Source organism: Apium graveolens, chromosome 4 (genome assembly GCF_009905375.1).
Source record: "Apium graveolens cultivar Ventura chromosome 4, ASM990537v1, whole genome shotgun sequence".
NCBI lineage: Eukaryota > Viridiplantae > Streptophyta > Magnoliopsida > Apiales > Apiaceae > Apium > Apium graveolens.
In genome coordinates this window covers 3,705,480-3,770,189 of record NC_133650.1, presented here as the reverse complement: position 1 = coordinate 3,770,189, position 64,710 = coordinate 3,705,480, and the positions used below count along the sequence as shown (strand labels likewise).

The 64,710-nt window shown below is 34.5% G+C and overlaps 6 protein-coding genes and 1 pseudogene across 14 annotated transcripts; 3 read left to right on the top strand and 4 right to left on the bottom strand.

The window, feature by feature from the left end:
- Positions 1-6,389: 6,389 nt before the first annotated feature.
- On the bottom strand, positions 6,390-7,827 carry LOC141716608 (pseudo histidine-containing phosphotransfer protein 6). The gene is made up of 5 exons (XM_074518794.1): positions 7,628-7,827; positions 7,412-7,542; positions 6,996-7,139; positions 6,826-6,898; positions 6,390-6,653 (listed from the first exon to the last, which is right to left on the bottom strand). Exons 1-5 carry the CDS (start codon positions 7,694-7,696, stop codon positions 6,570-6,572), a joined length of 501 nt encoding a protein of 166 aa, XP_074374895.1. The 5' UTR covers positions 7,697-7,827; the 3' UTR covers positions 6,390-6,569.
- A 5,123-nt stretch (positions 7,828-12,950) lies between these two features.
- LOC141717497 (palmitoyl-monogalactosyldiacylglycerol delta-7 desaturase, chloroplastic-like) lies at positions 12,951-15,707 on the bottom strand. Its single transcript, XM_074519606.1, has 5 exons — positions 15,023-15,707; positions 14,490-14,630; positions 14,267-14,407; positions 13,305-13,411; positions 12,951-13,217 (listed from the first exon to the last, which is right to left on the bottom strand). Exons 1-5 carry the CDS (start codon positions 15,563-15,565, stop codon positions 13,010-13,012), a joined length of 1,140 nt encoding a protein of 379 aa, XP_074375707.1. The 5' UTR covers positions 15,566-15,707; the 3' UTR covers positions 12,951-13,009.
- Positions 15,708-20,059: 4,352 nt separating this feature from the next.
- On the bottom strand, positions 20,060-29,991 carry LOC141717496 (topless-related protein 4-like). Of its 4 annotated transcripts, XM_074519603.1 has the most exons (27): positions 29,885-29,991; positions 28,816-28,924; positions 28,519-28,698; positions 28,315-28,428; positions 27,427-27,585; positions 27,219-27,345; positions 26,972-27,056; positions 25,820-25,890; positions 25,351-25,549; positions 25,150-25,259; positions 24,984-25,053; positions 24,726-24,799; positions 24,530-24,625; positions 24,353-24,448; positions 23,811-23,938; positions 23,475-23,709; positions 23,227-23,391; positions 22,980-23,144; positions 22,807-22,896; positions 22,434-22,577; positions 21,997-22,107; positions 21,747-21,926; positions 21,509-21,637; positions 21,326-21,421; positions 21,009-21,197; positions 20,609-20,772; positions 20,060-20,510 (listed from the first exon to the last, which is right to left on the bottom strand). In XM_074519603.1, exons 2-27 carry the CDS (start codon positions 28,896-28,898, stop codon positions 20,351-20,353), a joined length of 3,420 nt encoding a protein of 1,139 aa, XP_074375704.1. In that variant the 5' UTR covers positions 28,899-28,924; positions 29,885-29,991; the 3' UTR covers positions 20,060-20,350. The 4 variants fall into 4 exon arrangements, with proteins under 4 accessions (XP_074375704.1, XP_074375703.1, XP_074375705.1 ...); XM_074519602.1 differs by lacking the exon at positions 29,885-29,991 and having other exon boundaries at positions 28,816-29,045; XM_074519604.1 differs by lacking the exon at positions 29,885-29,991 and having other exon boundaries at positions 25,820-25,869; positions 28,816-29,045.
- Positions 29,992-35,748: 5,757 nt separating this feature from the next.
- LOC141717495 (uncharacterized) lies at positions 35,749-40,034 on the top strand. The gene is made up of 8 exons (XM_074519601.1): positions 35,749-36,022; positions 36,810-36,888; positions 38,031-38,074; positions 38,166-38,245; positions 38,386-38,494; positions 38,688-38,701; positions 39,317-39,418; positions 39,703-40,034. Exons 1-8 carry the CDS (start codon positions 35,911-35,913, stop codon positions 39,823-39,825), a joined length of 663 nt encoding a protein of 220 aa, XP_074375702.1. The 5' UTR covers positions 35,749-35,910; the 3' UTR covers positions 39,826-40,034.
- A 7,031-nt stretch (positions 40,035-47,065) lies between these two features.
- LOC141717494 (protein TOO MANY MOUTHS) lies at positions 47,066-48,641 on the top strand. Its single transcript, XM_074519600.1, has one exon. The coding sequence runs from the start codon at positions 47,066-47,068 to the stop codon at positions 48,536-48,538; it is 1,473 nt and encodes a 490-aa protein (XP_074375701.1). The 3' UTR covers positions 48,539-48,641.
- LOC141717493 (uncharacterized) lies at positions 48,337-54,144 on the bottom strand. 6 transcript variants are annotated; one of them, XM_074519595.1, is made up of 9 exons: positions 53,969-54,144; positions 52,890-53,576; positions 52,683-52,811; positions 52,343-52,415; positions 51,969-52,076; positions 51,661-51,738; positions 50,583-50,651; positions 49,165-49,864; positions 48,337-48,392 (listed from the first exon to the last, which is right to left on the bottom strand). In XM_074519595.1, the coding sequence occupies exons 1-8, from the start codon at positions 54,023-54,025 to the stop codon at positions 49,167-49,169; spliced, it is 1,899 nt and encodes a 632-aa protein (XP_074375696.1). In that variant the 5' UTR covers positions 54,026-54,144; the 3' UTR covers positions 48,337-48,392; positions 49,165-49,166. The 6 variants fall into 6 exon arrangements, with proteins under 6 accessions (XP_074375696.1, XP_074375695.1, XP_074375698.1 ...); XM_074519594.1 differs by lacking the exon at positions 48,337-48,392 and having other exon boundaries at positions 48,971-49,864; XM_074519597.1 differs by lacking the exon at positions 48,337-48,392 and having other exon boundaries at positions 48,971-49,864; positions 51,661-51,735.
- A 4,211-nt stretch (positions 54,145-58,355) lies between these two features.
- The window catches only part of LOC141718196 (protein TOO MANY MOUTHS-like), a 12,250-nt pseudogene continuing 5,895 nt past the window's right edge, over positions 58,356-64,710 (top strand).

Here is a 64,710-nt window from a genome sequence, read left to right as displayed (position 1 = left end):
TCAATGATCGCCAAGTCAATGTTTACATCACTAAACATAAAGCTAGCTGCAGGAGTATTTTATTTCTAGAAGGTTATATAAATTTTAAAATTTCGTACATAACGGAGTATCAATGATCAATTTGCTTTGAGAATTATATCGTTCTTTTTCAAAAAAAAAAGTTTTTTTATATAAAAAACAGTATTTAAAAAAAAGAGATTACTGTTATTTTTAAACTTATTTTCAAAAATACAAATTTTTTAAGTTCTTTTCTCAAAAATACGTTTGCAACATCCGCAACATTTTATACAACTTTTACTTTATTTTTTTCAAAGTCGATTCAAGCTTGATTTGGTTGTAAAACTAAAACGCAACTAATACAATCTAACAATCAACTTTTTCAAAATTTGAAATTAAGTTGTATAACAAGTTGTGAGATTGCAAACCGTATTTTTGATACAAGTAATTAACTTGCATTTGCAGAGGTTGCATTGCAAGTCACATTTATAAAAATAAAACTTGAAAAATTATATTTTTGAAAATAACTATGAAGATCGTCATCTTTTCTTCAAAAAAAACGAGGATGGTAGAAAATAAACAGAATTGCATAGTCTACTCGCAACATGATTTACCCGATTAACGAGAATGGTTAAACATTTAACCGGAGCCCCTTAATTGGTGCACTAACGGATAAATTAGACAAGTAGTAGGAGTATAAGAGACTTCAAAAAATCAAACAACAGCAAATTTTAATTTTCCGATCCAAAATGTAGACTAATGACAGCCTGCAAACAAGTGTAGCGGACTTGGTTCTGAGGTTGTTATTCATCAAGTCAACTAATCAACACGGACAAATTAATCTCTTGGCTTTGTTTCTCTACCGACGATCTGACTTTGTTTTGGCGTGTAATAAAACGAGGTTTCATTACTGTTACTGGCTGGAAAGTTTGGATTATGAACTTGATTACGAACCACATGGTTTGAAGAAGAAAACCAGCTAAATATGAGTAGAAATGCTCGAAACCCCAAATTTTTATCCCAAAAATTTGCTCAAATTTGATGTGTCTCATGAATTGTTGGTAACCTTCCTAATAATAAAATGGGACCCCGCGTATATTAATATGCGTTCCCAAATTAAAATAAGTCATATGTCAGCCATGTTATTTGATAAAAAAATTGTGAAAGATATTTGGGGAAATTAGCACTATTATGAGCATGAGGTAATGGTCTCACAGAATCGCGTTTATCGTGATCATATTTTACCATTACCCTTTCTATTTGTAGGAGGCATCGGTTCCTGACAATCGTTTGTCAAGACGGTCATGATCCATCCAACGGCCCTAACTTAAATAACAAAAATTATGTACTGTGATATAATAATGCATAACGTGTAAATTATATTTTATCCCCATAAACGGTATAATAACGCAATATCTACATTTTTATTAAACCCCAAAACCAAGTTTAATATCCAAGTTGCGTAATTATGATTTGTTGGTGTTGGTCATAATAAGATTTAATACTATGATAAAATATAATTCGAATTTAATCGATCATGGAATTTTTATTTATGGAAGGGAATTGAATTACTTTGACCCATTTAGTTGAGCTCCCTCAAAAATAGAATTATAATATAATGTTAAGTTATCGATTATTCTAAAACTCGAGATATTAAAAAATTGTGCACTTTATAGTTTTAGAAAAGTTGTAGATAGTAAAAAACTCTGCACTTTGTAGTTTTAGAAAAGTTTACAACCTTACATTAAGTCATTAAAATTATAATTTCGAGCATCATCATACTTTTGTAAATATTAATTTAACTCTAGAATATGTAATTATTGTAAAAATCTTAATTTTATGCATGACCATGATTTATCATGTTACGGTATATTATAACAATCGTATATCACAAAAATCGGATTCATAGTTAAATATAATCAAATTCTTTTTATAAAAAAAGGATCAAATTCAAATAACTAGACTTGAACGTGGTCGTAGAAATCGGAAATCGAACTTATTCAGTTTAGGCACCGATTAAGTTAATATATGAATTTTGAGGCCCACTGACAAAGCTTGGTCGGTTTCTAATTATCCGTTGTCCATATCTCAACCACCGTATCTTCCCTAGTCCCTACCCCTTATATTATGTTTCCAATTTAACATGTTTGGCAATTGAAGAAACCTAATTATTAGGAAAGATATTTTCGATTTAACAAATGTGCATCACTTATTAAGTTACGATAATTGTTTTTCTTTACAAACATTAGTAAATATTAATTACTAATTAATAGGAAGATATTTTCGATTGAGATAATAAAGTTTCCGAGATTAACTGAGAAACCTTTTCAGAAATATGTTTGTAGATCAAGTCGAAATGTTATTCAGGTAAGAAAAGTGGGTAAATTAGTGAGATCAATCAATATTTAATGTATAAAGTTAGTAGTGGAATAAAGTAGTGGATGTAAATGAGTGTAGTTAATTTTATATTATAAAATTTTTACTATTTTTGGCAAATTTTGAAATATATATAATTGAATGTGACATCTCAGAAAGGAAAGTATATAAAAATAAATGAAAAATAGGGAGTAATTTCTAGTTATTTTTTATTTCATTAACACATATACAATTGACACTACACATGTCATGTGTAGGGCTGCACAGAATTTCGGTCCGGACCTGTAATCTGGATCGGATCGGGTCTACCGGTACAAGACCCGGACCGAACCGAACATACCCGATCCGGTCTCCGGTCCTCATAATTGAAAAAATCCGGTTTTCGGTCCAAGACCTGAAAAAATCCAGTTCAGACCTGAATTAACCTGAATTCATATATATAATTATTTATTTTTATTTTATTTCTTATAAGATCATATATAAATCTTAAACATTCACCCATATCATATTTTATTGATCCAAATTAACAGATAATACTCTTTAAATTAACAATTTCATACTTCATGTGATAAAACATTGATATTGATCCAATTTAAAATTAATATTTAATTTAAAAATAATAAGATATGCACTTACTTATAAACTTTTTAATCTCTATAAATTAAAAAATAAAAATAAAATAAAATTATATAAATAATTTTTTTATATAAAAATTAAATAAACCGATCCAAACAGGTCCGGTTCCGGTCCAAATCGGGTTTTTTCCAGTCCGGTCCAGTCCCAGTCTGGATAGAGCCGATCCGGTTCTCAGTCCTTAATTTTGAAAAATTCCGATCTTCGGTCCGGTTTTTTTGACCTTTGTGCAGCCCTAGTCATATGTCATCCTTGTATTGAATTTTTAAATATTATCTCAGAAAAAAATTTAGAAATAATCTCAAGATCTTTAGTTTCTTCTATTAAACTCATTATTATGGCAGTAGTATATGTCACAATATTAATTAGCTCGGAATTGTTTTTCTTTACAAACATGTGTCACACGCCTTTAATAATTATGACCATTCCTTTTTAAGCTATTACACAATCCTTTTACCTACCAAAAAAAAAACAAAGAGGGATGAGCATGTGGGTCGATCGGGGCACATTTATATTCATGATATTTATTTCAAAAGTATAGGATGTGTTTAATGGGAAATGGTAGTTTCAGAGCATATTTTTTTATTTTCAGAATTATAAAGGACGAAAAGAAAAAGCTGTTCTTACATATTATATATTGTATAATAAAGAGTAAATTTCTATGGAGTCCACCTTTAATTGGAGTACTCGGAGTCCATATATGTTCTGCAAGTAAAATATAGCTTAAAATATTGCAAAACATATTATTTTTCGACAAACATCACTATTCTATCAAAAATCTTGTAGATTGCATACATCTTACAAGCAGAACATTGCAAAAATATATATTCTACAAAACATGTTTAGTTTGCAGAACATAAATGTTCATGTTGCAGAATATATTACAGAACATACATATTGTACCGTAAATATATGAGATTTGCATGATTTTGTTGAAGTTATGTTATTTGTGTAACATGTTTTGCAAAATAACACGTTTTACAATATATTTTATTTGCAGAACGTAGATGGACTCCGAGGACTCCGATAAAAAGGTGGACTCCATAGAACTCACCCCGTATAATAAATTAATAATAGAAAAAATAATTTATGTAAGGGTAATTTTATTTTTTCAATCATACTTTTTCAACTCTGAAAATAAAAAGTTAATATGTAGATAACATTTTCATGTTTACTTTTGAGTAGTGATAAGTTCCCCAAAATTCTTCTCGAAAATTTTTACCAAATGATGTGGCAAACATGACATGTTTTAATTTGTCTGCGCATATTAATACACGCGGCATACCATATTATATTCAGGAAAGTTGCTATTTATTGTACGCCATATCAGCATTTGGGGAAGTTTTTGGGGAAAAAAATTGGGAACTTGTCATTTTTCTTTACTCTTTGTTTGCTAATTGATTAGACGCAGAAAGTAGAAATTCGAACTCCTAAACTCCCGCAAGAAGTACGAGAACTCAACCATTTTCCTATTTACTTTATAAGTCACTATGTTCAAAATATTAACTTATCCCATGATCAGAAACATAATTCATTCGTAAACCAAAATTCCGATCAAACTCCGTTAATTTGAATTAATTTAAGATCAACTATATGCTGAATTATGGTAGTTTGATCAAAATTCTGATCAAACTCCGTTAATTGTAATTTTAAAGTAATCATATTTTATCATTAATTTAATTTAAATTGACTTGTGAGATATGTAGCAAGACAACTTCAAATTCAAAAATAAGATCTAAGGGCCGGTTGGCAGTTGTCCAATTCCTTCTGGGCCCAAATTACAGTCCAGGAAGACAATAGTTTGTGGATTATCGAAATGAATCCAGGAAAAAGAAATTATGAGTCTACTGTATGACAATTGACAACCTTAAACATAAATGATAGGTTGCATGGCAACCGTCTCTAATATTTTGAGTGTTGTGATGTTAGGGCCGGCGGTTTCGGAGCCCGACTTAGGAAATATTTTTTTATGCAAGTATAAATATTTTAATATGAAAAATGCTAAAGTCTCTGAATATTGTTACAATTATTTTTTCCTAAATTTTTTATAAATGGTAACTTTTCTCGTAATAGTATTGGACAACGCGTGCATTAATATGCGTCTACAAATTAAATTTCTGACACGTGTAATGCCACGTCATTTTATAACTATTTTGGTACAAGTTTTGAGTTATCTACCGTTACTCTTCTAATATATTCCCTTCATCCCATTTTAGTTGTCACATTTGACTTTGAGTAAGTCAAATTGGCTGAATTTTAACCGAAGTTTATTAATATTTTATAATTGAACAAAATAAAAAATTACATTACCGGAAAATAGATTTAATCTATTTTAGTATATAATTTTTAATTTTTTGACATAATAAAAAAGTATTGTTTAATCTTTGGTAAAAAATTGGTCAATATGACTTCTATAAAAGGAAATATGACAACTAAAATGGGACGGAAGGAGTAATATATTGGAAATATCCTTCTTTTAACACAAATTCAATTTTCTTCTTGTCATTTTTGCTAGTTTTTTTTATATTTAAGTGCTAAAAATTTATATTTTAATAATTTAATCTTCAATTTATGATAACTTAACTATAAATAAAATAAAATAAAAATCAAATTATGAAAGATTTACAACTATTACAGGGGTATTTAACATTTTGCCGTGGTGACACTTTATAAAATTACAAATTTATACATTAAAATTTTAATACAAAATCGCTATTTTTTTATTTCAGTGGTGCACATATCCCGTGGCCCCTACATAAATCCGGCATTCGCTATTTTATAGTATATTTTATGAGGTTCCTCAGACCAATCAGGAGTTGGTGTATGGATCGAAGCTGGAAGTCACTGTGTTTGCATGGCAAAATACATGAAGCTGTATGGTTTATTTTCATGACATCTAATTTGAAAGAACTACTAGTCAGCTAATTAGTGAAAAGAACTAGAGAAATGTTGTCTTAAAGATGGAGAGGGCGCACCTCAAAGTTCCGGATTTGGAAAAGGTTTGTATTTTTTATTCGAGCAAAAAATTATCGAAATGTTGTTGCCGTGATTAAACTCTTGTACCCTTTACTTATCTTCTTTAAAACAAAAGATAACTCCATGTATTTAACCAGTGACTGATTGATTGGACAGTTGATGATCTGCTTCATTTTGCTAGATAAGATTCACCTCTGTAGATACTTTAAATCAGCTAGGGAAACAATAAATGTAACAGTTCCCCTCAAAGAGACAGTAAGTTCATATAGCTAGCTAGCTGGCTACTATGTTATAAATGAAACAGGATTTTCAAGATTCGGTGTCAGATATAGAAACAAACAGACCCTATCCATTTTCATTCAAACCTGAGAGCTTACATTAATAAAAACCAAACAGGAAACACAAAAGATAGCAGAATCTATTAGTACACTACTAGTCTGATTAGTTCAAGTGAGTAGCAGACAGTTGGAGAAATTAACGGCGGGTGCATTTCTCTTGATGATCTTATACTGTTGATGATGGTTGATTTGCATTGTGCAGTCTTGCATGGATAAGTCCGTTTATTCGAAAATAAGTCCGTTTGAGCGTTACGGATGGTTCTGATGGTGCTGCTGCTGCTGCACGGGGTTCGGATATCTGATTCCAGCTGCTAATACTCGCTGCTGCTCGATCTGCATCAGTAATGTTATTAACAGTCGTATCGAATTAGGGATGAACATAATGTATTTTGTTTCGATTTTTAACCTAAAACCGTAACCAAAATACTGCGGTTTTTAAACTGAACAGGAAAAATCGTGATTTCGGTCTGAATGCATGCATTAATAGAAAATTGAGTTAATTTACATGGAAGAATTCATGGAGTTTGTTCTTGAGATAGCAGTATTCATGTTCCAGAACATCCAATGCCCTTAAACACCTGAAACAAATTTCAAAAAAATGATCATAAAGTCTTAAAAACTTCATTTTACATGTACCTGCCTTGAACAAAGATGTTAGGATTTATGAAAATATACCCAAGTCTGTTATTTTGTTCAGAAGCACCTCGAAGAGCAACGCAAACATTTCGGATTCTGTTAGCACCAATGCTGGAGCTGCTACCAATCATCTGATTCAGATGGACTCCAACTTTCTTGTACTCCCATTGCTCTCTATCCATCCTGTATTATACCTCAGTTAGCATCTAAATATGCATTGTACATATGTTACGACTATGTTACCCGGACTCGGGTATGAGTGTCGAACACGGGTTCGTATCCAAATGTCGTATTCGGCAATATTATGAAAAAATTACATATTTTTGGCATAAAATAAGTGTTTCCCATGTCCGAGTGTCGAGTGTCCGACACGGGTACTCAAAGCAAAATGAAGAGTCTGGGAAACTAAGTGTTACGACAAATTTTAACGAGGACGACAAAAGATAAGTCCTTACAACAGTGCTCTGAGATTGCGCAAGAGCTTCTCGGACTCATTAAAATAGATGTTCACCACTTCAGACACAAAGTTTGGTGAGCTTTCATCTTGTAACTGCTGTAACTGCAAGAACTGCTCATCCAACACTCCCTGTGCCATGTACATATTAGAAATTAATTTCGACTCAAACTAAGAACATCTCCAACGAAAACGATAACAAGAAGTTACAATGTACCTGGTGAAAGAGTAGAGCTAGTAAACGATTCATATCGGTGACTAACCGATAAGTCTCCAGCCCAAGCATCCACAATGGTAAACCCGTCTTGACTTGCTCCCACAATCCTCACTAATCACTCTATTTATCTACCCTTGTTTCAGAACAAACCAGAGTAATTTTAAGTGTTTGATATGTTTAAGAGACTTGTAGTATAGAGAAGATATATGAGGCAAGTGTATAAAGCCCCAGTTTCTGATGCTATTTATAGGCCAATAACTATTTCTCCTCTTCCTCGGTTCCTCACCTGGAAATTCAAATATTATTACTCTCTCCGTCTCAAAATACCGATTTTTTTTACCTATGTGCATGTACCTTAATGTAGATAAAAGTTATAGCTCGAAATGTTAATTTTTAAATTATATTTGAATTGTGTAAATTTTTTTATAAATAAAACTAATATCTAAATTTTTTTAAATCCGATGTCTGTTCAAATTAATTTTCGCTTTGCCGATTAATTCCTGATCGGTGACTCCACCGATTAGTTCTGACTTCTGACGCCCGATTTAAGTTTTGGTTCCGATTTTTGAATTTTACGACCAGTTTTATGGTGGGTAATATTTACTAGTTACTCCCTCCGTCCTACCCAATTCTTTATAGTTTTTTCTCATTGATACGTATTTTAAGGCAATTATAAATTAAAATTTCATAACTTATTTTTTAATTTTTTGATTTTTATAAAAATTTGAACATTATATCTTTATTTAGAAGGAAAAGATAAAAAAAAATATTTAGGCAACTACATTTTACAATAGTCTTAAAGCATGTGTTGAATTTCCGTTGATCAACGTAAAGAATTGGATAGGAGGGTCCAAATATTTAAATAAATGGAGTGCAGTAAAATCGAGGTGAATGTGGGGTATCTGGCAGACAAGACTTGAACCAGCTGGCAGAGGGAGAAAGAGACAATTTGACAGGCACTGGCAAATAGAATGGAGGCGCTTATTTTACATTTACAGACCTTCTTCTGCTGCTTCCTGCTAGCAGTATAATTTACTGACCCTGTTTATTACTTTTGCCCGTACTGTAATATTACTCTGGTACTAATAATATATTTATTCACACACTCAAAAACACACACAAGAGTCATCTTGGCGTGCAATGCTACTGCTGTGGTGCGGCGTAAACTGAACAATTTGTTCATATTTTTATTCCAGTGTTCAGGGTTTATTTTACTTTATAGTGACACTTTTCATCTGCAGTGTTGCAAATGAAAGTTTTGTTTTGTTATGCACCCTGGATCACAACTCAGAAAGCAACTACAGCTGCTTCAAACTTGGCATTGAAGTCTGTGCTTTGAGCGCCCGGTAAATAAGGCAATGGCACCATTGAGTACCTTCTGGCTTTTGACATGTGGCCATATGGTTTTTATTATATGCTGAAAAGTCTGGGCCCGAAAATCTGGTCCGGCCCGATCCGGTCTTTGCCGGTCCTGGCCCGGGCTTAGGGCCTCGACAGACCCTATATTTTTAGGCAAAGTCCGGCCCGGTTAAAAGTCCGGGTTTCGGCCCGGTCCGATTAGAAGCCCGAAAAAATCCGGTTAAAATCTGATTATTCTAATATATTTTCTTATATATTTATGAATTTACATCTACTATAAATATAAATAACACTTTAAACACATATATATTTACATACTTTATTGCAGGATTAATGGAAGAAGATATAATAAGTACAATATATATATTTGAATAATATTGATAAAATATATTATTCTACAAATATGTTTATTTTTTGCCAAACTTAAATATTTTCAACGAAATAAAGTTTACATAAAATATTATATGCAAACTAATACATTTTTACGATTATCTAGTTGCTAACACATGTAGTTTTCGGGATCTCTGAAAAAAATTGATCTGATTTAAATTAAGAAAAAACCCGGCCCGGCCCGGTCAAAAATCAAAGTCCAAAAAGTCAGGTTCAGTCAAAACCTGGGCTTTTTAATGTTCGATTAAGGCCCGGCCCGGTAGGCATTTTGTACATTTATATAAAAAGGTCAATAAAAACATTTGAGGTGAGGTGTATAACCGATTCAAGTTAAACGACATCTGAGTTGAAACATAAAAACATGACAAAACTTGGGAATAATGGTTTCTTAACATGATCACGTGTTCAAGTTAAACGACATCTGAGTTGAATTACTACCGCACCCAATATTATGGTAATTTGTTTTGGATGCTAAGATAAAAAATAGGGAAATGTTGTTTCGAGAGCAAATTTTTAGTTTCCAGAGCGGATGAAGTGTGAAATGACGAAATTGCCCTCACATTACTCTTTTCCTTTTGCTGTTATTATGAATGCACGAGAACAGTTTTGTCATTTCATGATTTATTTGCTCTGAAAATAAAAAACCGGCTCTGAATATAATATTTCCCAAAAAATATTGCCTCAAATTAACATCATGTAGGATTAACTGCACTAAGTTTAATCCTCACACAATATTTCAGCACCATATTTGTTGCAAAAAATGCAATAGAAATAAAGACTATTGTTTGCAAAACAAAATGAGAGCAGATAGGCCCCCTCAATATTTGTCTTTTGTAGCATTCAGCATGCAGTTATTCTATTCGAGATGCAGCTTTTTTTCTGAATTTCTTTCAATTGAATTATGGTATTTGCTAAGAGGTAGAGCATACTTCAAGCTACCACTATAATATATTATTTCTTTCTATTTTGTATTTTCTACTAATTATATTGCATGCTTCAGTTTTTAGTCTATTGTTTCATCAAATTGTCTAAAATCATATAAATCTTTATGTAAAATTTTGAAATAATTTGAAGTAACTTGGATCAGTCCCTTTATTATATATTACCAGTCTCTCCTATATGAAAATCTTGGTTCTGTCTCTAGTTTTATCAGCTTGTAGAAAGAATGACAAACAATTAAGATACAGACTATCGATTGACATCGAACGTCCTGGTTCCGGTTTTGGTTTTATGTGCTCGTAAAAAGAATGACAAACAATCAAGATACAAAATAGCGATTAAGATTATATTGATTACTCCTATTTAGTTAGCAACAAGTTTTTTTTAGAGTCCGAGCTTAATATTTTTCAAATTATCGATGCTCAATGATACAAGAGATCGATGATTCGAATAAAAAAAGGATTTTTTTTCATAAAATACTCAAATTGCAGAAAATATTAGCAAAAATACGGATCAACCACATATGCAACTATTGCAACCTGATATGCAACCAGTCGTCCGTATTTTTGCAAATATTTTGCTAAAAAGCCATGACTCTGCTCAACTGAGACTTGGGAGATGAACCTTGAAATGGTTTGTTTAAGATGAAGCACTTTCAGAGGGCGAATTTACCCATGCAAAAAGTGGTTACTTAACACTGACTTCCTGTGTCTCGTGTGCTGTTTCTGCACCCATGCCTTACTTAATGTAGGCACTATATGCAAGTTTTTCACTTGTTAATCATTCACTAATCTTGTTTTAACATCATGCTTTGTTTATTTGCATTGAAATTCCAAATGTTTATCAGTTTGTGCCACATTTGAAAAGCTATGAGGTCATTCATACCAGCATGCGTGTTTTTTGTATACAGTAGCTCTTGACCCATTGCTCGAGATCATCTAGCCGCCCAAGCATTCTTCTGTTCTCATGTCTTGCTCGAGAGGTTGTTCTACGGTACTCCCTCCGTCTCTAAAAACGTTTACTATTTGTGTTGTACACGTTTATCAATACACACTTTTGATTGTAAATATCTTTAATTTCGTATTAGTATAAATATAAAAACATCATTATATAAAAGTATTCATAAATACGAATCTAACAAAATCACTCATAACTATATTTGATCTTATAGATTAGACGTAAATTAGTTCGCTTAGCATGAACATTACAAAAAATCAAAATAGGAAACACATTATGGAGCGGATGGAGTATTAGATTAAGGAACTCTCCGAACAGAAGTAAAAGAAAAAGGAGTGTGCATGTGTGACAGTATACGACACGAACACGACTCGAATTTTCGATTTATCAACGTTTCGTAAGTATTATGGACAGGAAAAATACGAGCACAACCATAGTCCATAGGCGGAAATGGAACCATAATGAGCACGATCCGTGTCAAATGTCCAAAAAAATTGATTTTTTTTAAAAGAATAAAGAAATTGGACCATGTCAGAAAACAAATCTAAACTAATTCAAATTAAATTAAAATGTTAATTCTTTTAAATTTTTTAATATTCTTTATCGAAATTTAAGACTAATACGAAATTGACTATTTTACGAAAATAAATATAATTGTGATTTAAAATTCGAAGTTGTGTCTCTGGGCATTGCAATGTGAGCAGTGAACATGAAATGACTAGGTGTAGTTTATTGGGCTTAGAAGACCACCGGCCCATTAAACTCTTTTTCAAAGGACTTTCTTATGGTTTTTAATAAAAAAAATATTTATGTTTAAAATAAACAATAAATATTTAAATCAGTAGTCAGTTCTGACATGAAATTTTCCTAAGATAAGGTCTGGTATGATAGTGCACAAATAGAGAGAAGAGAGAATGTATTGCTAAAATTTCTTGGCTTTTCGAATAAAATCTGAAAGTTTTAATATGTTAATTCATTATTCTAAAAAACGGAAATCGGCATTGTTCGGTAGAGTAAACTTTCAGTGATTAATCGGATAATCTGTGATTAATTGGAGAACTAATCGGATGTGTTTAATAAATATGAAAATAATTAATTTATTATACTAAATATATTAATTTAAGAAAATAGTGCAGTGATTAATCGGTAGAGTATATTAAAACAATTAATCTGTGATTTTTAGAACTAAGGTTAATTCTTATTATTTTTCCTGTTTGTTCTGTTTTTAAATTTCTTTAACTACTTTACATCCTTTTTTAGTACATAACAGTAAATTAAATTTCAGTCCAAGAAGAAAGTTCACCAAATTAAATTTCAGTCCAAGAGAAAGTTCACCCAACACTCTGGATGCAGGGTATCTGCTTCTACGGAATGTCGAGAATTCAAATTTTGTCAAATGGTGTTTTAGAAACCGTCTGTTGCAATTTCTGTAAATATAAGCCAGACGACTAGCTCTTAAGTCTGTTAAGGTAACTTCAATATCACTGTATATATACATCAGTACAATATTTCAAGTTCTTCCCTCAAATTCTTGCTGGAAAAAAGTAAAATAAAGAAAAAAAAAAAAGCCGATACAAATGTGAAAAGTTTTTAGGTAAAAACATTGGCAGATAAATATTAATCCCCTCAAAAAAGAATATTTGTAGGGAAAAAAACAAAGTATCTAAAGTAATGTCAATATATAACTTGTAGTCGGAAACCACGAAATGATGAACTCTCACTCTCAAATGGCAAAAATCACTGGTCGTTACAAGCAAAACCTACTCTTTGCTTTTGAGCCTCTGAAGGTAACTTCACGTCGGTTGCCAAGCCGATTGCTTTAAGGAAGCTCACAACATACCAGGTCACGTCAAGTTGCCACCATTCAAGTCCATGTCGAGCTGAATATTCAAAAGCATGGTGATTGTTATGCCAACCCTCTCCAAATGCAAGCACTGCCACCCACCTAAATTACATTTGAACAGCAACAGTTATTAGTATTAAGTTAAATTTAGATCACAAAGAACGAACAAGTACTATAAATTTAGCGTACCAATTGTTTCTGGACAGATCGCCAGTGTTCCATGTTTGCTTCCCCCAAACATGGCAAGCTGAGTTCACTAACCATGTTATGTGATACACCCATACTGTCCTTACTCCCTGCATTAACGCAAATTTTGACATATAAGTTCAGTCAGAAACAAACCAATGCAAAAGATAAATTTATATATAGCTTAACACATACGTTTAGGCTCTGCTTCCATAAAATGAGACCAGGTATTGTTCCTATTCATTAAGTACATTTTCAGTAAAATGACATAGTTTATTTATCTTGAAACTTTTACCGGAGACGAGTAATTATTTTTTACAGTGGTTGATTCAATTTTAGTCAAAAAGTGACGGACAATAAGTTTAGCACAGATTATAGTTCCATTTTTCGTATGAATTAAAATGAAAAGATTTGACCTTTGGGGCTTTGAAAAATCCCCTAAATGTGTGGTTTTGGAGATAAAGCACAATGATCCACATGATAATATATGGGCCAGCACCTACACAGTACTTGCAAGGTCACTTGTTCAAGTTGTGTGGTCTACTAGATGAATGGTTTAAAATGATGTTAATTAAGACGTATCTATAAATATCAACTAACAAATTCATGGTGTTTAAATGAAAAGGACGGTAACTACTTAACAAAATAGAGAGGATGGTATAAGTATAAGTCATGTTCACCAAAAAAACAGACACTGGTTGTCTAACGGAATAATACAAATCTACAAATCACCCATCAGAGACACACAGACTTCACACAGTGGTGCATATCATAAGTCATATTAGTACAAATCACTTCAACATCAGATTATATATTATGGATGCTTGCGGTAAGTTGTTAGCTAACATTTTCATTTAGGTTTTCATTCGAATGCAAACCAGAAAAAACAGATTAATGTAAAAAACCAAAGAAATATCAGGGTTTTAAAGCAAAAATAGAGTAAAAAAGAGAAAGACGGATTTTACCATTCCCCAAACGAGGAAGGGAAAGCCTCCCAAAGCATACAACAGAACCCCAAGTGCAACCGGATGAAATGCATATGTTTTCTCAAGAAACTTGTAAAATGGCTGTTTCTCCAAATCTGATGCATTGTTTGGTCCTCCACACTGCAAAAATTCCATCACAAACATCAGCATTAACATCAAACACTTCCTTGTACTAAACAAACCTACACAAACTGAGGCATACCCTTTCAACAATAGTCTTGTTGTCAAAGAACCAGCTCATGTGGCTATACCAAAACCCTTCATAGGGACTATGAGGGTCTCTCTCAGAATCACAAAACTGATGGTGATACCTATGAGTACTCACCCAATCAATTGGATGCCCCTGCAATTTATATCACAAAATATCAATGTTCTTGAACTAAAAGATTCGACATTTACCTTACATTCAATCTTTAACCACAAAACAAATGTTCACACACAAAATCAATGTTCTTAAACAAAAACATTCAATCTATACCAAAAAAAAATCCAATCTTTAACCACAAAAACAAAATTTCACCCTGAAAATCAGTGTTCTTAAACAAAAAGATGCAATCTTTACCATAATACTCCAATCTTTAAGAAAAAAAACATAATTTCAACAGTGCAATTCAATCAAGAACCAATCTTTAACCACAAAAACATAATTTCAACATTGCAATTCAATCAAGAACCAAGCTTTAACCAAAAAAACATAATTTCAACAATGCAATTCAATAAAGAACCAAACTTTACCTGAAGTGCTTGAGCCCCACAATAAGCAAACAAGTATTCAAGCCATTTGGGAAGTTTAAAAGCTCTATGAGAAAGATTCCTATGAAAAGAAAGAGTAATACCCAAAAGCCCAGTAACCAAATACAACCCAAATGCAACACCAACAGCAGCCCAATTAACCACAAATGGTGCAAACAAAGACAGAACATGCATGGACCCCACCACTGTAATAGTTATTACATCCATTGTACTCCATTGTCTACCCCAATACACATTCCTCCTCCTCTTCACCACTACATCAGACAACAAAATCTTTCCAAAATTACCCTCTTGCCCTTCTGGCACAGAAATTGATGCAGCAGCCTTAACAACTGAACTCCCCCTTTTCTTACAAGACACAACACTTGTCCAGTTCCCTAAAAAACCCACATTTTTTACATCATTAAAATGTGGTAATTTTGTAATTTCAAGATTTCTCGACGGCACAAATTTGATGAGTTTAGGGTGGCGTAGAGCTGAAAATTGGATAGGTTTAGTACCCGGTAAGGGTGCTACCATAACCATTTAGAGAAAGATTTAGAGGGTTGGTTTAAGTTTTTGATAATGAAAGTGTTTGATAAAAATAAAAATATATATGTACATACAAAAAAAATATAAAGTATATATTTTTGTGTACATTCAATGGTGTGTATTAGGCCATATAGTCATACAAAATTTAAGAGAGATAGAGAGAGAGAGATAGAGAGAGAGAGGAGGTGATAAGGCTATGACATAATGATTTTTGGTACTAGTTTGATTTTTTGATTTCATTTGGATAGGGATGCCCCCTTGGTTTTATTTTTTTCTTTGTTTTTTGGCTTGGCTAGCATTTTGGGTGGGTGCCTTATTTTGGAAGTTTTGGATTTTAAATTAAAAATGAATAAAATTGCCAATATTTATAATGGAAAAGTTTTTTTTTATGTATTCCTTTTACAAAAAGATTTGAGGATTGCATGAGTGGCATGCATACTTTTGTAATATGTATCACACAACAATACACATAATGTATTCTTAAGAATATCTTTGTAACATTATAGGTAAAATATGATACACCCTTGTGTGGTAAATTGCACCACAATGCAGTGTTAGAGAAGGGTTATTGATCATATTCACTTCTAAACTAATTTGTTTAATTTGCTTGGGTTGATTACCATTTACCACACATAACTTGGCCTGTGATGGCTAATTTAACAATTACTAAGAGTTTAGACCAAGTGCTTCAGGGTAGACCATACTAATTTCTTGTACGGAAATCGGAATTATTCGGTAGAGTTGCCGATTTGCGATTTTTAGGTCGCTTTTTAAAAAATCAGATAATTTATCGACGATTTATCGAAAATCAGTCAAAACGGACAAATATTTTTAATGGATTTTTGAACAATTTATCGGCGATTTTTGAAAAATCGGCCGATTTCTATAACTGAGCTCGTATGCGGCCTGTTTGTAATTGCATCTTAATGTAGAAGTTCCAAATATTTCATCTTGTCTACCTGGTGAAAGCTTAAGTTGGAGCAGTGGCATAGGTCTTGATTTCTCTAAGAGTGGTCGAGTTTGACTTTTGACGTGTGCGTTTAACAATAAAAGTAGCAAGATCTAATTATACTTTGCTCCACACTATCACTGCAAGTTGGACCTAAACCTCAGACAATAAAACAATCAAGAACTGCTAAAATAAATCACTGGTCATGGAACATAAGAAAGACAACAAGGCTTAATGGTCTTTCATAGACCATTATGAAAGAAAGATCAAACCTTGCAGAAGACATGCATACTTATGCATATAAAACATTGGTCACAATCACAATGCAGGATTCAGGATTTCAAAACAGTTGATTAGTTTGATTACAATCAGAAATCAGAATCACAACAATTTTGCATTAAACAAAGATAGGTCTACTCGGTATCAATCATACTATCCAACTGAATCTTGTATCTTCTTTCCTCGACTTACAGTTTCTGAATTAACGTAGTTTCTGAATTAACGATACTACAACTTTCCCAGACTAAAATAAAAGATGGACAACTACACTGCAATTTGCAAACTTACAGTCTGAGCTCTGTAACCTACAACTACAAGATCCCATTTCTAACTATAGTTCCTCTGGTATATACTGGGGAACATATTAGTACACTTAACGTCGATACTTATATATTAGGCTTCCACAATTTGAGTATATAATCTTAGCTTCATTTAAATAACACCTATCAGCGGGACTAGAAGAAATCTTGTCATAAATGAAATCAGTCAGGTTTTTTTTCCTTCATCTTATTGCGTTTTTACCTTAAGGCACTAAACTTGAAGGCGGAACCTGCACAATCTACTCTATTAAGAAGCATCTGTTGACAGCCATTTTGTCTAAATATAACAGGCTGAAAACACAGAGATTAAGATATGAAGTCTCGTAATTTTTTAAACGATGGCATAACAATACACGATTAGAATGTGACCAAGTATAAGGAAGAATCAGTTCTCCAGATAAAAGTAATAAGAGTTGTAACAACTGATTAGTTTAATTACAAACAGAATCACAGCATTAACTAAAGATAGGTCTACTACTCTCGATATCAATCATACTGCCCAACTTATCAATCTTACATCTTTTTCACATGTCCTACGTTCAACGAGACGATCCAAAATGCTCCTGGAAGATATCAGAAGGTAGAGGACTAGGACGACGATTAGACCCGTACATATTAGCAGAACCAGCACCTCTGCGACGAAAAGACCTGTTCCGAAAGATATTATAAGGACTAGGACGATTAGACCTGTTCATATTAGGCCGAACAGAACCAGCACCTCGTGGTGGCATTGGCACCTGACCTTTTAACCCGGCCTCAGGGTTCTGGTTGTCATAAACAGCTCTCTTTTGAGGATCACTCAAAACCTGAAAAAAAAACATAACATCATATCAGTACCAAGACTAAAATCACTAAATAAACTTAAAAACTAATAGGTAATGGCCCTTAATATCACAATTTGAGAAGAAAATGCCCAAATTTTACAGACGCCGCTGAAATATGGTCCTTACTATCACTCAAAAACACATAATTTGTTGCGTTTTATTTTCAAATTCAAAAATACAAATTTTTCTTGCGTTTAGTAGCTAGAATCATATGATGGGTTTTGAAATTCATAAAAGGAAACGCAAAATCTTGATGCGTTAAGTCACCAACACATTACAAAAATGCGTTTATCTAAAAAAATTGCAAGCCCAGTTAGTTGGCTCATCAAGTAATTAGCTGAATTTTTAACTTTTAGATAAACGCATTATTTTTTTTGCGTTTCGGAATGATAGTAAGGGCCAGTTTGCTCATATGTGATATTTTGGACCATTTACTCCCTAATTGTGAAATAAATGGGTTTTTTTCAAAAATAATATCGGAGATTTGAAATTGGATGTGTGCACGTGAGCCGACCCGAACATTACAGGAAAAATAAATCAGGTTTAAGAAAAAACACAAACATATATCAAAAGCTTCCGAAAGAATCTTGAATTTAGAATCATCAAACTCCTCCAAACTAAGCGTAAGATAAGCCTTTTTAAGATCATCATCATTTGCGTTTCGATTGACTTGAAGAATATTATAGTAATCCATGTTCATCGGCTTCTGCATGAATGTGATTACCATTGTCTGCGTGCGAGTATATATAAAATTTGTTAATTTGGTGTTGAATTGGGCTTTTCGAGATTGCCCGGCCCAAGGCAGATTTTATTTAATTTTACATTATTCATCATTAAAAATTGTAAATATAAGGCAGAAATTTTAGTTGTGTCAATTCAATTCAGTTCACTTATATTTTATATAAACCAAAATTATTTAAATCAATTTAAATTTTCCAATAAATTATTTGGTGAAACCAAAGAAACCAAATTAAAAATTGTATAAATTCAGCCAATTCTGTACAATGTATATGTATTTTCCCTTGTAAATGTTTATCAAACATACCCTAAACTGCGGCATTTAGACACTGATAGTGACAAGTACAATGTAAAGGCAACCATAACAATTGATGAGCCCTTGCCGGCACTCATGAGTTCGATCCCTGACGTGTGTAATTAAAACCATATAAGATACTACAAGTGCAAGCAAAGTTGTGCCTAAACTTGCAGCTCCACGATAAACAAAACAATTACGACAGACTAAACCATCTCAGTAGTCGTGGAACATCAAGAAGACAAGAAAGAAGAGTAAGATAGATCATTGATAAGCAATAGAGATTAGAGAGTAATGTAATTACAGCATTTCAGATTTCAGTCAACAATGTCTGGCACAAGTCATAACAGTTGATCAGTTTGATTACAAACAGAATCACAGAATCTTTCTGAGTCTTTGAAAAAGTAATAGGACCGATAACTTCAGAAGATCCGAGGACGCCTGATTGGTCCAGGGATAATAACTTGGACCAAGAATTTTCCACCCCATTGTTCATCAGCCATATATCCGAACTAACACCTAGGCAGTTATCAACCAAGCCTAGACAGGGAGCTCCCTGTGTCGATGAAAATTAAGATCAAAAGCAACGATTTTGTCATCTTCTCCGAGCCACAGGAAAATCTCATCCCCACCCTCATCATCAGGCTTCCACAAGCATACTAACCCGTTACAAGAACCCACAAAATAACTTCCAGATAAACAAGTCTTCACCGGATCATCAGCAATTTTACTAGCACTAAAATCATACATCGAGACAACACTAACCGAGAAATAACCCTCACCTCTCGGAAAATTTCTAACATTGTAACTTTCACTTTTCCAGACAAAGCTCCTGCCATTATCAACAACAGAACACAAGGGCCTAGTCACACTACATCTCAAACGACTAATAAGGGACTTAACACGTAAACGACAGAGAAATGTATTCATACTACTTGATGATCAGTTACCACAGTGTTAAAGTTAAACCCTATTCTTGATTCTTGAGGACAGTACTTAACAAGGACTACCACAATCTTAATAATCAAAGCAAACCCTAATTAGTACAATCTATTACATGATATCAAACCACAACAACAAGAACAACAGCAAATATTCTTGAAAATAAAGAATTGTTTGTGCTATTAAATTCAAAAAATAAAGAATTGTTTGTGCTATTTATCTTGTCCGGGGCAGAAAGTGTTGTGCAGTGCATTTTTGTACAGAGTTTACAACAGAACATTCTCATGACACAACTTTTCCAGGCTGCAATTTGCAAACTACAGTATGAGCTCTGTAACTACAAGATTTCATTTTTAACTATATTTCCTCTATTTCCTCTGCTATATACTAGGGAAGTACATTTGAGTACACTTTACGTCGATAGTAGCGATGTTATGGGCTTGGAATAGTAATAACACCCCATCTTCCGTCTGATTCCGGGGGCTCGAGAACCTGAACACCGCCATCACTAAGTCCCAATGCAAACTGGTTAGGGTCATTTGGATGAGCTGCGATGACAAGCGGATACACCCTTGAGCTGTTTAATTGCAGGCTGCAGCACAAAGCAGTGTTAGAGAAGGTTTAACTATCATATTAGCTTTTAACTGTGTTGTTTGATCGTTTGTATTGTGTGTTGTTTACCGCAAGTACCTTGGGCTTGCAGTTAAATAAGCTTCGGGGTTAATCTGACACTTTATAGTGAGTGCTGCAGTGAAAACAACAATGATCCCGCTTTCAAAAGCTGCATATACTGACCGGCTATTGCATGAATATCTAGCATCAGTTATTGGCCCGTATGACTTTCCGGGATACCACTGCAGGAAAACAAGACATTCTTACAGAGTACTTATCATCTATTGATGCGATTACAACAAAATTTTCTCCAGATTAATGAACAAGTCATACCCTGTCTATCCAATTGATAAGGTTTTTTTAAACATATGTAATTTGTTCATATGAAAACATAGCAAGTGAGATTCGACCAAATAAATCTTAACTGGTGGGAAAACAAGACATCAATATTCATATCACACTTAAGAACACTGCACACCTGTGTAATGCATTTAAGTTCTGGTGCCTCATAGATTGAAATCAGATTTTCATGGAAAACCAGCAAATGAGTTTGGTCTTGGTGAAACTGTACACGATGCTGCCCGCGTTGGTTTGGTGCTTGACCAGAAGAAATATGCACGAACGTACTGGCTTGCTTATTCCATCCATCTGTGCTCCAAACACAAATCTGATAGGAGCATAAAACTCAAGTCACTACCGAACATCTAAAGGCATTATGGCAGAAGCACTTAAACCATCTTCTATATGGAAATATGGTAATAGTAGGAATTTTCATTAATAAAAGTAGAGGAATACCTGACCATCGGCTCCTGATGATACAAGAGCTTTAAGAACAATGGAAAAGGCAAGGCCAGTAACTCGATCCTGATGACCCTCTAACTTGCGTTTCACCTATGTCATTCAGAAATTAGACCATCGATGGAAATTCATAATCATTTAATTTGATCCAAACTAATAGGTGCCAGCAATGGTACTGACCACATTAATTACGGGGTTATATATTTGTATTGAAGAGTCCTCCATGCCAAGTGCAATGATGTTATTATCCAGGGGATGTAAGGCAAGGGAAGTTGATGCATGCGGCTTGGGAACCCAAGTTTGCATAATCTGTCCCAAGAAAGTGTTTTAGAAGATCTTAGAACATATGAAGTTCAAAATCCTGAAACCAGATTAGAAAATAGGCCAGATGAAACTATAAGCTGTAAGAAGTATTCACCTTGTTAGTTTCCAACGTAAACACGGAAATTTTTCCTCCCGAACCAGATATCACATAGATATCATTGTTTGTAAGAGCAAGACACGGTGCAGCATCTTTAGGTTTTGTCTCGCTGATGTCATTGGTAATTAGTCTTCCACTAGGAGGTTGCCATGATTCAGGGAGAACATTAACAGTGGCCTACAGAAATAAGAGGACATTAGTGAGAAAGAATAACGAATGTATGAAGAGCATATGAGCTAAAATACACCTTTCCATCCAAATTAAGCTCATTTTTATGCCATTTCCATAGTTTATGTACACCGTTAGATGTTAATGCCAATATGGCCCCTCCCGAGTACGTGTAAATCAACCTGGTGATCTGAAATACCGGAAAAAAAATCAGCAGGTGCGTTACAGAACAGAAACCCTGGTAAGATAGATAACTACTATCAATCATAATTGAAACACAACAAGTCATCTAAGACTACTTTCTCACAATTATTTCATTGATGGACCCCTACATTTAATCCGAAAAAACTTGATACCTATTAGCACCATTAGGAGAAGGATATGTCATTTCAGACGTTTAAACAATAATTATCGCAACTTTAAACAATCAACCTAAACGGTTGAATCTATCTGCATAATATGATAAATTTTCTCAAACAAAAACTATGCATAACCAACAGTAACAAGTACACATACTTGTGCTGTTAATAGAGTATCAGGAAGTCTCAGACAACGAAGTTGAGATTGGTTACTGATTTCTTCCGGCTTCAAAACCCTAGCTTTTTCAATATCACCAGTCATCCTGTGATTTACAACTGGCGAAGTACAACTATCTCCAGTCTGCAAATTGTATTAGTAGTTAAAATATAGTGAACACTATAGAGTATAGAAAAATATAACAGCCTTGCAACAGCAAAGAAGATTAATATGAATTTGTCTAACTACCACAGTAGATGTACCAAAAGAAAAGAAGGAATTGGATAAACAAAAAATGAACAATAGACGATTAGCATTTGACCAAGTAAAGAGAAGAATCAGTTCTCCAGATTAAAGTAATATATGTACTCACTGGTGGTACAATGGCTGCCACCGGTGCATCTGTTGCCAAAACAGCAGTGTTCATTACAGCAGACAAACTTGGTGGTCTAATAATAGGTAACTGCCAAGTGCCAAATGATAATGTATTTAAACAGTTATAACCAGCTTACAGCCATCAATGTGTATTTCAGGTTATAGTCTTACCTTTGAAACATTCTTAGCAACCGGCCTAGAAGGATCAAGTGCATTGTAAACTGTACGAACATTTTCAGCTACCACTCTAGAAGGATCAACTGACCGACTGTAAACTGGAGCAATGTTTGTTGCAGCACCCAAACTTGAATTACCATACACTCCAATAACAGGTGACTGCCAAATCATGAATTTACGTAAAAAATAATGTCCAGCTTAATGTCACATTATAGATGACTATACCAAGTTATAGATCTACCTTTGCAATATTTCCAGCAACCACCAGGCAAGGGCCAGATGTCTGATTGCAAGCTGCAAGGGCAAGTTGATAACCTTTGGCATTTCCTAATATTTTTACCGAGTTCTCTGTTGTTGAAACAGCCAAAAGTACGCCCTCTTTACTAAAACGAATGCAAGGTGAAGCCTGAGAGAAAGCACCAAAATATAAGTACAAGCTATACGGAATAATTCTGCAACTCAATTCAGAAAATCAAGTTCAATTATTACCGGTAATCCACCACTTGCATCAGTAGTCGTCAAGAGGTTAACATCCTCAGTGTCCCAAAACTTGATAAGAAACTCATCCCCAGCGGCCAAGAATCTGTTCTTTGTAGTATCAAAATGAACAACACCCATGGCTCGCTTCCCTAGACCAACGTAACTTCTCTTGGTCACACCTTCGCTTTCATCCCACTCAACGATGTGGGATTCTCCATCTTTGTTAGTCCCACATGAAAACAACCTGCAATTTGTCCCGGAAAGCAAGAGAGGCTTTAAAGTGTAAAGATCAAGGCACCATCCATAGAGCTCTTGACAACAAAGATACATGCACATATAATGTACCTTGTCCCATCATCACTATAGGCCATTCTAGCACATGATTGTCCAGGAGCATCAAACTCAATTTGTGGACCATTAGCGTGATATAGCCAAGCCTTCATTTTCCCATCAACAGAGTTTGAAATGATATACTGTTACAGGACTCGGGACAGTTAATTAACTAAAACGGTCTAAAATCAAACTTAAAAAGGGACTATGGATCTCTCACCATGACTCTGGTCTAATAATTAGATGAATGAATGTTCTAATTTAGTGTGTGTGTGTGTGTGTTTTTTTCTTCCTAATCCTGCTTTGAATCATTAGTCACACTACTTTATTCTACTTCCTTTTAATACAACAAATAATTCTTAATAAATGTAATCTTAAAAATATGGTGGAGGAAGGGGGGATCTGAATTCATGACCTTGGCCATGGGGTGGGCAGGAAGAGCCTTGCGCCCTTGCCAATGGGCTACTAATGAATCCTCCGCTTACACTATCTTTACCTCCCACTGCCAACGTAGTAAATGCAATATGAATTAAGTCCTTTTATCCAGAATAAGATACCTGGACATTGTGCTTTTGATGTGGACATAGAGAATAGACAGGTGCCGCATGACCCTCAAAAGTGTACTGCTTACTGCCAGTTGCAGTATTCCATACCTGCACAGTTCTAACTCTTCACATCGCATAATTTACCTTCATAACCTTTTCATCCTACAGTAAAATTATAACAAAACAAACCCTGATAGCCTTATCCTCTCCACAAGTTATGATGCAAAGTTGTTCGTCTAGGTGTGAGAAAGCAAGATCACTAACATTACCAACATGAGCATCAATCTGGAAAACAATGATTAAAATTATATAGGAATGAAAAATATAACATCAACTACGTTAATATAGTTACATAGTCGCTTGAAGTTTAAAACATTTTACTAACTTCTAAGTGGTCCCGCAAAATATCAATCGCATGATAAGAATATATATGCACGATATGCAAAGAGTAGGCAACACCTGAAGCAGAGAGTAGATAATCAAATTACTAACTGAATGCAGAGTGTATCTCCATATATATAAGTTAAAATCTAACCATTACATGCATACAAAGAACTTTGATAGCTTGGAAGTGCCCATATAGTGTGAAATGTGAAATAAATATAGACAAGAAACTGAAAAAAAAAGGAAATGTGAAATGTACCGCATAATGTGCCATCCGGGCTCCACATCACACGGTTGACCGAAACAGAAGGTTTCTTCACTATTGCTGCCTGTTAATTGGGAAATGCAAGCATATTGACAATTAGCCGTAAAGCAAGTGAAGGTATTCAGACCTAAGCACAATTATTGGGTACAATAGTTCATACTTGCAGAGTCGTTGAACATGCCGCAAGGTCCCTAACTTGAAATGTCCTATGAACGAGATTGTACATGCGACCAACTTCCGACACTTCAATATCGCCTATGTTTGTCCCAACTGAAAGCCGAAAGGTAGAACGATGAGAGAAAATTCTCAATCCTGAGTTCAGGTAGAGGCAAACAGTTACTATTTTTCAGGGAAAACTAACCAAGAAGAAGAGTTTGCTGCACAGGATGGAAATCCATGCTCTTGACAGCAGAAAAATGATTCAAAATGCCAATAACAGTATTTGGCAAGTCATAAGAAGATAATGAAAATTGTGGATGAGTCTGTCCTGGACTTGTAACCGGAAAGATATTAATAGGGCACTTCATAACCAGGGTCGTAGATGCGGGAGCAGGATCAGTCTGAAACATTTTAGAATGCCTACATTATGGTAAAGACAGAGATTTATAGTTTACAGAAACAAAATTTTCCAACAAAACTGCAATTATCCATCATATGACCTGAATGATATCATAGAGCTCATTTTATCAATACATAGAAGTAACAATATAAAAATATAATATTAAGAAAGTTTCGTTTTTCTTATACCAAAAGAGGCTCGAGAACCTCGTAAGATGCGAAAAAAAGTGTAAAGCATTAAAGGCAGAGGAGCAAGTTGGAACAAACTATACCTTATCCAATAACCCTAAAGTTCTAGCTCTCTTTGGGACAGGTTCATAGTCTGCAGTATAATAACCCATTGCTGGATTAACAGTAGTACAAAGATTCAGCTCAGATACTATCGCAGATTATTCTGAAAAAGGACTTGCTATCACAAAGTATTGACAGAAAGAAAAATGTAAGACTTAGTTATGGATAGTAACCAAAATAAACTAGAAAATATACAGACAAACAATATAAAGAAATCATGTTGTGCTTGCGCCTATGTGATTAAACATTATACTTAAAGAACAACTACCATACTGGCATCAATATAAGATATGCCGTCAAAGTGGAAGATGACCTTAAGTCCTTGTATGGTTTGAACTGGTACAGGTTATTCCAGTCCTTTGTTCGGTATTTAAACAGCAGTAACATAGAATATAGAAAGTACTACTAGTATTTAATACCAAATCGGAGATATCGATAAAATAATATACTCCCTGAAACTTCAAAGAACCGTTATCAAAGTGGTGAAGTCTATTATCAAATTTCCAGAGAAAGCATTTTCAGATTCACTCAATCATTCGCCATGGAAGCTATGAAACTACTTGGTAATTGCATAGATATAATATTCATTACAAATGCTGATATACGATTCTTGTTCAAAACATTTCTGACATCCTTCCTACAATCCTACGCTTACATACCATGTAAAATGTATCCCAATTAAAATTATTAGAAACCTGATAAGTGGAAGTATATGTTGACCACCACTAAATCTCGTAAATGAAAGCAGAATTTCAAGCACATATACAATTTATTCTGGAACCATGGGAGTATTCAAGAGTAAAAAAGATCTAAGCATGATTTACAATTTGATATGGCCAGATAATATGCAGCCATAAACTTTAATATATTCAGATTGTTTCTAATGTTTGCTTTATGCATAATCATGCAATTTAAATTAATTACTATAGGTACAGTAAGGAGCTAAATGCATAAAACACATACACAATCTTACTACGCAAAGTGTTTCATAGAACTTGATAATGTAATTCACGATATACTGATACAGATATTGATATAACGAGACAATAATAACTATATCTAACAATTTGTACAAGACCTAATACGTACAATAATATATTAGTTACACAAACTGTGTTAATCACTAGGATTACCAGCATTATTAGGAGCACTAAAGCCTCGTGGACCTCTGGGGGTCCTCCGTTTTCCAAGTGAGGCAGTATCAGGTGCATGTGAAGCCTGGAAAGGTAAGAAAAAAAAATGGTCAAAAACCAATCAGAAAGCATAATTCAGATTCCCAGTCATAATAGTCTAGCAATTGCTTAAATGAAACATTTCTTGTCAGCTTACACCGGGAGAAACTGAAAAAGAGAAACTATGCAATTAAGGCACGAAACTCACAAGATGTGTACTAACTCCAGAGCGTGCCTGAGTTCCATATGTTTGCTCACATAAATGATCCACAAATAGTGTTTTGATATCAATGTCAGACTTTGGATTCTCACAGAGATAATGCTGCCAGTTCAAGCTGCAAATGCTAAAAGAAAGTTAATGAAAATAACTTTATTAGTTTTCCGCAATTGACATTTAGAACAATAGGAACATGTACCTCTGATTAATCAATGTCAGCAACCTTGAGTTTTCCAACCTAGGAAACTGAAGCTTATCTTTAAACAATGGATTTTTCTCGATAAACTTTCTAAGCTTCCCAAGCAAACTAGATCTGGCTGTTTTGGTATCTCCATAGTTCACAAGTTTTGAATGGTCCCTACAAGTTGGTAGTTACCCAAAATTGCCAAAGAAATTGAATAAAGGAGGCCCATATCATCTCTCTGCAACTATTATGTTTTCAAATCTAGTTTTCGTATTAAGAGATGTTTAGTATTCCCTCGGAGATCTTGTCAATCATATAATAGGCGAGGCTGCAGATTGTGTAAGATCAATGCATGCAAGTCCTCATATTAAGCAGCAATCGTGATTATTATATGTTCAATTTGTTAGATAAATAGCAGCATGTAACAGGCTACATAAGTATATTAAAAAAAGAAATACCATCCTCTATTTGGCCCAGAAGATTATTAGAGAGAAGATATGAGTATTTAATAAGTCTAAGAAGCAGAGTTATTGCTTAGAAGCGAAAGAAAGAAGCAAACGAAAAATTCCAAAGTGTGCTCTACAACAAAGTGTTTATCAGGGGGGATAACTTATTGAACACCAAACCAGTCAATCATGGTTTCTAGTAATTTCCCTAAAACAACAAGAAGTTCATCACACGTGTTCTGCACAGTTTATGGTTCATCACACGTGTTCTGCACAGTTTATGGTAGCAAGAGGCTTATCCAATTGATAAATGTTGGTATAAACATAAACAACATTACAACAACCATACTAACTAACAAATATTTTTAAAGACATCATTTCATAAATAAACTCCAATCCTAACATATACGTTCGGAGAAGATAAAAAGATTAGAAGAAGGCACATTAACAAATAAACCTTAAGTTTGGCAATCTCAAAAGCAAAGTCATTTCATCAAGAACACTATCATGAGAAGTGAACAAAACTGTCAAATCATTCCTCAGAATCTCCGCCGCCTTCCCATAATCAGGCCTGAAAAAAAATTGAAATAGCAACAACCATTATTATCTGAAAAGTTCAACACACAGACATGTTCGATTCAAATCATCCAGCTTAACTTACTTATCCAAAGCTTCGAGATATCTCTGTTTTCTAATCTCAAAGAATATACTCAAGGAGTGAGGATTGTCATCAAACTTGGTAAATGCAGACAAATATTTTTCAACTTCGTCCCATTCTCCATTCGTAACAGCATTTTCAAAATACTTCATATTGAAATAAAAACCGGAGTTTGTTGCCAACCTTCAGAATCATAGGACAATAAACACAACACAGAACACTCAGTAAAGATGAACAATTAAAAACTAACATAGAAACTAGTTTGTGAGCAGTACGTTGTACATAGATAGAGAGCCTTACCAGTGAAAAGCATTGTTATAATTCTTCTCATCACAGTATTGAAGCATTAGAAACACAATTTCTTTATTCAAGTGATCAGACATATTTGCGTGTATTCAAAAACCGAAACCTGCAATCCCACTCCAAGAACTCAAACTTAATTAGGCTGTCACATACCCAACAAACACACACGCACAACTAAATCTTGAATTAGCACTGCACGTAATACATATACATCATCAAGAAGAAACACAGGCACAGATGCATAATCTTTATCTCTCTCTTCCCTCCCTCTCCCTCTCTATCTCTATCCCCCTCTTTCCCCCATTCTGTCTCTCTCCTTCTCTCTCTCTCCTGCTCTCCCTCCCTCCCTCTCTCTCTCTGCCTCTCTCTCTCTGTCCCCTATACATACATACCTTTAGTAAAATCAAGACAACTACACACGAATTGATATGATCAAGCAGAGATCAAGAACTACTAATAATGCACAAGAAATGCTACTGCATATACAAAATCTCTCCCTCTCTCTCTCTATCCCCTCTTTCTCCCATCCTGTCTCTCTCTCCCTCTCTCTCTCTCCCTCTCTCCTTCTCTCCCTCTCTCTCTCTCCCTCTCTCGCTCTCTCAAATTGATATGATCAAGTAGAGATCAAGAACTACTAATAATGCACGAGAAATGCTACTGCATATACAAAACCTCTCCCTCTATCTCTCTCCCTCTCTCTCTCTATCCCCCTCTTTCTCCCATTCTGTCTCTTCCCTCTCTCTCTCTCTCTCCCTCTCTCTCTCCCTCCCTCCCTCTCTCTCTCTCCCTCTCTCTCTCTGTCCCCTACCCTATACATACATACCTTTCGTAAAATCAACACAACTACACGCGAATTGATATGATCAAGTAGAGATCAAGAACTACTAATAATGCACAAGAAATGCTACTGCATATACAAAATCTCTCCCTTTATCTCTCTCAATCTCTCCCCCCCCCTCTATCTCTCCCAAACTCTCTCTCCCTCTCTCTCTCTATCTCTCTCACGCAAGCAAGCAAATGTAGAAAAAAAAGCAAGAATCATGTATGTGCAAACACATAATCATACCAAGAAGGCAAGAACTAAACATATCTTAGTGAAATCAACACAATGACAACAGAATTGACATGATCAATAAGAGAAAATTTAGGGATTTTATTGCTATTCGTATTTTGTTTGTCTTTAATTTTCCCTCTTTTTTTCTCCACTTTATAAGCTACAAATGAATTAAATTCTCAGTGAGCTTTGAAAGTTATCACTTGCGTCGACGCGCGCGTGTTAGAAACGTAATACAAGGGACGCACGTGTCAAAAATTGCCGCCATTATCAACTGCTTTAGTCAATGTTGATGAATTACTACTTGCTAAATTAATAACCTCTAATTATCCAAAAAAAATTAATAACATTTGTAAGTTAATAATTTTCTCCGGTACCGATTTTAATCAGTTCAAAAAATAATCAATTTCGCTAATCAAATTTCAGTTTTATTTCATAACTTATGTTCATTACGGTCGTCTTGAATCTTGTAATTGGGGTGACCGTGTAAATACATTTCATTCAAGATATTAAATTGAGAAGTTTCAGATATTAGAGTTGAAGTTTCAGATATTAGAGTCGTGTTAATGATAACAAAAATTGCTACTTCGTTCTTGTCGAGTATTCGATTTATCGTTATTTTTCATTTTTTACACAACGCACGCATGTTCATAGAGGAAAGACTAGTTGTTCAAACAAGCCATGGGGTCTTTCTTCTGCAAACAACCTCTTCATTTTTCGGAATGAGAGAAAAACTGCGTATATCTTCCCTTCACCGGACCCTGCATTAAGCGGGATTTACCGGATATGCTTGGTTTGATTTTTGGTACATGGTGTTTAGGTGCGTAAATTTGGTACATGAATATCTGAATATGAAAGTACATGAACATGAACAAACACGAATTTATTAGTGTCGAGTTTAATTTTTCGATATAGGTACATGACACAGAAAAAGAGTATACAAAATAAATATACAAATAATTTTTAAAATATAGAATAATTATGATATAATTTATGTATCTTATTTTGTACTAAGTAACAAATACGAATAACCTGTGTCATTTCTTTAAAAAAAAATAATAATTCAATAATAAAAAGTCATACGGCATCCACAAATATAATCGAAATTGAACAAACACATAATCATATCATCGTTGAATCTTTCCTTCTTGGATAGGCAACCAAACGATTTTTTGAAGAGATATGTACATGTTGTAATCCTCCAATTGTTGCTTTGAGCAATCGACCATAGAGGCATCACCATAAAAACACTTATCACTGAATTAATAACATGAAAATCCCGTAGATCTGCAATCCTAGACATGATGAACAACACGAAAAATCAAAATAAAAACCAAACTCTTACAATTACGGAGAGATCAAACAAACTCCGAATAAATTGGGAACTTGTTGCAGGAAAATGAAAATTTAATCAACGAAAATGAATAAGAAATGAAGGATTAAGACTTTCCACCGATGAAAATTGATGGAAGTCCCTCAAAAAAATTTGAGACGGCTACTCAATAGACAGAGAGAGGCTAGGATTTTCCTCCTCAATTTCTATAAATCACCCATAATCTATTTTATTTTTATATAACTTACATAAATACTAAGGATGTGTTAGCAACATCATCTTTTTGCTGAAAAACGGCTAAAAACCTATGTGGTAAAATTCAAAAACTGTTTTTCTAAAAAGTGTTTTTGGGGTAGAAGCTGTTGTTAGAGAATGCTTTTCGAAAAAGTTGATTTTCAGTTTTCGCGGGAAGCGGATGTTGACTTCACCATCAAACATCATCAAAATTATTATTTTTTATAGCAAAACATACACATATTAAAAATATTACCGAACAATCATCTGATTTTTTCAACAATACTTTTTTCACTAGCATTTTTTCTAACAACACAACAGTTTTTACCACAAATCCCTAACAGAGCTTAAATATATTATATTTGACTAATATGTTCACTATTCTAAATGATTTACTTGTACATTTTTTAAAAATTGATATTTTTTGTACATAATTCGGGTACTTTATCTACCAAATAATTAAACACGAATATATCAGTTTCGGGTTAGTGTCAATCAAATGGTACACGATTACAAAGCAGAGTCATTATCACGACCCAAGTGAATATATATCATAAGAATAATCATGCTAAAATAATATATATTTCTAGAAATGATACTATTATAAGTGTTTAATTCATAAAGGTTTGTGTACATAATTTTTAGAAAGTCGGACTGATAATTATCGGGCTACTATTGATATTCATCACCATTATAAGCACAAGACTATCTTATAAAAGAAAAGTAAATTATGTAAATAGTGCTCCCTCTGTCCCATAATAAGTTTTCTATTTTGACTTTCGATACTATTTATGTTAGGCAATTGATTATTAATTTATGTCTAATCTATAATATCAAATATAGTCATGAGTGATGTTATTGAATTCGAATTTATGAGTACTTTAATATAATGAAGTTTTTATATTTAATACTAATACGAAATTTAAGATATTAACAATCAAAAGTGTGCATTGGCAAACGTGTTCAACACGAATATAAAACTTTTTTAGGGACGGAAGGAGTAGATTTGAAGACATTCAAATTGGTGGATTTATGAGGTTCAAGTCACGCACTATTGCACTCTATAAGCAATTTAGTCATAATAGATGTTCACACTTCATAGCTCTTTATATAATTGTTAAATCAATTTAAATTAAGCAGGATGTCATTAGTGATTATTATTCTCTGCTGATTACAAGCACATTACTGCCTTGTCAAAATATTCTTCCAGGAACGCCAGACTTCTCAAAGGCTACATAAACGTTTGACATTAAACATAATGATCTTAATCATAGCTTAATCATATATAAGCCAAATATCTATGTTATTTTAGGAATATCATATCGTACAATTTATGTTACTTACTACATAAAAAAATATATCTGAACAGTAAGATTCAATATAACAAACATGTTGGTTTTATTTTAACAACTTCACAATAAATAGGCAAGATTTTTTTGGGTTCAGAACATTGGACCACTTATTTGCTTGTCGCACGGTGTTATATACGATCAATCAAAACTTAATGATCTGGACATATATGGATGAGTGACTGGTTTGAATAAGGCATCTCAAGAGTTCAATTGGCATCTTAAGGACTATTATGATTTTGGGTTTGAATGTGGTGCAAAAACAACGATGATGCAATTTTTCACGAAAATTTACATATTGACCCCTCAAGGTATATCAGTTGGGACGAGATACATTACTCTCAGGCAACATATCTTTTTCTTTCCAAATTCATTATGAATGGCTCTCTATTTATACTTCCAAATACAATAGCATTGTTTGTGTATCGACCATTCAAAGTATATTAGCTATATTAGTTAGGATGAGATACATTACTCTTATGTAACATATCTTTTTCTTTCCAATTTCATTATGAATGACTCTCTATTTATACCTCCAAATACATTAGCACTGTGTGTGTATACCACTCAAAGTACATTAGATATATTAGCTGAGACGGAATACATTATTCTCGGGTATTATATCTTTTTCTTTCCAAACTCATTATGAATGACTCTCTATTTATACCTCCAAATACACTAGCACTGTGTATGTACGTATTCCAGCAAATACTTAGTAAAGAATGGAGAATTTATGATAAACATAACTGGGATGTAACATTAAATTGTAGTTACTGTTTATTGGTATCTTATAACAAGATTTCATGAGAAATTACAAAATGCACAATGTTATTGCAGTTCAGATGCGATCATATCTAGTGAATCAGTGCATGAGCCACCATACATCATTTCAGGTTTTAACTATTAACATTGACAATTAACATCCATTTACAGCGTTACCGTATTAATAGTTTTCTATCTAAATAAACCAAACATAAGTGTAAATCTTATCATTCAAGTCTCTACCTAAAAACGAATATAAGTGTGAATGTGTAAGAAAAGAAGTTTTGTATACATACATACACACACATACACACACATACATAAAATAATATATACAACACTTATGTGTGTTATTTATGAGATTTACTTGAGCATATTTGACATTGAGAACCAGATATTACAACAAGCATTAGTATTTCTCCAAAAAATATTCATTCTGATATTTCTTAATGTATGTATTTAACTACTGTTGACTTAGATATATATGTATTTATAACATAGTTTTACTGATTACCAACATAGTTTTTTGATATCTTTTTTAGTCACATGTGTTTTAAAGGTTCTCATGTCTCATAGTTTTTAAGATTGTGAAACTAAATCAATTCTAAAGGTATGTTGTTTTTCTATCTTCTTTCTGGATGATGAATTGATTGTGCTTACTTGATATTTGATAACATAAAAAATATAGTCCTAATAATTTAAAATATCCATATATTTGTGCGTTAATTTATATATGTGTCATGAACACAATTACTGCATATTGAAATAATTTTATGTCTGAAATTATGTTAATAATCATTCTTGATATGTAGAAATATCATAATGGTAGTGACACAGTTAAGAGTGCAACAAAGAAAATCGTTACCTCTTTTTCATAATGAATTGTTGAATGATATACCAGCCTTTACTCCTTTATCTAAGAAAGTCGTTTTCGCTTTAATATTAAAGCATACTTCCTCCGTTCTTTTCAATTATTTATATTTTCAAGAAAATGTTTTAAGATATATAAAAAGCTTACTCATAACTAGTCAATATAGCTACTCCCTCCGTCCAAATTAATTCTTTACATTTTCCTTTTTAGGATGTCTCTTTCATTTCTTTACATTACACAAACTTACCTAAAATAGTAAACTCTATATATTAAAAAAGGTCATCATCTTATTAATAAATTATACTTACCCCACCCACCTAATGACTATACTCTACCTAATTACTCTAATTTACGTTAATTATACTAAGTACTTGCTTTACCCTCTCTCTATAAACTAAAAAGTTGTCTTCTTTCCCATATTTTTCCACTCTGTCCCCCTCTTGGTTATGCATGTAAGGTTTCGATTCAATGGAATCTCAGCTTAATAACGATTCAACACCGAAAATTAAAACTTATTTAAGGACTTGCATATTTTTGTATAAAGTAATAAAGATTCAACACCGAAAATTAAAACTTATTACAAAGCGGTGGCGGTGATAAAGATTGATTAATCTCATAATCAGTTTCAATTTTCGGTGCTGAATCGTTATTAAGCCGAGACTCCATTAAATTGAAATTTTACATGTGTAACTAAGAGGGGGACAGGGAGGAGAAATACGGGAAGAAGACAACTTTTTAGTTTAGAGAGAGAGTATAGTAAGTACTAGTAGTATAGGGCCTGTTTGATAAAACTAATAAGTCGGCTTATTGACTTATAAGCGCAATAACTTATTGACGAGTGTTTATCGACCCGACTTATAAGTTGAATTTACAATTTATAAGCAGATAAGTTGAATATTAGTAATGACGTATTTTTTCTTAACTTATTTTTTATTTTTCATTTTTTTATCAATTTCAGTTTTGAAATATATTTTTTAAATGTTTATCTAACTCAAAATATAAGAATTAAGATAATTATATTTAAAAATTATTTATTTTAGTTAATTTAAATAAAAAAAATCTGACTTATAAGTTAAATTATCCAAACACTTGTATAACTTATAAGAATTTATCAATTTATCACTTATCAGTCACTTATTTATTTTAAAATTTCTCAAACAGACACATAATTAAGGTGAATTAGAGTAATTAGGTGGGTGCGGTAAGTATAATAACATAATAAGATGATGACCTTTGTTAAATATATAGAGTTTATTAATTTAGGTAAGTGTGTGTAAATGAAATATTTTAAAACGAAACATGTGATTAGTTAATTGCCGATAGGGCCTTTGATTTCAACCCGGTACCTTGTTTGAACTTCTTCTCCTGCTTTGAAAAGAAAACAGATAGATAATACAAAAATATAAAAAAAGAGAAGGAAATAGTAAATTTTGCTATTTTTTCTGAAAAATACACAAAAACTTGTTGAGCTGCTGCTGCTGCCATTACAATGTCTTCAAGCTTCTGTTCTTGTTTGTCCACCCACTTTAAGTCAACACCCACCTTTTCTTTCCCCAAATTTCAATCTTTTTCCACTCTAATTTCAGCTTCTGCTTCCAAAGGTACTATCTTTCAAGATAATATTTATGTTCTGAGCTCTTTTATGCTTTGTTTTATGATTCTTTCTGCAAATTATGTGTCTTTTTGATATGGGGTTTTGTGTATTGTATTTTACTCATCATGGCTGTGTGGGTTTCTTGAATTACGGTTAAATCTCGATGAAGTAATAATTTTTCTGCCGTATCAACATAACGGATGCAGTGTATTTTTACTCTCGATAAATTAATAATTTTTCTTGGTCCCGACCCTATTCTTTTAGAGAGGTTTAACTGTATGCTAATTTGATGATAAACAATTTTGGTGCTGATAAATGGTGACCTTGAATTGATAAGTTCTTTACTAGGTCCAGTTGTAATGTTGATAAAGAAAATGTTAGATGTTGAATTGGGATGAGCAGTTAATGGATTAAAGATATGATGAAAATGTATTGAAACTCGATAAAGTAATAACCTCGCTAAAATAATATCTTTCTCCGGTCCCAACATAATGGACACAATGTATTTTTACTCCCGATAAAGTAATAAACTTGCTAAAGTAATATTTTTCTCGGTCCCAGCTGTATTACTTTAAAGAGGTTTAACTGTAATAGGTACTTATTGTATTCGAAAATCTTTAAGTTTTAATTTTGTATTTTTCTGTTATGTTGGTAGCATTAGATGTTTACATAAATTTAGACTTGTGGTGGATTTCCAGATTTTCTATCAAGTACAGACAGTCTGATGCAGTGCGACTTACAAACTGAATATGAGTCATTTTATTTCTAACCATGTTTTAGCATGTATTTGACAGATGAAATTCCACTACGTCTTGGGTTTTTGGGTCTTGGCATCATGGGTTCTCCAATGGCACAAAACCTCATAAAATCAGGGTATGATTCCATTCATATTAACATGAGCTCAGGCAGTGCCATTTATGATTTTAAAACGTTAAATTTATAGAGAATTTATGTATGTCAGCAAACTTCTAAAAATGGTTTTTTACATGGACAATTATGCAATGCCTAGTCGACACAGAAAAGTCGTCTAACAGCACTTTCAAATCTCATAGAAGCGTTATAATTCTCTACGGCTAATTATTTATTCGCCTCCAGATGTAGCTGATATGACAGTATATTTTTCTCACATGAGTATGCATAATTTTTTCTCACATGAGTATGTAGAATATATATATTTTCCATGATGCACTGGAAAGTTTCAGCTCATAGCACAGGATACCTGTATATCAAGAGTTACTTTCGTAATCACAAACTTTACATTAGAATTTGATAGTTACAAATTTTTGGGTGTATTTTGCAAATGTTTAGACACACATAATTGAACAAATCTTACTTATTTGCGGAAAAAAGGATTTGCGTCTGATCTATAATTCTCGAACATTTAACAAGATAGGAATTAGTTCTTCTTCAGCAATTTTCTACATATCAGGAAAGTGAAAAAATGGTATATATAATCTTTAGCTCTTAACATACCGTCAAAGTGTTATCCCTTCACCTACATTACAATTTACACCAGTACCACTCTTAATATTTTAACTCAACCCCTATACTATGAACTCAGTTCCCATGTTATTGGTTAGGTCTAGTGAAATATTTTTGTGTTCAACATTGCAAAAGTTCAATGTATTTGAAGGTGTATTATTTATCAATTATTTTGAATGCTATTAGTGACACTGATATGGTAAAAAATGAAATGAAAACTGAGACTCAAACAAAAGCTTAAGTCACATTGTTGCATTTTCTGAGCCTATAGATAAATTAGTTTATAACAAGTATGATCTGCGGAAGAACTATATGTTTACTGTAGATCTGATTATCTATATTCTTTATTATTTCAGTAACCTAATTTATTATTTACCTTTTTATTTCCCTGTTTATGTAATGATTATAAAGATTTTTTTGCTAAATAATAATTATAAGAGTACTTTGGTGTATAAGAAGTTTAGCATTTGAATTATGAGTTGTATAATTGATGGAAATATTGTTTTGGACTTGGGATCCTCTTTTGTATGCAGGCTTAGTGCTAAACAGATTATCATTGTCCAAGCTGTGTCATCAGGTACAAAACTCATATATCGTAATTATCATTTTCTTCTGTAAAACTTTAAACTTCTGTTACTTGACAAATGTATCCTGTATTATCTTTTTAGTTAACTTAGATGTTGAAGTTCCTTCTTCTGAATACAAGGAGTTCTCAGTTAAAAGCAAAAAAGAGGGTAACAAACTAAAGGTAATAACTTAAATTATAAAAAGTGACTTGTGTTTATAGAATTATAGTAAATGAATACTTCAGACTTTTGAGATGTATCTTGTAATAATGAATTCCTTTGATGTTCGTGAAATGAATTTTTTTTGCTAGTTTTTGAACAGATCAGTGTTGAGGTATTCGGTGCCAGAACCCAAAAAATATTTGATGATGTGTTCTCTAAAATGGTTGCTGCTGCTCAGCCGATTCCAGGCTTTAGAAGAGTCAAGGGAGGTAATTCATCCCATGATAGGCTTTTGTCTATCCGTCTTGAAGTTATGTTATGCAAAATCCTTTTAGCAGTTGTATCTCACGATTGGAAATGATACCCTTCATTAATTTGATGATATTACTTCCATAGTATTTTAACATATTCTACTTTTTCTATATTTGTTATGTTTCTTCTCAAACGACTGGGAACTATCAGGCAAAACACCCGATGTAAGTTTCTTATCCCTATTGATTAATTATTATCATTATATTGTTTGAAGCACTTTCTATTATGATGTATGGGGAATCATATTGTTTGAAGCAACATTTTCAATTATGAAGGATGGGGAAAGTCAAGTAGAGTCCTAGTTTGATTCATATTAGTGATCTTTAAGTGTTGACATAATGCATAATTTATTCTGTAAGTTAATAGAACTAGCCTTATTGCATCAGCAACATGGGTACTTTTATGTTTGTAGTTTATGTGGTTATATACTATTCAAGTCTACTTAATTCATTTCTTTTTGAGGGGTATTTTGACAATTGTTAAGCTTATTTGGAGTTACATATACAATGCCTGCCTAGGCATTGAACTGCCACCCACACCCACTTAATCTTTGCACGAGAAAGAAAAGAAAACAGAAGAAGTTACTGTGAGGAATCACTGTTGTACCTTGTCATCATGATATAGAAATATACAAACATTTATGATTTAGCTATTCTGATATATCTTGATTAAAACACTTACATATCTGTAGCATTTGCATACTTATTGCATATGCTTCTTTATTTTATTCTTTATATGTAAGTGGTGGTTTAGCTTTTTGCTCATTCATTTTCTGGCAGATACCAAGGAACATCCTCTTAGAAGTTCTTGGACCTTCTAAGGTGTACAAGGAAGTAATCAAGAAAGTAATAGACTCTGCAATATTTGAATATGTTAAAAAGGTAGGTATACACTATATATTAAAATCATCTTTTGGATACACCCTTGTTCTCTACTTGTCCAAATTATTCCAACAAAGTTTGGCTAATATCATGTTCAAATTATTCCAACAAACTTAGTGGCACAAGTTGTTTGAACGCCGTGCATTTATAAATATTGCACTTATTATAATTAAGAATGTTTGCTTCTAGTATTAAGATAATACAGCTATTTGGTTCGGAAGTTTTGAAGATATTGAATCCACATTTCTCTTACCGCTCTGTTATTCTACATATATATGGTGCAGGAGGGATTGACAGTCGGTAAGAATGTGAGTGTTGAACAGAGTTTCGAAGATCTTGAAGCCATATTTGAGCCTGGTGGCAGCTTCAAATTTGACGTGGTTGTTCAGTGTCAACAATCACCGTAAAGTATTTTTTTGTTCTTTTTCCTTTCTTTTCTAGATATTAACAAAAGAAATAGGATAATCATCTGATATAATCTCTATACTTGTAGTTCATAACAGTTTAAATTTTGAGAATATCTGTAACCTACAAGATACCGTTCCTAACTGGAAACTATAGTTCCTGTTGTATAATACTGGGGAGCAGGAGGTATATACAATCTACTTTGATGGTAGTTCTTATGAACTTGATACAGTACCCATCTTGCCTCTGATTCCGGGGTCTTGAGAACTTGAACACCGCCATCACTAGGCCGCAATGCATACTAGTTAGGATAATATGGATGAGCTGCGATGACAAGAAGATACAGCTGTGTAATTGCAGCAAAAAGCAGTGTTAGAGAAGGGTAAATTGATTGGTTTAATTGCGTGTGTTCTTTACCACACATAACTTGGGCTTGCAGTGTACTAAGCTTTAGGTCTAATATGACACTTTGAACTGAGTGCTGCAGTGAAGACAATAATGTTCCTAATCTGAAAAGCCGCCGATACCAATTCGATGTAGCATCAGTAAACTCAAACTCTATGCACCTCTTTAATTTGAAAATCTACTGCTTCAGTTTTTCCATAGAAAATGTAATGACCTACTTCCTCGTCCCACTTTATCTGTCTTTATCTGTCTAGTTTGGCTTTTATGCGTAATTTAATGTGTATTGATCACATAGCTCCGTTGATTATTTTTGAAAATTTCTTTTTGTGAATAAAAAATTAAGATTTGAATTTTTATTCACAAAAAGAAAATTTAAAAAATAATTAACGGAATTTTATGATCAATGCACCTTAAATTACGTGCAAGAGTCAAACTGGACAAAAAAATTGGGACGAAATGTCTATCATAATTTTTGTCAATTTTTACGTTTCTAAGTAATTATTAAGTTGTACTCCTCTCCATCCTACTGAATTGTTAACATTGTTCAGTACAAAAAATTTAAACAAATTCAATAAGACGGATTGAGTAATAAATAAGAAACCACTTCTTTTTAAGAATAGATATAAACTCTCAATATGTTATTGTTATTCCCAGTGGACTAACAATGAGATTTACAGAAAGGGGGTTGAATGTAAATCTCAAAAATTTTTCAAGTTTTGAGCAGTTTGTAAGACTGAGTGTTTGAGTGATCAAATGTGTGTGAATTGCTTGGAGCTGATGCAGACAGATATATATTCAAACACAAATGTAATGAACACAAAGAACTTAAAAACTTTTCTGGTGGATTTGTTGTTCCACCAGAGATGTGTTATTTCAGGAAATCTGTGATTCAAAAACTAAATCACAGTTGCTTCCTAGTACAAACTAGATGATTTTCTCTCTTGATATTTCTAAACAGCTCAGGGAAAAATCCACTTCTAATTACTAGCTACTACTTGGTTTATATAACACCAAGTTTACAAGTGAAGACAAAGATAAAGTACAATAAGACAATAGTTCTCCACTTGTTTCTGTTCCATTTTTATCCAGTGTAATATGGAATTATCTGTTGACTTTCCATTATGAACCAGACTAAAAACGGCTGCTTTTTCTGTTGTTCCTGAAATAAGCTACCACATCTCTGTCAATCCATGTGCCTCTGTCAGCTTTGTTAACTGTCACTATCAACTGCTATGAGACTGAGCATCCGTTGAAACTTTCATCCGTTGATAGCTTTATCCGTTGATGCTCTAGCAGTGCATCCGTTGAAACTTTCATCCGTTGATGGCTTTATCCGTTGATGCTCTAGCAGTTGAAGCTTTATCCGTTGAAGCACTTATCCGTTGATGGATATTATCCGTTGAAGCGTTAGAGACATCCGTTGAAGCGTTAGAGACATCCGTTAAAGCTTAGTTTCTTATCCGTTGAAGGTCTTCAATATCCGTTGACACTTCTTCACTTATACAAAATTACAAGACATGAAATATTTACAATTAGCCCTCCTATTTGTACATCCATTAGTAGTCAACATGACTGATTATCTCCTAACAACATCTAAGAATTACAGCTTGAAATCAGAGAGTGAGATGTGCTACAATACCAAACTTATTGCTAAGTAAGGCTACTCCTTCAACGGATAGCCAAGATGGTCTTATCCGTTGAGGCTACAAACACTAGATTTCTACTTAAGTGTTTTGCTGAACTTATCATCAAACTAATACACATATTCCTAACAGTTATACATCTCAACCGAAAACTAAATTCGAACGGGATATTGTAATATCCCATATTTTCAAATATTATTATTATAATTATTTGGAATTATTTATGTGATTTTAGGTGAATTTTAGTAAATTATCTGATAAGTGGAATTAATGTTTGGATGTTTAGATGTGATATTATTTGAATATTTGAATTATTATATGTCCAGAATAAAATATAGATAATTGTGATATTTTTCTGGTAATTTTTGGACTGTTAGATGATTTTATAATGATTTATGAATTATTAATTATTTTCTGAATAATTACCAAAATTATTTTATAAAGCCGGGAATCGTCCAAATTCAACCGTTTTTGCGTTTTTACAACCCGAAACTCTTCCGAAAACTCCTTCCTAACCTAATCGGGTAATTCCGGACATTTTCCGTGTTTTGACTTTTTCGATTCGGATTACGGTTTGACCCGTGCGCGGCCCGACGCAATATTTTTGATACGATAGTTATTTCGGTAATCAATAAAACCCGTATTTTCGAGAGACGGGATATTTTTATATTATTCTCGTATATAATATTTTATAAAAAGCTCGGTTTTGATAATTATCTAATTTTGGTATTGAATCGGATCGTTATTGCAGTTACTTAGCGGCTAAGCAACTAATTTAATGATCCAAAATGATCCAAAACGATCCAGAACGATCCAGAACGATCCAATATTCCATAAATATAAATAGCCTATTTCTTATTTCGTTTATTCCGTTTATTCAATTGCAACCAGTTAAAACATCGTAAATACAGAGAAAAACCCGAGAAAACCGATACGTTCCCGAGAATCAAACACACGAACGAAGGCGTTATCGAACTCCGATTCGGGCGTGCAGCATATCAAAACGAAGCTCTCGGAATCCTCTATCTGAATCAATCATCAGTTTATTTCCAGAAATCACAGTAATTTTCTTATTTATTTAATTATATTCGAATTATTTGATAATTAAATTACGAATTTTTGTTCTTGATGTTGTTGATGTGATTTGATGCTTCCATGTTGTAGAGCATGTTTTTCTGGTCGATTTGGTATATTATACTTCAAAAATAGGGTTCAGTATCATATAGAAATTAAGGTTTGATTTTCTGAAAATTCTCTGAAAAATTGTTCTTGGTGTTCTTGAAGAGTTCTGTGAATTAAACTCGAATTTGAAGGTGATGCCGACTTCAGATTTCGATGTTCTAGTAACCAAAATGAAGCCCTCGATTTGTTCTTTCATAATTCCTTATCATAATCATCAAACGATAAGTAATTTTTCAATTCGTAATTTTAGGGTTTATGTTCGAATTTGGGTATTTTTGATCCTAGGGTTATTGATCGATTTTGATGATGGGAATAGCTTCCTGGCATGAATTGCAATCGATTCATATATTTACTTGCAACAAACGATCATTAAATGGATCAAAACGAGTTTTTATTTTTTTGTGTTTTCGATTCTTTAATTCGATTTTCTGATCAAACAGATTGTTTTATGTGTTTGTTATAAATAGTATTAGATTGTACGAGTTGTAAGGGTCATTTTGACGTATAGAACGTCGAAGATGGCTAAGAAACTGTGGAATTTGTTGTTGGCCGGAAAAGCTCGGCCTTGCCGGCTTTAATGGAGGTCACCGGAAACTGGAGAACACCGGTGGTGTTCTTCGTTCAACCCGACCCGTTCCTGACCCGTTTTCTGACCCGAAGTTTACCCGGTTTTGATTCTGTTTTCTGCTATTTCAAAACCAAAAGCGTGTTTCTGGATTTTCTTTTTACAAATAATTCAAAAATCCTATTTTTAATTTCTGAAAATTCATTTTTATTTTAAAAATCATTATTTTAATTCTGAAAATTTATTTTAATTCAAAAATAAATCCAAATTATTTTGTTAATTAATTTTAGTTGATAATTAATTATTTAATTAGTCAATTAATTTATATATTAATTGATTAATTAATTTAATTAGTTATTAATTAATTTTAATTGATTATTTAATTAGATTTAATTATTTAAAAATTGATTTAAAAATTCTGAAAAATAGTTTCGAGCTTTAAAATATTATTTTAAATTATTTTACAAGCTCGATAATTCTTATAAAAATATTTTAGGGTGTTCGAACCCTATTATTTTATTATTAAAATGATTTAGAGACCGTTTTAATTTCGAAAAATGTTCAAAAATTCATAATAAATCAACCGTTCGTCTGTTTAATATGAAACGAACGCGTACAGACTCAGAAAAATATTCCGCTTTCAATAAAAATACTTTCGAGACCCAAATCCTTTTGTTTTGAAAGATCGTTTGTTTTACGAATCATTCTAAGTCGATTATTTATCGATAAATCATATTTTTGACCTGATTTCAGTTTTAAACATATCGAGTCGACCCTTCTGATGAACCGAGTCTTATGTGATATGAATTATGTGATATATGAGTTATGTGCTTATGTGTGATGTGAATTAGGTGTGTATGTGGATCAAGGGTCCTATGTTTGTCTGTTATATTTATGTGTGGGTCACAAGAATCTCTGTGTTTATCTGTTTTAATTATATGTGGGCTATCGTATGGGTAGACGATAGGATTTTGACGCGTAGTTCGTCGAGTGGTTACCGTTTAGACGATTAAAGTTCTATATTTTAATTATAGATGCGGATTATTCGAGTTGATCGGAACAAGACGTTGGATAAAGAATGAGATGGAATGGTATTGGGTATCTGGCTTCTAGCAATCGCAGGAGCAGCATATCAGTCAAGTGTTGAAAAGAAGGACGGTGATGTTTTAAGACAGAATTTCAGAATAGATGCGTGTTTGCGAGTGTGACTAACTGCTAAAAACCCAAAGGCAAGTACACTAACCTCACTTATCATTCAAGTGACGTTTATTTCGATTCATATTATGCAAGTACACTAACCTCACTTATCATTCAAGTGACATTTATTTCGATTCATATTATGCAAGTACACTAACCTCACTTATCATTCAAGTGACGTTTATTTCGATTCATATTATGCAAGTATACCAACCTCACTTATCATTCAAGTGACGTTTAATTCGAATTATATTATGCAAGTATTGTTTTCCCTATTCTCTGTTCGGAATAGATAAATGTTTTACATATCGCTGAATTAAATAATTCTGTTTACGCAATACTCATCTGCTATTCTATATTCAGAATAGTCAAGTGATTTTACTTATCCAATTTCTGGATTTATAAATATTTTGGATTTTGAGAAAAGTGATTTGGTTGTGAATATTCCTACCCAAGAATTGGGGGAATAAAATTATTTCGGGTGTCGAATATTATGACCCCTTTTTCAATAAAAGGTTTTGAGGTTTGATGGTTACTGGTAGCGTAAGAGGCCGAGGCACCGGTCCAGCGTGAGCTATTATACAGAAGTGTAATACGGAAGTGTAATATCTTACAAGGCTTGTTATGCCTTTTCTTGGCGCCCTATAGGTACCGTATGTCTTCGGGATACGGGTAGTACCTATATTTACGGTATGGCTGCGGGATACCGGTGTTGTTTCGTGACTGATCATCAGGAACAGCATAGTGCATAATTGGTTCCAATCTAAATAGATATCTAAAATTCTTTATTGTTTTGATAATCATAGCATAAATGATTTATCAACTGATTCTGTTTTGGATTAAAAGTACTGATTCTGTTTTGGATTAAAAGTACTGATTCTGTTTTGGATTAAAAATACTGATTCTGTTTTGGATTAAAGTGAATTGTGGTTTTGATTCAGTTTCTTATTTTTGCTGATACTTACGTTGTTGTTAAATATCAAAGGTGGTATTAGTATAGATGATTGATGTTGACTTCAGTATGGAATGTTGTGAGCATCAAAGTTCGTGTTAATATCTAATTTGATATGACAGCAAAATAAGTATTAATTTCAAGAGTTCGGTTTGAGTAAAGTTTATGATTCAATCCATAATCATTGTTTCATGTTATTGTGGTTTACGATATTTCCGTAAACACTGCTTTACGAGTTTTATTCTCGTCAAGATTCAAAGTATTGCTGAAGCCTTTCGCTTGAAAATATCAAAAAGAGTTTATAATTCAGCAATTATGACTTTAAATGTTCTGCTCTAATGCAGAAACGGTTTTATATCAAAAGACCCTATATATGCTATAATTATCTTGCTGAGCATTTCTTCCGCTCATACTTGCCTGTTTTTAAATTTAACCTCCAGTGAGGATTAGCTTGCGCTACTTAGCTGCGAAATTCGAGGAAGCAAAGAAGAAGCTCTTGGAAGGTGGTTGGTCCAGGGTTTGCGGACTGGTGTAAGTTTTATTGTGTAAAGTTATTTATATTAGATTATATTATAGTTGTATATTTTATTTGGGCCTAGTATACTTCATTTCGAAGTTATACTAGTGGGTTTAATTGTGAGTTGGAATTTATTGAAAAGAGTTTTAAAAGAAAGTGAGAAAAATTATTTGTGGAATTTGGATTTCTTGTTTCTAGAACTGTAACCTTAAAAGATCTTGGATTAGTTTGGGGTCATAAATGATAAATATCTTCCGCTGGCATTTATTTATTGATTTAACAGGTTATTTTAGATTGAGATTTCATCGTGACGACCAAATCCTCTGACCCCGGATTTGGGGGCGTTACAGATATACCGCGTTATGTTTTGTTTTTTCCCATCTAAAATGAATACTCTTGTGGGAAAAATGGCAGAATGCTGGAACATGTCCTAATGGAAATAAAAGGGAAAGTCAGAACAGAAAAATTATTATGCATCATTTTATTTTGTATCATATCATTTAAGTGCAGGAATTCCCACTTGTATTTTTGGGCCAGATGTGCATAGTACTGTTCTGTAACAAAATCATTTTACTTCATTTTTTTGCAATCAATACATGAGCCCAGTTGTTGAATCATAATATAATTCAGAAGCATTTCTCGTGAAGCACATTAATGTTGCAACCTTGTGTATTTATTCCTATACCTCCTCAGATCCGTGAGCTCATTACTATGCTGGTCTCATTAGCCTTGCACTTTTTAAACAACCCCAACTTCAACACAATAGCAACACACACTCAAAATGTGCTTCTCTAGCTTACTGCATTTTACATTGTCACTAACTCTCCTTTGCCTTCCTCTAGGCAAGGCATTTACGGTGATCATGTCGGATTCTGGCGCCCCGTCTGCTCTGGTGGATGCTCCGCAAATTGGGAGCTCGATGAACAACAACGGAGCAAGGACTGACAAGCACGAACAGGAGGCAGTTTACGACATTATGAAAGCTACTGGGAATGAATGGGCAACTGATATTCCTGACGTTTGTCGAGGTCGATGGCACGGGATTGAGTGCATGCCTGACAAGGACAATGTGTACCACATTGTATCACTTTCCTTTGGTGCATTGTCTGATGATACTGCATTCCCAATTTGTGATCCAAAACGATCCTTTATCTCGCCTTCCATCACTAAACTTCATCATCTTCGCGGCCTTTTCTTCTACGGCTGTCTGACAAACAATCCTCAGCCTATTCCTTCTTTCTTGGGAAAATTGGGATCCACATTACAGACATTAGTTCTCAGAGAAAATGGACATGTGGGGCCTATACCAAATGAACTTGGCAATCTCACTCGTTTACGAGTTCTTGATCTTCACAAAAACAACCTGAACGGTTCAATTCCAGTCTCACTTGGTCGAATTACTGGTTTAAGGTCATTAGACCTGAGCGTAAACAAGTTAACCGGTTCAATTCCAAGTGTAACATTTTCGGGTTTAAACATACTAGACCTCAACCAAAATCTCCTCACCGGCTTTATTCCAACCACTATCGGAACTTGCCATTCTCTACTTAAACTCGATTTAAGCCATAATCGTCTCTCTGGTTCAGTCCCTGACTTGATCAATCACCTCAGCAACCTAGTTCTCTTAGACATAAGCTATAACAGTCTATCCGGTCCTCTTCCAGCTTCACTCGAAGGCATGAAATCTCTACAAGCCTTAATGTTGAATGCAAATCCAATGGTGTACTCAACAATCCCGGATAACGTGTTTGATGGTCTGAACAATCTAATGATCTTAGTCCTGTCAGAAATGAATTTACATGGACCAATACCAGAGTCATTAGGCCTTTTATCCAGTCTCCGAGTCCTCCACCTTGATGGAAACCGATTAAATGGTTCTGTTCCATTAACTTTTCGGAACTTAAGCAATCTCGGTGAGCTTAGACTAAACAACAATGAGTTAACAGGAAGAGTTCCTCTGGGAAGGGAAATGGCTTGGAAGATGAAACGGAAACTGAGGCTGCACAATAACTCGGGGCTTTGCTACGACGAAAGGAACGGTTCAGCTGATGATTTGGACTTACTATTCGACTCTGGAATCAGGCATTGTGGAACACAGAGCAGCGGAGCTGGAAAAACAGTACAACATATTTCAGCAGACACAGATATGGTTGGAAAATCAAGTAGAAGTTCAGCTGCGACAGATCATAAGTCGTTAGTTCTTTCGACTCTGCTTCAGCTGGTGATCATTTTTGTGTACATTGCAACACAGTGAGTCAGTGAGGAAGGACAATATCTGTACATTGTTTATACAAATGTAATATTGCAAATGTAACATCCTAGTATTTATCTTTCTATTGATAAAACCTTCTATCTCATTTTCACATCTTCGGTAATTTTTTCGCAAAAATGACCAAGTGTGACGTTGAACGAACATCTCACTCAGAAGCTGCATCCAAGTGTGACTTTGAACGAACACTCAGAAGCTGCATCCAAGTGTGACGTTGAACGGACATCTCACTCAGAAGCTGCATTAAGTCGAAACGACAGTAGCGATTCACAATATGCAGCTCAAACTCGGGACGAAAAACAGATACCTCTAAATATGTACAGTGTGTAGGTACAGGAGAGGTAGTCAGGTAAGAAATGCAGGTGTTCAGTCTTTCATCAAGTTAGTTTTAGCTATAATTTTATTTTACTCCAATGCTAAAACTGGTATTTCTACATAATTATAGAAGGCAACAATTTTCGAAAACAACACACAAAAGCAGCATATTAGATTCGCAATTTCCGACCCATCAAATGTCACATATGAGAGAAAAATGGTAGGAGTGTTGCAGCTACAAGGCTAAATGTCAACTGAGACATACAAAAGTTTAAGTTTGAATATTTCTCCGGTACCTTCATACAAGGCCTTTCAGACGATTAAGCGACCTCTGAATATTTTCATATTGATCTTTTCTCTTTTCAGAAAGCAATAAAACCTCGTCACAATGATCCCTCTTGGTTTCCAGATTCCCAATTCCAATTCTTTCTTTGTCCGCCTCCTCTTTAAGCCTGTGTGTCTTAGCTATGAGCTTTTCAATTCTTTGCAGTTTTGACTGGTAATCAGTTTGCGCAATGATCAAGTTACTTCCAGCATTGGCTAGCTCCTCCCTGGCAGCATTAACATCAGACATACTTTTATCATAAGCAACTTTCAAATCTAAATCCGGGCATGTGTTCTTCTCGTTGACTTCTTTGAGTTCCTGAAAAAGCTTGATCAACTTGCAAACTTCACCATGAAAAGCTCCATAATCAACTTTTAGTGACTTCAATCCGATGAAGCACTTATTAGCACTTCGCACCATGTCAGCAGTATCCAGTTTATGTGCAGTTCTTACTAGGTGTTTCACCAACTCATCCTTGAGTACAACCGCCGCAGCCATAAGTATTTCGAGATTCTCCCCTGAAGTTTCGATATGGGAAGGTGATTTGGATACGGGCATAAGCATTGATAAATGGTCAAACTCGGGTTTTGTTTCTTCTTCATCTGAGGATATATCAAGAAGCATTACCTCCTCAACTCCGATATTTTCAACTTGTTCTTCCTTTTCATGACCTATAACAATGTCGTATGTCAGTATAGAGAACATCGTGCTGATACATAATCATAACCAGTACCATATCCAGTAATTCATAACCAAGTATATAAGTTGTTTAAAAGCTAATTCTTAAAGTGCAAGTTACTCGGTTGATTCCCGGAAATTAGTTGAGACTAGAGACTTTGTTTGTGGATCACGGTCTCACACACTAATCCCTAGGCTTTGAATTTGGAAACCTAAAGTAAAGTCACTCGCCCGTTCAAACTCTTACGTTCTTATTCAAACGGGCGCTCTGGAATAGTGCTGCCCTGATAAGAGGGGCAGGTCTCTACACAAACAGGCGGTTGAAGAGAGGTTCTGAAAGAACTACAGATAGGGAAAGTCACCTGCTAGGCTAGTACTTTTCTTTTATTGATAGTCAATCAATGGTTTGTATACCATGGGCTAGCCTCCCCTAATTCCAACACTGTGTGTGTCTCTTTCCAGAAGCAAGAAAAGAAAAGGGTAATGAGTTATTTTCATATATAAATGGTACTGGAGGAGGTTGAGTGGCAAGATGGTCTTCTTCTTGATGCTGATGCACCTCCTCTGATATCATAAATGTATAAATACAACACCAAATATTGCCTAGACTCATAAATCTTATATGACTCAGAAACATGGAGATCTCTTCTCTTACATTTTACATTTTATAGCAAGTAAATGAATACGTAAAAAGAAACACAAAAGGATGACCTTCATTTTCTTGTTGTTGATCCTTCAATGCTCCTCTCTGCCCATCTTCTTGTTGTTGCTGTCCAAGTCCTTTGAGTTCAAAAATTTTTAAAGACAACCAATCACTAGCAGTCTAAACAATAATGAACTACTAAAGTCCTCCATAAGTATAACAAAAACATATTCGCACACACAAGCAGTATACACATAGTATTATCATTTCAAGTCCTTTGAGTGCAAAAATTATAAAAGACAAAAACAATCAACTAGCAGCCTAACCAATCATGAACTACTCTAAAGTACTAAATAAGTATAACAAACACAATGCGCACACACAACCATTATACACATCGTATAATCATGTCTTGCGTAAGAAAAAGACCATCCTTCAACTATAATAATGCCAATCACCTAATATCAAATCTCAACTTTATAACCGGATTTAAGAAATTTCTAACACAAAGCATCATTCTTAAAATTTCTCAAGTTCTTACTGACATTAGGATCAGTAATTAAACTAGTCGAAAATCCAACACCATCATATCCAACAAAAAAATTCCACGCCACATTAAAAACCAAAGCTCCAGATTTAAGTAATTTCTAACACAAAGCATCATTCTTAAAAATTGTCAAGTTGTTACTGATATTAGGACCAATAATTAAACTAGTCGAAAACACTATATCATCATAATTCCCAACAAATTTCCACACTGCATTAAAAACCAAAACTCGAGATTTAAGTAATTTCTAACACAAACCATCATTCTTAAGAATTCTCAAGTTCTTAAAACAATAGGATCAATAATTAAACTAGTCGAAAATACGATATGATCATAACCACCAACAAATTTCCACACCACATTAAAAATCAAAACTGGAGATACCGGAATTCATCTGTCGTTGAGCATTCCGTATGCTTCAAATAGAAAATCAAGCAAGTCTCGAACGTATCCATGTTCATATACTCATCCAAAGTCGAAGACGCATTAAAGAAAGCCTTATCTAACACTCTAGTCAAATCAATCATTCTTTTCATGGGTACATCACTAGATAGTTGCATTTAACGATCAAATAATCATTAAGCACAGAAAAGATGTACCTTCTTCTGGTCCACGAGTTCTCGATTTAGTGGGACAGGGAGGAGGAGTGATCGGCGGGAATCGGTGGTCTACCACTACTTAACAATGAGACACAAACAAGAATAACAATGTAGTTAAAAATAGAATATTACAAGTTCAAAAAGCAATCAGAAAGTACTTCAACAACCAATACTCAACAAGAAAAAAACTACCCGTAACAACCCCTTAACCAATTAAGCACAACTCTAAGGAGTAAACAACTCATGATAATTAAGCACAACTCTAAGGAGTGAACAACTCATGATAATTAAGCACAAAAAAAATGTACCTTCTAGTCCATGATTACTCGATTCAATGGGACTATGACGAGGACTGATCAGCAGGGAGCGTCTGCCTGTGGGAGGACTGATCCGCGGGGAGCGGTGGTCTTCCACTACTTAACAATGCGACACAAATAACAATTACAACAGCGCTAAAAAAAAATAGAATATCACAAGTTGAAAAAGGTAATCAAAAAGTACTTCAACTACCAATACTCAACAAGAAAAAAACTACCAATACTAAACGTCTAAACAAGAAAAAAACTAACCCGAACAACCCCTAAACCAATTAAGCACAACTCTAAGGAGTAAACAACTCATGATAATTTAGCACAACTCTAAGGAGTAAACAACTAATGATAATTAAGCACAATAAATGTACCTTCTGGTCCACGAGTGATCAGCGGGGAGCGGGCAGGACTGCTGGGGCTGGGGCAATAGTCACATTGAGAAATCTAGACAACAAATGGAATTTATTAGATTTGATGAAACTATGTGTTATCTCGCTATCTATATTGTATGAAACTATGTGTATATGTTGGAAATCAGAACTGATTTCAAGGAACAGTTGTAACTATATTAATATGATAGATTAGTGATCTAATTTCCAGATTTGAAGCCATAAATCATGGTTGTAAATATGCCGTAAAGTCCTATAAATTAATTCTCAATAAACATGAAATATTATTCCTCCAGAAATACAATTTCAAGTGTATACTTACCTCGCATTCCAAAAGGCTGGTCCTCCAGCTTTCGACGGTCTTGCGCTGGGAAGTGTAGTTTTGCAGTGGGGGTGAAGTGAACGTCTTGATCTTAATGCCGAGTGAGGACATCCTCTCAAACAAGATAGTCTGCCATAAACAGAAAATCATAAACCATACAAAATAAGTACATCCAATGAAACTACAAATGAAAATTACTAATGATACCTCAAGGACGGGAGCACATCCGGTAAAATTATGTTGCCCCGAGCAATGTACAGAACAAATATGCTTATGGAGGTCAGAGATGGACTCCATAAGATGACCGTGAATTGCTTTTGCCCAATTCACTTTCTCAAATTTTTCCAAATCCGAGACGTACCTCCACAAAGTGGGGCGAGGCTGCTTAGGATTGGAATAACAAAGAGCAAACTGCTCAATATAGTAGTAATTCAAGAGCTGGACAAACAATATTTTGTGTTCTTCTTTCTCGACACTCATGTCATTTATTAGTCTTTTTAAATTATCTGGCGTCATCTTTTGTTCCCGCCCTATATTCAAAACATCCTTTCGGAGTTTATATAGAGCTTCGGGATATTTAGCAGAGATACATTTTGTTTCCTCGCGGAAAACATCAAAATCTATATCGGTATCATTCACAGTGATCCCGAGAACATCAGCCACCTCTTTGGGGCAAAAACTAAAAACTTTTTCATTAATAAAAATCTTATTCTCGCTAAGGCTATAAAATGAAGAGATTGTCTCTACAAGTGCAGCTGAACTTTCTTTATTATTTTTTATAGATGCAAGAGAAGCCAATTTAGAATTTTTAAAAAGTTCCTTTTTTTCACAACTTAAATTAAAATCTGAAATTTTTTTCAAGCTACTCGTAAGCTTGACGGGTTGCCGATTAACCTGCATACAACGAAACACACGTGACAGAAACATTAGGTCTGTGATTCAACACAATAAATATAGGGATTTTAGTAACTAACTCCCGTACAAACGAGCTCTTCTTTCTTATGGGTGGTTGAATAATAAATGTTAATGACCCATGCATTCGCATCAATTCCACCAATAAAAAGAGCCCATTTTTATTGGAGTTAGTGATTTGGGCACACATTAGAAAAACCCCGATAATTAAAAAAACCGATAAATATAACAAAACGCAATAAACTAAAACACGCAAATTTAAGGCTCCCTTAAGATTGAGGCTCAGGAGACACCAATCTTGGACCTTAAAAATGCAAACTGAGTCGAGCTAAAAGTTTTGGATGTTGCAAATCAAAACAGAGATCGTAAACAACCTTGGCTCGGTGCATGTTGGGTTCGTTTGCAGGTGTCGAAGACGAAGAAGTAGCCATTGTATATGAGAGGGGAGTGTATAAGAGAAAAGACTGAGAGACGAAACGGAGAGTGTGTAGAGATTAGATGAGAGAGATTTATGAAGTTAAAGAAAGGTAGAGGATGAAATGAGAAATGAGAAGAGGGTAATCAAATCAATCGATCATTAATGCAATGTACTAACTCCGTACTCTCATTTCTTTACCGTTTTTTTCACATGACATTTTAAAGCAACTATAAAATATATCTCCATAATTTATTTTTAAAATTTTTTTTGGAATGAAAGTTTAAATATTATATTTTTATTTAAAAAAAATAAAAATAAAAAAATATTATGCAACTATATTTAATAAAAGAATTAAAGTGTGTACCAAGCCCCCGTCCCCCAATATAAAGAATTGAGAAAAAATGACAAAAATAGCCATTTTTTAAAAAATTTAACCAAAATAGCGATTCTGAGAAAAGTTGACAAATTTTAGCCGATTGAATACTCCACTGTCACTATCAGTTGGGTATCCTAATTTGTATAAGATGATAATACTCCACTGACTCTGGCAGTTGGGTATCCAATCAGTTAAAGTTGGCCTATTTTTCAAAAATAGGTCATTTTTGTTAATTTTGTAAAAAAAATACGCTAAATTTGTCCTTCACCCAAGAATTGAGGGGGACGGAGGGAGTAATGGTGTAGTTGAATAAAGATGGGTTTAGCTTGCAAGCAGTAAATACGAGATAGTTTACGTTCAATTTTTGCACATATTTACATCCACTTTTTGTATGCATTTTGAAATTTTTATAAATTATAATTTTATAATTTCTTTTTTAAAAAAATAGTAAAAATTAAATATAAAATTTGTATTCAGAAAAAAAAATTAAATAATATGTAATTATATTTTAAAGAAATACTAAAAAATATATCGAAAAATAACATAAACAATCCGAGTACTAGTGGAGCGACCGATAACATTGAATGTGAAGTGCAGAGAATATGTGTTTCTACGTGTTTGTAGTTGAATTATCTAACTAAGATCGAGGTGAGTTCAGACTTCAGAGCAGTTGAATTATATTCCCTGTGTATCATTGAGTTCCATACGGTATTTTTTGACACCTTTTCGATACTTCTCTGCAGTATAATTTTATTATATATTTTTTAATTTTTTTAATTCAAAAATAAATTAAAAAGTATATATTATAAAACTATACTTTATACAAGTCTTGAAATATGTATAAATAATAAACTTAAAGAACATAAAAGGATGGAAGGAATAAATATTTACATAGGAAAAGGGGGAGCAGAACGGGAACTTAAATAAATTATCGTTAATTTTTAAAGACAAGTCTAGGCTTTTTCTTTTGTTGAAGACATAGAATAACATTTCTACTGATTTTAATAAATCATGATTTTATAAAAATTTCTTTTATAACCTCAATTAAGCCAAGACTTAGGTCTAGAGTAGCCTTTTATTCCGCTCCCAAGAATAGTACTCTCTGTCTTAAAAAACTTATTTTTTAATGACTTTTTATGGTATATATGATAAGTGATTGGATACTAATTTATGTATAATTTATAAAATTAAATATAGTCATGAGTGATACCGTTGAATTCGTATTTATGAGTAATACAAAATTAAACATATTAACAATTAAAAGTGTGTACCAACAATGTACAAAATAAACGGAAAAAATAATATGAACGGTGAGAGTACAAAAATGTGATTGTTGACCCTTCCGTGTGTGACAAGTACAACTTCACTAAAAGTAAATTAGAAAAAGCGTCCATGGAATATGTGCGATCGAGTTGTTTTAAAGTAATCAGGCAGAGCACAGTTAGATATCTTAAGTGTTTAAGAGTTTATCATCTGTCATCAAAGGTGCTGGGTTCGATCCTCGCTCACCTCGAGATTTATAAGAACAGATACTCATTTGTAAGGCTATAAGCCATATTTGTCAAAAAAAAGTAATTAGGCAGAGTCGGAGGGAAGCAAATATCATCAATTCTTCTCGTAACCTAATTTATATGTACTAGTTTTACAACCCGTGCGATGCACGGGTCTTTATTAATATTTTTATATTATTTAAAATTATAATAATTTTTTTTGGATCATTATCTTATTAGTATATTTATAAATAACAATATAAATTTTTGTTGTTGTCGGGATTCGAACCTGAATCTTTGGGTAGTGTATAAATAATAATATAGGGAGTTGTTCAAATAAAAGATGCATTAAAATAAAAACTAGAAACTAAGACCCAACTCACCTCACTTTAATACTATCCACCCACCTCATTCTCAATTCACTATAAACAACCTCGACTATTCCCCCAAAACCCCATAGTTCAACTTACCGCATTACCCCACCCTATCACAGTCATCACCTCTACCACCATCATCAGCCCCCGTTACCACCATCATCCATGTTCGTTCCTCTCCATTTACCCCATATATTCCTTCATTCATATTTTCTAAACTTTTCTTCTTCTTTTTAATGAGCTTTTTCTTTTTTCTCACCTCTCTACACATGATAATCAATGTATTAATAATTAAAGTTAGTAAATTATGTTTGATATTATGGTTGTTACAGTCATGGTGATGAAGGTGATATTATGTTATAATGATTGTGTTTAACGATCAATATAAATACCATATTTGCTATATTTCGGCGATAAATCACTAAGTATACTTACAAGAATCACTACAATTTAACTAATTTAACTAATAATATAAAAGAAATAGAGAGAGATATTGAACATTGTTGGGCCTGATCCACTTATGTGGGTTATGATTTTATTAAGTCCAAATAAATAAATGAAAAAAAAAACAGGAAAAGGTCCGAGAGCGGACAAAAAAATCAAAAAGGGGGAGACAAAGTGTTGTTGTGAGTATGGTATTCATATTGATATACTCTTAAATCACTAAATCCTATGATGACAATCACTAAACTGTACATAGTAATCACCAAATTACACATAGTAATCACTATATTGTACATAGAAATCACTATATGCATGGTCTGGTTTCAAGGGTTTAGGACCTTGGGTTTAGGGCCCTAGACTAGGTTAGGGTTTAGGCTATAGGGTTTAGGGTTGCCTTTAGACCCTAAACCCTAAATAGATGGAATGTTTATCAACTAATTTCTTATTATTAGAAAGAGCTAAATATTTTTAAAACATGTTTAAGTAATTGGTGAACCCTAAAAATTTAACATCTACTAAATTAAGTTCCAATTTAAATTTTATATAGTAATTTCTAGATCTTGAATCACTAATTTAAAATGGGATTGCTGACCCTTCCGGGTGTGAGAAGTACAACTTTAGTAAAAGTAAATTAGAAAAAGCATCCCCCGGAATATGTACGATCGAGTTGTTTTAAAATAATTAGGTAGAGTCGGAGGGAAGCAAATATCATCAATTCTTCTTGTAACCTAATTTATATGTATTAGCTTTACAACCCGTGCGATGCACGTGTCTTTATTAATATTTTTATATTATTTATTATTATAATAAATTTCTTTTTGGATCATTACCTTATTAATATATTTAAAAATAACAATATAAATATTTGTTATTGCCGGGATTCGAACTTGAATCTTTGGGTAGTGTATAAATAGTAATATAAATATTTGTTGTTGATGGGGTTTGAACCTAGAAGTTTTAGTATTGTATAAATAATTATATAAATATTTGTTGTAGGCGTATTTCGAACATGAGAGTTTGGGTAGTATATATTCTTTTAGTATTTCAATCTAACGGTCCTGATCACTTGATTAAAAAGATCTTACGGTCATAAAAGAGGATAACTAAACCAACCAAAAAAGATGCATACCAAATTATACCACATTCCGGTTATTATAATATGGTATAGATTAATAATCTCTCCAAATAATTTCAATTTATCATCAAACAAACCTGATGATTCAAATAATAAAGGGAATATTCGAATAATACGAGAAAGCCCGCCTTTTCTCTATTAAAAATTTCAACTCTTCCAAATGAACTAGTAACTCCATATTTATAGGAAGTTCTCGTATAACTTTCTATTTATAAATGGGCATTTTGGGCTTCTATCTAACTACTATTTAATGAATTAACTTGGCCCTTCTCTTTGAGTCCATAATCCAACATTTGTCCCCTATTCGGAACAACATCTTTAGATTTACCTTGTGTATGAGTGAGTCTGAAAATTTGGACCAAAAAAGGTAAAGAACATTATAATGGGAATTAGCACGAAAGCAAAAAAAGAGTAAATTGATAGATAAAAATAAGAGTTGTCATTTTACTCTCGTTTTTTTGTTCTTTATTTGTTAGAACATTTCTGCAAAACTTTTCTTTTGATTTTGCAAAAATAAGAGCTCGATGAATAACAACGGAGCACATACTGACAAGCACGAACAAGAGGCAGTTTACGACATTATGAAATCCATTGGGAACGAATGGGCAACTGATATTCCTGACGTTTGTTGAGGTCGATGGCGCTGAATTGAATGCATGTCTGATAAGGACAATGTGTACCATATTGTATCACTTTCCTTTGGTGCATTGTCTGATGATACTGCATCCCCAATTTGTGACCCAAAACGATCCTTTATCTCGCCTTCCATTACTAAACTTCATCATCTTCGCGGCCTTTTCTTATACGGATGTTTGACAAACAATCCTCAGCCTATTCCTTCTTTCTTCGAAAAATTGGGATCCACATTACAGACATTAGTTCTCAGGGAAAACGGACATGTGGGGGCTATACCACATGAACTTTGCAATCTCACCTGATAATTCCAGATCACCCCGGGATCCTCTTCTTGTCCTACCCGGACTCAAACTCCATTTGAGTAGAAATGATGGCGGTGTGTGGTGTAACTGTAAGATGGGCTCCTGTAAAATGGAATCGGAGGGGGTGGCGTCCCCGCGGCACCTCCGGTGTGAGAATGAGAAGGGGTATTGAAGAAGAAATGGTAAAATAAGAATTACTCGAATGTGGTGTGTGTATATGTGTTTATATAGTAAAGATGAAGTAACCCCCAATACCCCTTTTGTTCAGCCTTTTATAGGCTTCCCATTAAGGTTTAGGGGTTTGTACCTTTGATCTGGGCCGTAGGTGAGTTTTGGACTAAAGGACGCGTGGGTGTCTATGATGAGCCAATGTACTTCCGGATCCGGACAGTTGGAAGGTTCTGGATCCGGGCCACCTGAACAGTAGTGATGTTGTCACGTGTCCCGGAGGCTCCCAGGGTTATTTCCAATTGGGCCCTGGCTTCCTTTTATTGGGTCTGAACTAATACGGGCTATCATTTGTCTCTCACTCCCTTATGCGAATTACCTGGATGAGGGAGTAGATTAGTTATCCTCAAACTGTTGCAAGAAAAAAATTGGGGGTTTTCTTTGATTTGTTGCCCCCTAACCCCGGGGTCTTTTGAATATGAGACTCCGGGGTTTACTTGGTAAGTCTCTTTGATTTGTGTCCAATGTGGGGTTCCTTAAACTGTTGGAAGAAAAGTTTTGGGATTTTTCTTTGATTTGTTGCCCCTAACCCCGGGGTCTTATGAATATAAGACTCTGGGTTTGACTTGGTTAGTCTCTTTGATTTGTTTCCAATGTGGGGTTCCTTAAATTGTTACAAGAAAAATTTTGTGGCTTTTCTTTGATTTGTAATTTAAATTTGAGATGAGGTTGGATGGATAAGGACGGGTTGTCCTTTGATTTGACCGGACTCTAGAAAGTAGATGCGGAAAAGTCAGGTTGTGAGAAGTCTGTTGGGATTTCAGCCGGACTCACGGATATATATACGTATATGTATATATATATATATCTGAGTGTATAAAATGTTCCTCCCCCCCCTTCTGAAAAGACGTTCCCCTGTCATAATTACCGTGACAGGGTGTGTATTAACTGTTGTACAGTTATAATACGCGGACCAATAGGAGGCCGCCACATGTCCAGGATGTGTTTTCTGGCCCAAAACCTTTTCACCTCCTCTACTCTCTTCTTTTACCCCTATAAATATTTCTCTCCTCTTCTCTTTTTTCTTTTACGCAAAACACAAATTTGAGAGCAGAAAATCAACGAATTTATCAAAGAGCTCGAAGCGTTTTTACTCGAAGCCTTTTTCTTTCTCCTGTTACTTGTAAGCTTCTTTACTCCCTTGTATTTTTTTTCGCCATTTTTGATGTGCATGTCTCTGTTTTTATGCGAGTTTGCTTCGACTGTCACTAGTTTTTACTCAGAATTTTTTTGTATGGTGCATAGTTTTGAACTTAAATGTGTGTAGTTTGAAGTTTTTGTATGGTTTTTGCGGTTTCTTTGTGTTTGGTTTGCGTAGAAAACATCAATCTTTGTTGATTCGTATGTGGTAAAAATGGGTTTTAGTTGCGCAAAGTTTAGTTGATCTCGGGGTATGTTCTTTGTTTATGTTTTTTGTCATAGTTGTATGTATATTGCATAGATCTTGTTTTTGATCTTTGTTTTGTGTAATATCTATTTCTGAGTTTTTCTTATTTTTTTTTTGTGTTTGGGTTCGGGCGTGGTATTGACTCCGGGGTGTATATGTATATATGTATAGTATATGCAAGGTAGGAGATTTAAGCAGACAACTAACCCTAAAAAACGGAACCCGGATAGACCCAAATTTATAGGTGATATATTACCCAGTTCATCTTCTTCTACTTCCAATAGCGATTCATTTAAGATGCTTCCCCGAGCTGAGAGACCTGTTCAAGTATCGGCCGAGACCTTACTTTTGGGCCGCGGGGGTACTCTATCCAATCCAGATGGGTCCTGGGAGGATGTGGACCACTACTTTGTCCAGTGTAGGCGAGACCCTAAACCTTTGGATTTTTACTATAGAGACTTGGTCGGGGTGTACGGGGGTCCGAAGGGATTGGATAGGAGGGAGCCATATGATGACGCAGCTTTGGATAGTTAATTTTTTAATGCCCCGGGGACCCGGTATGAGTGCGGCCTGTACATAAGGAGATCAGGGACAAACATACCGTTACGGAGGTAGATAGCTCCCGTAGGCTCGCCTTTAATCTCGGGGATGAGTATGAGTGGAGGTGGCCCAAGGCCCATGACAGAGTTTATCACAGACTGGCGGGGGTTATGTCGGGATACCTTTAGAGTATCTCTGGGATATGCACTTAGGTCTACATCAGTTCACAAAATCCCTTTGCGGGGATGTGTATGGGATTCCCTTCACACAGTTAGCCCCGAACTTTGTGAAGTGGATTAATTGGTTCCTGGCTTGTTGTCATGCCAAAGATTACTTGCGCACTTTTAGACTCTTCCACCACATCTTCAAGAATAAAAGATCCACTAGTATGCTAATATATGAGTTCCTGTTTCGGATTGAGGATTGTGGGTATCCGTCCGCCAAGATGGTTCTCCCGGTCAGCATGTTAAGTTCCCTTAAGGGTTGGCACCGGGAGTTCATATTTGTCCGGGGTGGGGATCTGGAGTTCATGCCACTCCATAAGTGTAATTTGAAAACAAATAAATTTCCGGTTCAGCGGCTCGGGCAAGGAGCTCTCACGATGGTATATGCCTTGTGTAGGGCACTCGGAGCGCAGTGGACCTGGGACAGTTTTAACAATAATGTAGACATGCATGCTGCCGGGTGTAAGTCTCTTCCCTTAACTTTTTCTTTGACTTTCATTATTGTCTTCTTCTTTTATACGTGACTGATGTTTGAATTGTTGAAATTTCAGGTATTCTGAAGTTGATTATGTACCCAAGCAACATGTCTGCACAGTTGAAGAATTTGGCTGCAAGGTGCAAGACGATTGGTGGTTTGAACAGTATGAACAACGCGAAGAAGAAGGCTGGGGAGGGTGAGGATGGTGGAGTTGGTGCCGAGGTCGGGAAGACTGCGCCAACACGTCCGGGGAGGACTACGATTGTGATAAATGAGCCCCGGGCTGAGGCTGTTAAGGAGAATGAGAAAGAGAAAGACAACGCCCCAAGAAAGAGGAAGGCTGCCCCTGTGGAGACCGGGGAGGAGGACGCTGAGGGGTCTGGGAGCAGAGTTTCCAAGAAGGGCTGCTACGGAGTTGGCTCCGAACACTCCGGAGATCCTCAAGGCACATTTGGCTAGTTTTACCCTGAGACTCGACGGAAGGAACTGTTTGAAAACTATGCCACCACTACTGAGAGGAGGCGGTACCGGAGGGAGCCTCTCGAGGACTTCCTGGTTTCTATGCAGGAGGATGTCACGGCTGTGAGTATTTGCCTTATTCTTTGTACTTGTCTTTTTCTGCTTTGTACCTTCCAGTTTTGACGTGTAATTTCCTGCAAGCTAACTCCTGGATGTCTTCCTTAAAAAGTATATCGAATAGGAGACTCGACTGGAGAACGAAGCCAACCCCATCTCGGCTAGAGAGTCTGGAGCTGGACCGTCCACCAATGCGCCTCCTTTGCCCGAATCTCCCCTAGCTCAGTAGCCTCCTCTTCCTCAGGATGACCCGGAGCAGCCTCCTTCTCCTCCCCCGAGCCGACAGCAAAAGATTGATTTGTTTGGGCCTTGTGCCTTGTAACTTGACTTTATTATTTTAAGCGATTCTTAACTAAGCCATTTGGCTGTTTATGTAATTTGAACGTACTTTTGTTTGTTCCCAGGGTAGATTTCCCCTGGTTTGTTTTAATGCATGTCCGTTTTGCTTGCATTTTATCGCCTTTCATTTGAATTCAAACTTAGAAAATTTATTAAGTACACATGGGCTGTGACCTGTTTCTGACCCTGGGTGGGGACAAATTCAAATTTAGCTAAATTTATCTAAGTACACGTGTATTGTGTTTTTTGACCCCGGGTAGGGGTTAAATTTCAAACTTTATAAATTTATATAACTACACATGGGTTGCGCCTTACATTCATCCCGAGTTGGGGGCAAAATTTCAATTTTTATAAGTTTTTATAAGTATTGACCCCGGGTCGAGGTAAGAGTTTCAATTTTTAGAAATTCCTATAAGTACACATGGGTTGTGCCTCATACTGACCCCGGGTTGGGGCAAAAATTCAATTTTTAGAATTTTTTCTAAGTCATGCATTTGGGTATGCATATGATGGCAGTAATCAAATAATATAATAAAATTGTTCTAAGCTATGGGAGGCTTAAAATAAAGTTTCTCATTCAGATTGTAATAAGGTAGAGATTACATTCTGGGGTGAATGGAAATAAAATTTAAATAATTTTATTGGGAGATAAAGATATCATAGTTCTAACATAGAGATGATCCCAGAATGTTCACCTTTCAATCATTGATAGAATTTCCTTAACCGGGCCCCGTTCCAGGTGTTCGGAACCACAGTATCATTGAGATAGTATAGCTTGTATGTCCCCGGGCACAACACCTCTTTGACTTTGTAGGGCCCTTCCCAGTTGGGTTGCAGTTTGCCTTGATTTGTTGGTTCTGAAGCTTCAGTGTCCTGGAGCACCAAATCTCCCACTCTATATTCCCTGACTTTGGCCTTTTTTGTAAAATAGAGTTTTGTCTTTTCCTTGTAGTTTTCTATCTTTTCCATGGCCCGGTCTCTTACTTCATCAAAGAGCTCCAGGTTGGTTTTAAGGCCTTCCATATTTGAGACTTCATTGAAATTGACAACTATGTGGGAGGGTGATCCGGTTTTGACTAAGAGTCGAGCCTCGGTGCCATAAGCAAGTTTGAAAGGAGTCTCCCCGGTTCCTATCCTGGGGGTGGTCCTGTAAGACCATAAGACTTTCGGGAGTTCATCTGGCTAGGTCTTCTTGGATTCCTCTAATATTTTCTCTAGACCCCGGAGTATGGTCCTGTTGGTGACCTCTACATGTCTGTTCCCCTGGGGGTGGGCCACAGATGCTCTTTTATGCTTGATGTTGAGCTCTTTCAGATATGTTTCAAAGTACGATCCGACAAACTGCGGTCTATTACCCGAGATCATGACCATCGGGATTCTGAACCTCATCACGATTGGATCCATGAATTTTATGCAATCTTGTTGATTGATGGTTCGCATGGCTTTAGCCTCCTCCCATTTAGTTACAGTCAATCGCTACTAGGAAGTAACGTAAATCTCCTTTGGCTCGGGGAAAAGGACCCATGATGTCAATCTCCCAAACAGCAAAGGGAACCGGGGAGAGAATTAACCCAAGAAGGCTTGGGCTTTGCTTCGGCATATTGCTGAACTTTTGGCATTTGTTGCATTTCTTTACATATGTCATCGCATCTGCGTGGATAGTTGGCTAGTAGTACCCTTGTCTAATGATTTTGTAGGCTAGGGCTTTGGCAGCTAAGTGATCTCTGCAAATTCCCTCATGAACCTCCCGGAGACTATAATCTGCCTCATCCGGATAAACACATTTAAGAGTGGGTGCAGAGAAGGTTCGCCTATACAGTTGATTATCTTCAAGGAAGAAACGGGCAGTTTTATATTTGAGGTAACGTGCATTATTCTCATCTTCTGGAAGTGTTCCATCTTTCAAGTAGGCTATATAGGGAGTCATCCAGTTATCCGGGCTGCTGATGCATAAGATTTTGGCTCGATCTGTACTAGGTGCCCCGAGCTCTTCAAAATAGACTGAACTGCTTAGATCTGAAGTGTTTTGCACGAGCTTGGAGATCTCATCTCCCTTAGACTTTTCCACTATGTTTATCTGTAGAATGGTGGTATCCGAGATGGTTTCCAGGATACTTCGCACCATCTCTTGATATTGTGCCAACTTGGGGTCTTTCGCGATGTATTCTC

Bases quoted from the DNA above. Each gene is read 5' to 3' on its own strand.
- LOC141716608 (XM_074518794.1), bottom strand. From the start codon at position 7,696: ATGCTTGGGCTGGAGACTTATCGGTTAGTCACCGATATGAATCGTTTA. The intron at 7,140-7,411 runs GTAAGGACTTAT...GGTATAATACAG, and splicing joins CGCAATCTCAGAGCACTGTT to GATGGATAGAGAGCAATGGG. The intron at 6,899-6,995 runs GTATATTTTCAT...AATTTGTTTCAG, and splicing joins GAACAAAATAACAGACTTGG to GTGTTTAAGGGCATTGGATG.
- LOC141717497 (XM_074519606.1), bottom strand. From the start codon at position 15,565: ATGGTTATGGTAGCACCCTTACCGGGTACTAAACCTATCCAATTTTCA. The intron at 14,408-14,489 runs GTATGCCTCAGT...GAATTTTTGCAG, and splicing joins ACAAGACTATTGTTGAAAGG to TGTGGAGGACCAAACAATGC. The intron at 13,412-14,266 runs GTAAAATCCGTC...GCGTTAATGCAG, and splicing joins CCTTCCTCGTTTGGGGAATG to GGAGTAAGGACAGTATGGGT.
- LOC141717496 (XM_074519603.1), bottom strand. From the start codon at position 28,898: ATGTCTGATCACTTGAATAAAGAAATTGTGTTTCTAATGCTTCAATAC. The intron at 25,891-26,971 runs GTAATCCTAGTG...CTGTTAATCCAG, and splicing joins TAGTGCTCCTAATAATGCTG to CAATGGGTTATTATACTGCA. The intron at 22,108-22,433 runs GTATGTGTACTT...CCGGTATTTCAG, and splicing joins ATACTCTATTAACAGCACAA to ATCACCAGGTTGATTTACAC.
- LOC141717495 (XM_074519601.1), top strand. From the start codon at position 35,911: ATGTCTTCAAGCTTCTGTTCTTGTTTGTCCACCCACTTTAAGTCAACA. The intron at 36,023-36,809 runs GTACTATCTTTC...TGTATTTGACAG, and splicing joins TTCAGCTTCTGCTTCCAAAG to ATGAAATTCCACTACGTCTT. The intron at 38,246-38,385 runs GTAATAACTTAA...GTTTTTGAACAG, and splicing joins AAGAGGGTAACAAACTAAAG to ATCAGTGTTGAGGTATTCGG.
- LOC141717494 (XM_074519600.1), top strand. From the start codon at position 47,066: ATGTGCTTCTCTAGCTTACTGCATTTTACATTGTCACTAACTCTCCTT.
- LOC141717493 (XM_074519595.1), bottom strand. From the start codon at position 54,025: ATGGCTACTTCTTCGTCTTCGACACCTGCAAACGAACCCAACATGCAC. The intron at 52,416-52,682 runs GTAAGTATACAC...TTTGTTGTCTAG, and splicing joins CCAGCCTTTTGGAATGCGAG to ATTTCTCAATGTGACTATTG. The intron at 52,077-52,342 runs GTACATTTATTG...CGCATTGTTAAG, and splicing joins GATCACTCGTGGACCAGAAG to TAGTGGAAGACCACCGCTCC.